This window comes from Hyalella azteca, unplaced genomic scaffold, assembly GCF_000764305.2.
Source record: "Hyalella azteca isolate HAZT.00-mixed unplaced genomic scaffold, Hazt_2.0.2 contig15760, whole genome shotgun sequence".
In the NCBI taxonomy this organism is placed as follows: domain Eukaryota; kingdom Metazoa; phylum Arthropoda; class Malacostraca; order Amphipoda; family Hyalellidae; genus Hyalella; species Hyalella azteca.
In genome coordinates this window covers 116,807-188,895 of record NW_025945599.1, presented here as the reverse complement: position 1 = coordinate 188,895, position 72,089 = coordinate 116,807, and the positions used below count along the sequence as shown (strand labels likewise).

Here is a 72,089-nt window from a genome sequence, read left to right as displayed (position 1 = left end):
AGCCATAGAAACTTCTTCGTACGATATGTTCACAACATCAGCTATTTCGGAGAAATGCAACAGTTTTCCGCACTCCATGCCCATGAGCGTGTCGTTAAACGGCGCACTTTCAAAAGCTCTAAATTTTTTCCTTATCGCCGAAGACAAATGCAGACTGATTTTCTCATAAGGTTCCCAGTCCCAGACGTCGTCATTCTTCAAATCATGTTTCAACCTAACAATAATTCGCTTAATGTCATGAGGAATATCGAGACTTGAATTGTCATCTCCATCCAATAAAGAGAACATAGATTTGCAATTTGAGCTATTCCCCCAGAGCTTTCGCCTCTCCAAAGCAGGCTTTGTGCCCGAGAAGTAAAAGTTTCTTTTGTGATCAAGTTGCGCGGCATACGAGATGTAAATCACCACAATCACTGACACGAGTATCAATGCACTTAGAGCTGCTGAAATTCCCCTTGCAATCCTCATGGCTGTAGCCTCGAACTCTCAAATGATCTTCATCAATGGCAAATACCTGTTCCGCAATGCGCAAGTTATGTGAGCGTACGAGGAAATTAGGGCGAAAAACGAGAATCCGACACACCTAAGAGGCGCGCGTCATCCATCACAACTTCCTTGTCTTATTTTCCTTCTCTAGGTAAATGAAGCAAACAATTGCATCAACTCAATTTAAACATCAAAATATATTAATCGACCTCACATATCATATCATAAGTTCCCGAGTTGAAGGCATTAAAATCCATTTATGAGATAGGACTCGAACCGCCGCTGCACTGTGCCTCGCCGGCCAAATGCATGATACGTCAAGTCGATGCAATAAATTGGCGTGGTCGACGCGGCCGGTTTAAACGCGGCCGACAGGTCGAGTAATGTCAGTGCCGCAATTTTGCTGCAGTCTACAGCTCGCAGAATATCTGAAAGCACCTTCTTCACAGTGGTTTCCGTCGAGTGAAGATATCGGTATGCAGAATGTAGGCAAGGCATGAGACCGGTGTCCTGAAGATGATTATTCAGCCGTCAAGTCACAACGCGTCCCAGGAGTTTCGTTAAAATCGGCAGGTTGAAGATGGGTCGATACGGTTTTCAATAGAGGCGTAATTTTTGTAAGCCGATTTGAAGTTCTCTGGAAAAACACCGTCGGTGAGGCAGTGGTTTAAAAGTTGGACCAGAAAAGGTATTAGGGTTACCCGGTTACGACATTCCCCATAAGTAAAGACGTCGGCAGCGGATCGCTGGCACACTGCTTGTTAGGTAGCGCACGTACGGCAGCGATGACATCGTTAGCTGTGACGCAAGTGAATTCTTGGAGCACGAAGTCAAACGTGACATGGTGCAAGTTTTGCCGACGGAACATCGGCTGACACGCTCGCTCAGTTGAAATTTTGTTTAAAAACCGCATGAAATTCTTCCACGCTTACGTCAACCAAAGCATCCATTTATTTTGCTTCAACTGTTGTAAACCGTTCGCCAAACGGAATCTGGTTGACGTGATGAGTGCGGTTGAGACCAGTGGTTCCCTAACCTCTTGTAATAGAATACCATTCTCCAAGCACGGTCGCGGGGTACCACCACGCTGTACTCACAGAGTACCATTAACCAACACTTGGTTAAAGCATACTTTAATTAAGGCATCATACTTTCTTCGATCCAAGTCATAGAACTTCTGCTATTCGTGGCCGCTTAGTCATGACGGTATATTTAAATGGATGATCCGTTACAAAGGATTTCTGGAAACCAAGCAATAAAAATACTAGTTAAAAATGTATCATGTATAAAATCAAAACTTAATATGGAGTAAATAATCAGTAACGTGAGACATTATTTGAATTTGGGAGGTATGAAAATTAAACTGACCGGTGAGCAGGGCTCCTTAGAGTAAAGCAGGAATTGTAATCTGTGGCTTTAATCACCTGACACAGAAATCTACGAAGTGAACTTCTTAGACTGGACTATTAGGTTGTTGGACAACGAACATTGAACATAGAAATGGAAAATCTAGTCAATGAAAATTCCTGCTACACTATATTTTAGCCTTTAATGGAGAGTATTTATGAGACGGAGACTGTGCAGAATGGCCCCTGTTAACAACCGAGCTGCGGCCAGAGTAAAGACTCTCCAGGAGGGAACACTTTCTGTGGCAGGACCGAGGCTGTTCAATGCCTTGCCAAACCAGCTTAGAGCGGGGATGATCCCGTGCGAAATTCAAGTGCAGATTTAATAAGTTTTTTTGGGCACGCGGATGACAATTTGACAAGTTTTAGGGCACAGGCTAACGATCGCGGATCGTTAGCCTGTGTTCCACTGCCCTCTGCCAGTAGCAAGCAACAGCATTTTTCATCAGCTCGCTCAAATAAGGGCATATGCACAAGAGTGACACATAACGTTGTAAGCGCAACGGTGACGTCCGAACGCTCTTAATTACTTCAGCGCCAGCCAGATATAATCGAACTTTAACCGTGCAGGGAAGTGAACTTGAGATTTTTAGCACTTTATTAATACGAAGGCACTGATGAGAACACAAAATAAGCTCAAAATAAACACAAGATAAACCTAAAGTGAACTCAGCGGATGGCTCGTATACTGAATGTATTGTTTGTGGTGGACTAATACGATTCTGCAAACAGCAATAATAAATAAACTTAACAAGATACGGCTATAATACTTAACTTTAATTATTCCAAACAATATAATTACAATTCACAAATATCACAGCACAAATTTAGATCTCACAATATTCACAAATATAACGCACAAATTTACACGTCACAATATAACTACTGTTCATAAAAAAAATCACCAACAGTGGACCGCAAAGTGCTTCACGACTAACAGAATGAAAGTGACGCGCTTCGGATGATCAAGGTGAACAGACTTTTTCTCTAAATGAAAATGCTAGTAAAGATCGAAAGACAAAAAAAAACATTAATGGAAATATGAGTACAAATTTAACAGGACAAATATAAGAAATAACTGTTGAATGATCGCAAAAAATTATAAGAAAAATCGCGGTACAAAAATTAGAGACGCATGAGGCGCGGCTACAACGTTACCTTCGTTCTCCGATGGTGGGACAACCTGTCTCACGAATGCTTGGGGACGGAGGACAACAAAAGCAGCGCATTAGCGTGGCTTTGGACCGGGAATCGGCTTCGAAAGGATGACGTCTCGGCACCGAATCGCAAAATGCATTGTGGGATCGGCCACCATATTCGTTGCATGGTCTTGCTTTCGCCTACGTTTTCTATCAACTTTGCTTGTTTCTTTTTTAATTTTTTTGCTTGAAGATGGGACGCTTCTGCGTCGTTGTTGAATGCACCAGTCGTTCTCACGAATATTTTAACAGAAAACTGGACAATGGAATGCATTTCTTCAGTTTAACAGCCGTGAAGGAAAGCCAAGGCAGCGAAATTCTCGACGTTACAACAAGACGTCGACCAGCATGGGTGGCGGCGATTCGTCGTGGGACCATAACAGTTGAAACCAAGCATAAAGTATTCGTCTGCTCAAGATATTTTCTCTCTGATATCCACTATCATTATTTAATGACATATCAATTATAAATATATATCAATTATATATTTATATCAATTATAATATCAATTAATACCACATATCAATTATAACCACAGTGCTTCTTTTTTTCTTTCGTGTAATATTTACAGAACAGATTGCATTGCCATGATCCATTATCCTCATTTTGGCAACAATGACAGTGTTGTTGCAGTTGGCCGGTTTGTTAGTGTATGTATATCTCTTGCACCCATCCATCCACAAATTGCTTGAAAGCTTCAAGCGTCTTGTATGTCTTGAATTCTTGCAAGATGTATTGGTGACACCAAACACTAAATAGTTCGGTAAATCACCGTGTGAAACGGGAGACAGGCTCGTAAAATCTGCACACCATTGCTTAGCCGGCACTTTGTAGGGATCAACATCGTTAATGTCGAACGATTTTATTAAATACCGGTCTCTCGCTGAAGAAGAAATTTTCGACAATAGCTTAATCCTTTCTGCTTTGCTCTTTCTTTCTCCATTGCCACCAAACGTGTAGGAACGAAAGAGTAAGCTAAGGCTCGAGTGTGCGACAAACATGGCGGCGTATAGCAAAGCGACTTACTTGGAAACGCAGGAGCTTGGCGAGCCCGATTCCTAAACTTAACGTAATAACATAAACGTAAATCAGGTACAATTACAAGCAGAAATTTGTTGAGATTTCAGTTCACGGACGTCACAAAGTAACATCCATCCTTCAAACCACATCAGGTTCTTTAAATACCACAGCGGGTTCTGGATGGATTATAATTATTAGTGATTTTCATCTTTGTTAATTACGACAACAAAAGCTACTATCAATATCCATGAATTGGTTGCATATCATATTGAGGATCTGCAACGCTTCCACTTGCTTGACTAGGTAGCCAGCATGCATTGGATTTCGGCAGTACAAGTCTTGGAAGGCGTAAGCTGTAGCAAACTTGTCATAATAATCGTCAAGTTGGTCTAAATACAAATTTCCTGGCTCAAATGAAGACTCTGAATGCTTTACAAATACATTTTTTGGAAGTGTTTTCATTTTACGGAAAAAAGTATTCGTGTACGGTTCGTCGTTAGGTCTTATTTCTTTTGTTACGTTGGCTGTTGGTGAATGAACCTCTTCAGATCGACGATTGCGGAGCTGGAAAAGTTTTTCCGGTGGAAAGTCCAACTTACTGAGCAGGCCATACGTGTAAGGGTGGGTAGTCTTGGGGTCTATATTGTAGGCATACGGGATTATGTATGACGACATTGGATCGTGATGGAAAAGCGTATCGCAATCTCGTAACGAAGCAAACGCCACAGGTTGTGTCGAATCCCAGAACCAAATCCCCGAATGTCCTTCAAGATCAGATGAAGATTCATGTTGACTCCTGTGGGACTCCTTACTAACACTTGGCAGTTCATCCATAAGAATTCTGAAACGATCTCGAAATGAAATGGACTTCGGTAGAAATGAAAATGCATTGCTACGTCTTGCAAAAACTGCTCTCCAGAAATCAGATTTATTTCCTCCAGCGTAAGGCGCATGAAATGTGGTGAGTTTTTCTCTAAGATTCAGCCATCCGAGATTAGAGAAATGGATCCACGGCATTCGAGATCGTTTTTCAAAAGGAGCGGGCTCTTTTTCCTTATAGGCATGGGGCTTTTGCATATTTTGAGAGAGGAATAAGACTCGTGTAGTATCCTTCAAGTTCAACAACATGCGTAGAACGGCGGCGTGGATGTCCCATTGGTTATGCAAGAGAGTCAAGGGCGGCCTAAAATCATTTCGAAGGAACTCCAGCAGCATCATCCACGTACCATATCCTGTAGAAAAAAAATGCGTTTCCTTCATAGTAGGCGTGAATTTCATGCATGATATCGTATAGACTTATTAAAAAATTTAATTGTATCCCAGATATTATTATTCGTAAAGTATAATTATAACTATAACAGTATTACATCGAGTTATATAACGGTATTTATATTATACAATTATATTTTACTCAAATATAATTATTAGATTTCCTCACCTATTATGATGAGGTCAGGTGGAGGCTCCTCGCCCAGGGCCCAGCTTAGAAGTTTCTTGTAGATGTCAGACTCGAGGATTTCTTTATCAGTAATCTCGTAGAAGCCCGCAAAGCTTTGAATTGTTGAATACATTACGGTAAGTAAAAGTAATTAACATAATAAGTACCGTGAAATTTTTTTCAAATGCACATATGACGCAGAGCTTCCTCTTCTCAAACGGCTCTGATATTTGAAGTGCACTGCATCAAAGCATGATCCCAATAATAATGCATTGATTGCAATTTAGTGCAATTTTTAAATTTAATTATATTCGAATTGCTGCTAATAAGTTCCAAAATACTATTTCAATATTAAATTTCATAGAGGAAGCCAAGAGGAAACTTTAATCAAAATGTCGGTTCATTTAAAAAGTGCTTTAGCGGAAATCAGTATTTATTTCTATTTGCATGATATACCATATACTGTATATTAAAATCGTTAACAATTTTATTTAACAGCTCCGCACTGTGACGAGCTATCAGTGTAGCATATGTACTACCAAATCAATCATTCTTCTTATATCCGAATTAATACTTTGCAACATTGGATAAAAATATTTGAAAATACTCATTTACTCTACAATTTATTTTATTCTCAGAATGAAGCTGACAACAGAAAGCTGACAGCAGAATGCATGGTGAATGTAGGACGATAAGGAGAATGCATAGAGAACGCATGGCGTTCAAGCAGCATGTAAAGAGAACCTTGGCATTTAAGTAGGCTTCATGAAAAATGCAGAATGTATAATATAGGATAATTCTTGGACCTCTCCAGCTCAGGATAGTTCCTACTCCGCAATACTCACTGCATCCTGACTGTGAATTGTCATCTCCATCCAATAAAGAGAACATAGATTTGCAATTTGAGCTATTCCCCCAGAGCTTTCGCCTCTCCAAAGCAGGCTTTGTGCCCGAAAAGTAAAAGTTTCTATTGTGATCAATTTGCGCGGCATATGAGATGTAAATCACCACAATCACTGACACGAGTATCAATGCACTTAGAGCTGCTGAAATTTCCCTTGCAATCCTCATGGCTGTAGCCTCGAACTCTCAAATGATCTCCATCAATGGCAAATACCTGTTCCGCAATGCGCAAGTTATGTGAGCATACGAGGAAATTAGGACGAAAAACGAGAGCCCCACACACCTAACAGGCGCCATCCATCACAACTTCCTTGTCTTATTTCCCTTCTCTAGGTAAATGAAGCAAACAATTACACCAACTTAATTTAAACATCAAAATATATTGATCGACCTGAACTAACCTCTGATGATCCTTTGAAACATATGGCAAGCTTAGTTACATGAAATTAAAACATGAAAGTTACAGGAAACGCCAAATGGAATCACACATGTTTCAATCGACATCGTAAATAGCATATAATCCCATGTTTAATTAGTTCATTCTAGAACAGCTGTCATTTTAGTGCAAGTATAAACTAAATTATCAAGTTAAACTTTCTATAATGATATATAATATAAACTTTCTCTTTCAGCTGCATTTTAACGCTGACCAATGTAAAGTAATCCACCTCGGTAGGAATAATGAACAGCAATATTACAGTATGAGAAGACACGGTTGTAAAGACAGAGTGATGATGTCGAAGTCGAAAATGGAAAAAGATTTAGGAGTTAATATCGACAATGAGTTGAAATTTTCGAAACATATTGAAGGTCAAGTTAATAAAGCCAATAAACGACTTGGACTGATCAGACGCTCTTTTGAGTTCCTAGATACAGAAGCGAAGAAGCAGTTGTTAGTTGCTGTCGTACGCCCGAATCTAGAGTTTGGAAACGTCGTGTGGCCACCGAAACTTAAAAAGGACCAAAATTTAATAGAGAATGTTCAAAGACGCGCAACAAGGATAATTCCGGGCCTGAAAGGCAAGTCCTATGAGGAACGATTAAAGATTATGAAGCTTCCAAGCCTCAGTTATCGACGTCTGCGTGGGGAACTCATTGAAGCATATAAGTATACTCATGCCTTATACAAGGTATCAGAAGGATTACTAGAATTTGAAACAAGAACCAACGCCAGGGGCCACGGCTATAAACTAAAAAAACAGCGTTGGAACACATCCATGCGACAACATTTCTTCTCGCTTCGAGTCACCGACATGTGGAACAGCCTTCCTGATAGCATCGTTGACGCTCCGAGTATGAACGCCTTCAAGAACAGACTAGACGAAGCTATGCAGGAGCATATGTTCAGTCTTAAAATGCCTAGCAAATTACGGACCAGGCAATAAGTCCAGACGAAGCTATGCAGGAGCATATGTTCAGTCTTAAAATGCCTAGCAAATTACGGACCAGGCAATAAGTCCAGCAGCTATCTCAATCAACCGTCAGTTATGGAAAGATCGGGTTCCAACGGCCGGATCCCTTGTGAATCAAGTCTCGAAAAATTCAAGAATCGGCACCAGGCCATGGGCCTATTTCTTCAGTGCCGACACTTCTATTCTATTCTATAATGTGACACTCCACTAAAGTAGACTTGGAAGCCACATTATTTCAAATTTTCATTGTTCAAAAGGACACTCAGAGACTGGTTTTATGGTGAAATCTATTTGACGAGATTCCTATGTGAAAAGTCATGGTCAGATAATAGATTAAACACTAAGGTTTTTAAATTCTTTTCTTTTGGATTTTCCAGAAAAGAAACATTTATTTTTCAAACTCAGAGTTTCGAACCCTGTTGGGGGGGGGGAAGTTTAAGAGGTACAGCTCAGTATAAATAAGTTCGAATTAAAGAAACACTGTGATTCTGGAGAATTAACGTATCTGTTTTAATAGAGTTCATCGGCGACTCAAAAATAAACCAAACGTTCGAAGCCTTCCTCGTTGAAACGAAAAAAATTGACTATAAAATTATAATCACTGGCAAGAAACGTTCCGTAAGTACAAGTCCCACAACGACGTGACTTAACATTTCATTTTTCTACTTGTAATCCGATAAGTTACCTATAATCTTTCATCATATCCGGCATGGTAATGTTTTTTTTTTTTTGCTCGTACTTCATCATCACAATTAATTTGTTTGATTGCAGAGCATAAAATACAGACTTCGGGATTGCTTTGTCCACGCCGTGGAGAGCCACAACCCCAGTCCGGCAATTTTACCAACCTTGTCCCCAACCCAACCTTGTCAAACCTTTTGTAGTTAATTTCATGGCCTAACATTTTCTTGTAATCCTCATGGCAGCTCCTGCAAATGCTCATACGATCTGCATCAACTAAAATGCCTGTCTCAAAATGCGTAGGTTATGAGAGCGTACGAGGAAATTACGGACTGAAATCGAGAACACGGCGCTCGTGTCAAGGATTATAATCAATTGCAAATTCCCCGCTCCATTTTCCTTTACAGTCGAGAAATCGGCCGCTTCGTGCACTTGTACCGCTGCGTGTAGTTAAGTCCCAACATGTACTCCAGCAAATTTTTATAGTTCAACCTTTGAGCCGTACTCAAAATGACAATGCAATTTTTTGCAATTTAGAACCATTTAATGTTCAATTTTGAATTTATGAGGATTACCTCTGCATTGTACGCTTCCAAGAGTGGTGTGTAGCAGTTCCTTTCGCAGTAAGAAATGCATTAAGACTAAGTTGCCAAATTATGCAAAAGATAAATGTATAGGCTATCGCATTTAAATGAAGCCTTCTTCTTTCCGAAGCCGAAGGTAGTTGTTGAAATGTCGATTCAACCACCGAATATCTGCTGGGAAGTTAAATCGAATGTCCCTGGTGTTGTGAGAATGTTAGGGAATAAGAGGGCGAAAGCATATTTAAAAAGACGATAATCATGTTAAAATGCTCTGTTCATGAATTTTTATTGTTGAAATCGGAACATATTGTCAAGTTTTAAAATTTTCGACCGCCTATATAATTCGTTAGAGCATATCAAAGGCATATTATTTTCATCATTCATACCTAACCCTAAGCACAGAACGCAACGATTTATTAAGTAATGTGATGACCCGTTATACCGGGCCAGCCTTGACCGCGCTATTAGTTTTCTCAATCCGCCGCACCTCTCTGAAAGAGACTGAAGAGAAAAAGTAGGCGTGGGAGATTTCTCGGGAAGCAGCTCATTGCGATTAGGCAGCCTACTTTTACCTGACCTACCACATTTGGTAATGATTATAAATTTCATTATATAATGTCTGTAATCGTAAATCTATACGCATTTAGTTTATAGTCTTATGTCGTGGCTGCGGGTTCTCCATGAAATGGTAATATACCTTATAGCCTCTGAAAGTTTGCTTGATTAATCCTCGTACGTTAGGGCCCGCTTGCAGAGACCCAGTAATTTTGATGTAGGGAGCGTAGCTCTCCCGCTACACCGTTTTTTGTATTGTAAGGTACACCACCCCAGGTTACCAAAGTACTTGATAACTTTGATAAGGACAATGTTTAGAAAAGCGTTTTTAATTGAGGGAAAGGGAATACATTTTATAAAGCACGCAAAACTCCGTGGGCTTTACTTACACTTGTGCCCGAAATTATTCATACCCTAACGTCATTTCTACAAATTATGAGAAATAGACCAAAAAATAATTATCTAAAACTTTAAAGCAGATATAAACCATTTATGAACCATATGACATGTATTTAGAACCCAAAAAACATTATTTTTTCAGTTTTGTGAAGAGATTTAAAGGAAACATCAAACTGACTCATGACCAAATTTATTCGTACCCTGAATCAATAGTTAATATCATGGCCTTTTTACTCGTGATAACTTGTTATAAACGCTTTGGGTAATGGTCAACAAGGTTTCTGCATGTATCGACGCTAAGTTTTGTCCATTCTTCCAAGGCATATTGTTCCAATTCTTTCATATTTTTAGGTTGTCTCTTTTTCATCTCTATTGTCAGTACGCGCCGCAAATTCTCAATTGGATTGAAATGGGGAATTTGACTAGGTCATTCCATGCCATTGATGTGAGAATCCTCGAAGCACTTCTTGACTGTTCTATGTGTGCTTCGAATTATTATCCTGCTGAAGAATCCAATCAGGACAAAGAAAAAAAACTTTCTGCATCCTGCTTCATGTTATTTTTAATAATATCAAAATATTGTTCTTTTTACATGATTCCAATTACATTGATCAGACTTCCAGGTCCCCTGGCAGAAAATGAACCCCAAAAGATAAGATTCCCACCGCCATGTTTAGCTGTGGGGATTGCTTTCTTTGGATTATGATTCTCACCTTTTTTTCGCCAAGCGTAAGCAACATTCATATGCCCGAATAATTCAATTTTAGTCTCATCTCTCCACAAAATCTTGGAGAAAAATGGGGTTTGGTAATCGACAGGAGTTTTAGAAAACTTCTGGCGTGCTTTCACATGCTTTTCTGTTAGCAAAGGGGTTTTCCTGGGTCGACAACCCTTCAGTCCGTTACGACGCATTGTTCTTTGTAATGATTGTCTTGATACCTTCATATCAAAAGCATCCAAATTTGATAGAATTCCCATACTATCGATCCTATTATTGTTGCAAATGGAGCGTATTATGTTTCTAGCACATGTAGTGGAGCTTTTTCCTTTCCTTCCTCGACCAACCAGGTTGTCCACCGTGACAAATGATTTGAATTTTTTTATAATGCACTGTATTGTAGGCGTAGGAACATAAAAATTATTTGATATTGCTTTATATCTCATCTCTTCTTTGTATGAATTTATAATTTTGCTTCCGAGATCATTACTAAGCTCTTTTTTCTTTGCCATCTTCAAATTTTTAACAAAATTTTAGCTTTTTCCTAAATTGTGAAAAAATTATATTTTCAAACTTTGCAGAAAAAAATATTACAATGCTTAGATATAGTAACACCAAATTTTGAAATACAATTATTGAGTATCAACTACTATTTTCATTAATAGCTCTTCTTAAATATTATGATAAATGATCTGGAATAAGAGGGTACGAATAATTATGAACAGTTCGTTACTCACAAAATTAAAAATAATTGCTATCGAAAGTTATTATATACATATTTTCTAGCATTAAATTTGTTGTACATAATAATGACAACCCTTCCAAGAAGAATAAGTTGTAAATGATCTCTATTGTTCATTAAAATTGGAATTTTATTATTTTTCTGAAGGAGTATGAATAATTTCGGGCACAAGTGTAGCTCCTGACGACCTGGTTAATGTGTTTATTGAAGGAGATCTTGTTATCGAGGATTAAACCAAGATTCCCGAATTCATTGGTTCATTGCACGATTGTCCCATTGTTAGTGGTGTCGAGAACGGAAACGGGTCTGGGAGTAAAAAGCATCAACTTCGTCTTGTCTGTATGTGCCACTAGCTTGCTTGCCAGAAGCCATTTTTCATATTCAATGACAGCTCTGATATATTGTCGCACGCTTCGTCATACGAGCTTATCGAGACATAGAACACTGCGTCATCGGCAAAAAGCTTACAGTACGCATTACACGACGAGGCGATATCATTAATAAAACTGTTGAATAATAGAGGCCCAAGTACAGAGCCCTGAGTTACACCTACATATATATATATATATATATAGGCCTTAAAGGGGAATTGTACTCGTTCAATGTGACGAACTGCTCTCTGTTCGTAAAGCAAGACTGAATAAGTGACAGGAGGGTTCCCCTAATTCCATAACGGCGGAGCTTACCCAATAAAACTTAGTTATTCACTGAATCAAAAGCCTTTTGTAGGTCCAGAAAAAGTTCAACACAGTATTCTTTAGAATGATACGTCATGAGAAGGTCTGGAACTAAATAAAATATAGCCATATTTGTGTTAGTACCCTTACGAAAACCAAACTGATCAACAAATATTATCGAAAACTGGTTAAAAAAAATTGTGAGTCTAGAATAGAGAATTTTATCGAATATCTTATTAAGAAATGTCAAGGTTGATATTGGACGACAATTACAGACATTATTAGGTCACCGAATTTAAAAACAGGTATAGCGCGAGCACGTTTCAGTGAATCGGGATACACACCACTGGACATGCATAGGTTAAAAGTATGAGCCAAAACTGGTGCTACAGTGTCAGCTACAAGATACAACATTCTTGGCTGAACATCATCGATCTGAACAGTCGATCCCTTGCACAGTCGTAAAAATTTATTTATTTCAAGTTCAGAAAGTAGGGAAAAGAAAGTATAGGATGCCTCACAGAAAGGAATTTCATGCGTCACATCATTGTTCACAGGACCTAAGTTTTTATAGTGATGTCATTAGTAACAGAGAAAGTAATTGTTAGATTCAGTTGCTGCCGCACTACAAGAAATTAGATTGTTATTTTTCAACAATTCAATTCTTTTGTTAGCAACAACATTTTTCGCGAGTGAGGTGTTAAAAATTTTCCATAGAACTCTGGAGTCATTCGACCTCTGCTTGATTTTGACCGAGTAGAATTGTTTCTTAACTGTCTTGATTAACGCATTTTGTACATTCCGACAATGACGGGCGATCGGCGAAGAATTATACCAGAGCGGGAATTCTTTAGAAGTTTATAGCAGTGATTTTTATGAAATTGATAAAATTTTGAAAAAGGAAAATTGTTAATCAAATGAAAGAGAAATAATAAAATGATAGTTCTACTTGATGTCAGTTCAGCTGCAGGATTTCAAAATTGGTCATCATTTCTCTTCCAATTTACTAACAAATTTCCTTTACTCTTTTTCAAAATTTTATCAATTTCATAAACATCACTGCTATGTTTTGATAATTCCTTTTCCATTCCATTTCTAATTCCATTTTGATAATTAAAACTCCCTATTACTTCTTCACCGTTGAAATCTTTCAGCCTATAAGTTACTGGTTTTGTCTCTAATAGTTTAGAGATGATAAATAATCCACGTGTGAAATTAGGAAGATTATCTATATTAAGATCCGTACATTTTCGACTAATTCTGACACGATCACCAATCTTTAATTTAGACGTTCATACAGCTATTTTTATCTCAGGGAATAAATTTGCATTGACATTTTTACTGTTTTTCTCATTGAAGCTTCACGAGGAATCATTTTATTTTATCTGTGATTTCTATTTATATAATTTTAAATTAATCAGGTAATATATTTGCCCACTTTTTTGTCTTATCGTACGTGAAATATTTGAACATTTTTTCTTGAGAGTTCGGTCAAATTTCTCTACAACTTGAGCTCTAAATTAATTTTCAGTTTCAAACTATTGAATTTCAAACTTGCTGGATAACTCATGAATTGGCTTGTTGATGAATAGTCTGTACCTTGCCTGTTTGAATTTCCAGGGAATTCGTTCAGTAAAAAGATTTTGTAAAGAGTTTCTAATCTTTTCACCAGTCTTTCTTCGTATAGGGACTGCCCATGCATGTTTACTACAGACATCAATCACAGTTAGAATATAGTTTCCTCCTATATCTGGATACTTCTGCATGTCAGCTAAATCTGCCTGCCATTGATCATCGATCTTTCTTACTTTGATTCTTTTTGTGGTGAAATTATGTTCTTTTGGTTTATGTAGATTGTATGTTTCCTGTGACTCCAACCAATCCATGTTTGTTCTCGAGATAAACCACTCAAACGAACAAGCTCATTTAATCCCACGTAGCCGGTTTTAGAATTGTAGTTAATTTCATTCAGAGTGAGTGGCTTTTACGCTTTTTGATACTCCAACAACTACATAACCACAAGATATGCTAGACAAATATATTCCTGAAAATTATGATCTGCAAAAGCCGATTAATTATAAATCGTACATGGACGCAAATAATTTATTTGGTTGGGCAATGTCACAGAGCATTCCAGCAAGAAACTTTTGATGGTTGAAAGAAAATTAATCATTCAAAGATGATAAAGGCTACTTCCTAGAAGTTGACTTTAGTTTTCCAAAAAACTTAAATGCCAATCATATATTCAAGTAGCAGAAGTTCATAATTTAGAACCTCATCTTGGTATGCGTGAAAAATATGTATTCCATTATAGTAATTTAAACTGTATGAGAAATTTGGATTTAAACTAATTAAAATTCATAGAATATTATGGCTGAAAGTCCATGGATGGATTCGTACATAGATCTGAACACAAAAAAGCAACAGCAAGCCAAATCAGATTTTGACAAAAATTTCTTATAGCTAATGAAGAATTCTGTATTCGATAAAACAATGGAGAACATTAAAAATCGAGTCGAAGTTAATCTGGTTAAGACTAATCAAAAATTGAGAAGATTAGTTCATAAACCTAGTTTTACAGGGCTCGAAATTTTCTCACAAAATCTAATAGCCTGTCATATGCAAAAGCAAAAACTGAAGTTTGATAAACCTATCTATGTTGGATCAGCATGCAAGATATAAGCAAAACATTGATGGTTGACTTTTATTACAACTTTATAAGAGAGAAAAATATGGTGATGAAGCAAAGCTACTGTTCACACATGCCGACTCACTCTGCTATAACATCCAAACCGACGATTTTGATTAGGAAAAGGAATAAATTATAAACAAGGAATAGGAATAAATCATAAACAAGAATAGGAAACTAGGACTTATGGGAAAAACACATGTCGTCACGAACATTCAAGCGACGCCAACCGAGTGCGGGTCTACGCGTAATCGGGGCTATATAAGGCGAGCGCGGCGGATGTGCAGGCAGTTGGCCCCTCGTGGCTACTGTGTGTGTCCATTGCCCGGTGCTCCAGACTCGCCTCAACAGCTGAACAACTCCAAGCTCGCCTCTGCCTCCTAGAAGTAAGTGCGTGCCACTGGAATATTGTGATCTTTTCGTGCTTCTGTTTCTACTTTTCTGTTGTATATTTGACCGCACTTCCTAACGACGCCTACAATAAACCGACGACAACCCAAAAATATTGCCGGATTACGACTGAAGCAAAGTCTACAAGTATTCAACTGTGGGAGTTCCGGAGAAGTGTTAGCCACCGACGCCTACAAGAAACCAACGACAACCCAAAATATTGCCCGGATTACGACTGAAGCAAAGTCTGCAAGTATTCCACGGTGTGAGTTCCGGAGAAGAATCATCTGCCTGCAAGTTGCCTGAACTCCAGCGAAGAAAATACACCCCGATTGAGCGTCCAGCCTACTATAGCCGTATTAGAAGACAGCCGACTGTCGTCGAGGGGACGTCTCCAGTAACCCTCGCCCAAAGAGCTTCGTCAAGAGCCGAAAATCACCAGTCTCACAGGCAGAGATCAGATGGATTCGCGGCATTGATGCGGTGATGTACCCATGTTAAGTTGATAAGATATAGCGTTCTCGTGTAGCCACCTTGTTCAGTCCTCACGATCTAATTACATTTAATTCCGTGTCTGTTAGTAACATTGTCAACATTTTGTTGTCTCATGCCAGCTCGGTAAAGGATAGGATTTTCTTTCGAGCAAGTAAGCCTGGGCTCTCGTTATTGTCACCGTGCCTAAACCTGTAACTAGGTGTAGGATATAGTGCTCCTTTTTAGTATATGAAGTTGAGATAAATGTGTGTGTCTTTCTCCTTGTTGAATCGCACTGCCAGTAGTAGTAGAGAACTTTCTATGCGCCTCTTTGACCACTCGGATAACGTAAAATCCCGTACAACCAACCTGACAGTTTAAAATGTTTTTATGAGAAGAAAACTCTGCCGAGGACAAATTAAAAATTGATAGTTTGCCGTGAGTTTTAAAGCGGACAGTTCAATAAATAGCGTGGACAAATATCGTACAACGATTATATGCAAATAGGAATAAAAGGACGACATCCATCATCGTCACAGTCTTGGAACAATAAACCAAATTTTTCCTCAATAAAACGAATTTCCTATTAAACAAAAATAGTCTCTAATCAATTTCTATGACGATATAACAAATAAGAAAAGACTTATTTCATACATTAAATTATCTTAAAGATCATTTCATATATTAAAATCAGAACAAAAAAGTAATCGGTAAAATAACGAATAAAAGTAGGGGCCTGCTCATAGAAGAAATTTTAGATCTTCAAGTAAAGCTGTATTTTTATCAAACAGAGTGTTCCGTAGCTAAAAAAGCTAGAGGTATAAAGAGAAATGCCCTTGAAAAGAAAACCACCATGGAAGAATACAAGAGAGCTTTGAATAATGATGCTATATATATAAAACAATTTATAATATCCCAAGTGATAATCATGAATTATATGCTAAGGAGATAAACAGTTTTGCACTGAATGGTGACGATGATAACAGACATGTATTAGCAGACGCTATTAATACGCTAATCCACTGTAAGCTGATGAAACTCTTAATAAAATAATCGAATAAAAATGATAGTCTACAATGAAAGCGCATCAATAAACTATCCTGAGCTACTATCAATCGATAATAGTGTATATTTAAACTAACTGAAATCGTTTCTTCTTAATGAAAAAACTGGTAGTGGCATTTTTAACACGATGGTAAAGAAATTACCACTACCAGAAATGCATTTCAAATTACTCTCCAACGTTCAATCTGAGCAATTTCTCAACGGCTCTTTCAATGATAAGCATGCCTACTCCAAAATTATGCCCTTTCCTTTCCATGCCTAAATTATGCCCTTTTCTTTCCATGCCTACTGCTAACTATGCATTCCCTTTCAACACTAAGCAAACCTACTCTTCTGGGGTACTTGCACTAAGGTGCAAAAAAGACTTGATGAAGGCTATAAGGGAGTTAATTCATTGGATAGATCTTGTAGAGAGGACGATATATTTTATAGCATGCATACAAAAACTAAAGACAGAAACAAGTCTGATAACATCCAAGCAAAGAAATCGGCTGAAATAAAGGTAGATCCTAATATGCCAGGGTATGTTAGAACTGATGGCTGGAATAATTTAAGTTATGTAAATCTTGGAGTATCAAAAAACGTAGAAGCCAACTCACAGAAGTGAGGAGTAAAATTCTGAACGAAGTTTATTACAAACCTAAAACCGGCTACATGGGGATGAATGAAGTTGTTTGGTAGGAGTGTTTCACCTCGAAAGCAAGTCATGAATTGAAAAAATTACAGGAAACATACTTTCTACATATATACAAGCCAATAAACCACAATTTCTACACAAGTGTAAATGTAACATAGTTCGATGATCAATGGCAGGCAAATTAAGTTGAAAAAGATTTTAGTTGATTTTCAAGCTACAACATCGAGAAACATATCATTCGAATCGTAAAGACCATATCTAGCGATCATCAGTTCACATTTTCAATTGTTTTCGTTTTTTATTTATTACTTTTTCTGTTTTTTTTCATTAAATTTCCAATTTTTTCACTTTTTGACCTCTTTTTTAATATATAATCAAAACGAAAAAGAAATAGAAAAAACTGACCTGTTGATCTATTGAGATTTTTATCTCATTGTGTTGGGGCTCTCAGAACACCCAACTAGCCTACAGGATCGTATAGGTTCTGGATATTAACGAGTACTTATTAAAACACTTTATTACACTTTCAATGAACACAATAAATAATATAGAATAACTTCGGCACATTAACACTTTAACACTTCATCTTGGATGCATGGCTTTCGAGACTGACTCTTGATTCTGAGATTTGAGATTTGAGGCTGTCCTACAAAAGAAACAAATAAAACGGATAAATAATAGTAACCTAAACAGTAACATATTCATACATATATAACCTAAGTATTTACACAATTTGTTCACATCAATCTATTCACGTATATATTTACATATCCACATCCTAACGCAGCACATACCTCCACTCCGGCTTTCCACGACAGAATAATCTTATCACCTCCTCCTTCCGCACTTAGCCTTCCGTAAACTCTAAACTAAAATGACAAATTCAAAATAATTAACCATTTTGGAACAAATATTATCGCCTCGCATTACATTAAAATAACAAACTATTTCTATCCTTTACAATTGCTGTAGCTACAAAATTATAGGAGGAGATAGATTTTGTAGTTGTAAAAGTTAACTTTTCAGGGAAGCCAAATAAAGTGAAAATTGTTGGAAAAACATGAATATGTTGAAAAATGTTATATACTATATATAGCCGAAGCTTTGTCATTTGCCAATTACTCGTATAGTGGGCACCATTACGCGTCTTTTGACTTATTCATGTCCAGTTTAACGTTAATAAAACGATATGAATGTGATTTTTACTATTAATTTTACATAGATAAAATTTAAATTTTCTCCAAGTTCAAAACGGCCTAACGCAAAAAAACATTGCATGTACATCTATGGAATTTGCTCTATTGAACTCGCAGCGTTTGCAGCTTTCACACGAATGCAAACACTATGCAATTAACAGGAATAATGATCTATAAAGACAGATTACAATTTCAAAAAATCTGGATAAATTCAAGTTATTAAATTTATATGTGCACCAAGTTCCAAACAACCTAACGCAAAAAGTATTGCATGTACATCCATGGGGTTTGCTTTATTGAACGCGCAGCGTTTGCAGCTTTCAAACGAATGCAAACACTATGCACTTAACACGAATAATGATCTATAAATACAGGTCAAAATTCAAAGAAATTTATATAAAATTTAGTTATAAAATTGCAATTTTATAAAAGCTCAAAACGATCTCACGAAAAAACGATGGAAGCTACCCTAATGCCGTTTATTTCCGTTTTTCATAATCTTTTTCTCTACAAAATAGATAATAACGCGAAAAACGTGATTTCTAAGATTTCAGGGTACATGCACACCTTAAGCTGTTTATGTAAACTGAGATAATAGGCTCTCTATTCTCCCTACTGCCATCCGCAGACATAACATAACATTCTCTCTACAACAGTGGATGGTGTGAGTGTGAACTTCCTGACGTGGCATGACCATGTTCAGCAGTGGTAAGAAACTGATACGTTAATGAAATAACACATCGGGTGTTGGATGGACTATATATGTCCAAGTTTTCTCAGTTTAGTTATAACAACAAAAGCTATCATTTAAATCCATGAATTGGTTACATATCATATTGAGGATCTGCATGGCTTCCACCTGCTTGACTAGGTAGCCACCATGTCTCGGATCTCGGCAGTGCAAGTCCGGCATGGCGTAAGCTGTCGCAAAAGTGTCATAGTATTCGTTAAGTTGGTTTAAATACAAATTTCCAGGCTCAAATGAAGACCCTGTATGATTAGCAAATACATTCTCCGGATGCGTTTTCATTTGACGGAAAAAAGAGTTGTTGTACGCTTCGGCGTTAGGTCTTATTTTAAAAATAAAATCGGCTGTTGGTGGACGAACCTCATCGGATAATTGGTTGTGGAGCTTGAAGAATTCCTCAGGAGGAAAGTCCAACTTTCTAAGCAGACCATACGCGTAAGTGTGGGTAGGCATGGGGTCTATATTGTATGCATACAGAATTAGGTAAGACGACATTGGATCGTGATGGAATAACGTATCGCAATCGCGTAACGAAGCAAACGTCAATGGTTGTGACGAGTCCCAAAACCAAATCTCCGCATGTCCTTCAGGATGAGACGCTGATTTCTGTTGACTCCTGTGGGACTCCTTACTAACACTTGGCAATTCTTCCGTAAGTATTCTGAAACGATCTCGAAATGAAATGGACTTCGGTAGAAATGAAAATGCATTGCTACGTCTTGCAAAAACTGCTCTCCAGAAATCAGTTTTATTTCCCCCAGCGTAAGGCGCATGAAATCTCGTGAGTTCTTCTCTGAGATTCAGCCATCCGAGATCCGAGAAATGGACCCACGGAGTTCGGGATAGTTTTTCAACGAAAGCAGGCTTTTTTTCCTTATAGGCATGTGGCTTTGGTATATTTTGAGAGATGAATAAGACTCGTGTAGTATCCTTCATGTTCAGCAACATGCGCAGCACAGCCGCATGGATATCCCACAGGTTGTGCAAGAGTGTCAAGGGCGGCCTAAAATCATTTCGAAGGAACTCCAGCAGCATCATCCACGTACCATATCCTGTAGACAAAATGATAAAAATTCATATATGAGATGTATTTCATGCATGATGTGTTCCTGTAGCATATTAAATATTATTCCTATACCCTAGATATTATTCTGCGTAATGTGTAATTGTGACTTATAACAGTATTATATCGAGTTATATGATGGTATATTATATAATAATTATTCACATAGATATAATTATTTGACATCCCCACCTATGATGATGAGGTCAGGTGGGGGCACTTCGCCCAGGGCCCAGCTTAGAAGTTTCTTGTAGATGTCAGACTTGAGGATTTCTCCAACAGTAAGCTCGTAGAAGCCAGCAAAGCTTTAAATTGTTAAATACATTTATTCGATTGAATAAATTAAGAGTTTCAAATGCTAGGAAAAGGAATAAACATAATAAACACCCAAAATAGTTATTTGATTGCGCGGATAGATATGACATACAAGGTAGACAGGTATGTCTATTTATTAGAAATAATGATTAGGATTCTTCTTTCCGAGGGGGTTCGTTATAAGAATTGTATTGCAACTATCATTTAAGGATCTGATTTCTGAGATTTTTAGGTTTAATTTAATTCAATTTGCGGCAAATCAGATCCACTATTGCAATTATTATGTTACAACGGATAAGACTGAGTTTGTAGACGCGCATCGCGATCACTAGTCATCTCGATAATGCTGTGCCTGAAAGGCTGTTTGAGAATAAGCAATTATTTTCCACATGCATGATGCCTCGTATATATAAATAAATCTATATTCAATTCACATTCCTGCGCTGCAAAGATACTTGAAAAACTTATAATTGAATCATACAATCGCGGAGAATTCCTCATTCACAAGAACGGATGAATAATGTTTCCACAGTTCCTAAAAATACTGTAATGTTCATAATTTTTCTAACTAGAGCTATAAAAAGCATTGAAGCCTCTGACAGGTAATAGAATGCCTATTTCATCAATAAGCTCATGATAATTTCTCTGCATTACTCACCGCATCCTGATTGTGATGCCTGGCGCTGATCTCACTGTCACCTCGATTGTTCGGCGATTGTGGCGGCCCACGGCGTAGACCAGCCAATCCCGCAGGCTGCATTTTTTGCTCTGCAATCAAACAATGAAACTACATAATAAATTATGCGTGGGATAGGTATCCCCCGGCCGGAAGCGCAGAAACATGCCACTTTAAAGGTAGCTAAAGGGAATATTAAATCACTTCATTGCAGAGTTTGTACTTACGCAACGATCTTTGCCACAGTGATTATAATTTCATAGTCAATTTCTTTTAAAATTAAAAATAAATATTAAATTTCTCCACTGTAGAGCTTTTACTTACGCAACGATCCTTGCCTGTGATTAAAATTTCATAGTCAATTTCTTTCGTTTCAACGAGGAAAGCTTCAAACACTTGGTTTATTTTTGAGTCGCCGATGAACTCTATAAGAACGGACGCGTTCTTCTTGTGAACTGCATTCCTAAAGCATCGCAGTGTTTCTTCAGGGGAATATTTATCTTTCATTCTACAATTGAGGTAAGGAAGCTTACCATTATGTAGCTCCAAAATGTTCCTTTTCGGATTCAGTTGGTAAGTGAAATTTTTTTGCTTCCATAGCATGCACAATTTAGCCATGGAAACTTCTTCGTAAGTTACGTTTTCAACTTTGTTAATATTGAAAACGTGCAACAGTTCTCCACACTCCCTGTGCATGAGCGTGTCGTTAAACGGCGCACTCTCAAAAGCCCTAATTTTTTTATTTATTACGGAAGGCAGAAACTGGCTGATTTTCTCATAATAGTTCAAGTCCCAGACGTCGTTATTTCTCAGGTCTCTTTTCATTCCATCAATAATTCGTCCAATCTCGATAGGAATGCCATGAGTTGAAGTTTCATCTCCATCCAATAGAGAAAACATGGATTTACAGTTTGAACTTTTCCCCCAAAGCTTTCGCCTTTCAAATTGTGGCTTTGGGTCCAAAAAATAAATGCTTCTTGGTTGAAAAAATCGAGCTGCAATAGAGAAGTAAATCACCACACTCACTGACATGAGTATCAATGAACTTGGAGGTGCTGCTATTTCCCTTGCAATCCTCATGACTGTTGCCTCGAACACTCGAATGATCAATGGCAAATAGCAGTTCCGCAGTGCGCAATTTCTGTGATTTACGAGGAAATTAAGGCGAAAAATGAGAACCCGACGCAGCTGAGAGCAGCAAGCTATCACAACTTGCTCGACTTATTTTCCTTATTTAGGTAAATATGGCAAAAAGCAGCACCAGTCAGAGTCAAACAACAAAAAAAAGTTACTTATATTGTTTTTATTTAATTAAAACATTAAAAACATTTAACATTTAATTTTGCTAATGTTTTAAAGCCAGTAATGAGGCTTTAACATATGATGAAAATATAAATCTCATGAATTTAGACAGTAAAATTCGCTGTACCGTATAAAGTAAATTTTACTTTACACTGGAAAAATATACTTTTCTGGTAAACTTTACAAACAAAATTATGATTAACAAAAATGGCCTTCTTAGGGTCCCATTTTGCTATTATTTCAATATGCTCTCATGAGGTTTCGTCATTGGCTGACTGTCCCATTGATTGTTAGCCAATTTTTTTACTGTAGGTTTATTGACGACACCTTTATAATCTCTAAGAATCCCATCCATACGGACCTTTATTTGGTTATCTCAACATGAAACATTCCTAAATAAAATATGCTATGGTGATGGAAACCAACAATAGTTTGTCAGTTTTCATTTGTAAAGTTACTAAATCTTGCTACCGCTTCCATACTTACGTGTTGCGCAAACCCACATATGCCGGCTAGAGTATGAGCTTCTAGCTTTTGTTCATTTCGTTTTAAATTGAATAGTCTTCAAACTTTGATACCCCGGCTTTTAAATTTGGCTAGCATTATGAATTAGAATTCGTTCGTAATATATTCCAACTGAAAGGGGATCATCGTGCCACGTGATTGGTAAAATTAAACGATTCTTATAACTAACAGATTTTCTGAAACTGTGAGCACCTACAATAGTAGAAGCCTAAAGAATGATACGAATTACAAAGTGCTTAGTCTAATTATTCAATAATTATGAGGGGAAACTGAAAATGTTTTTTAGAAGCTTGTAATATTTGAGTTTTGAGAAACAAGAACTCATCCAAGAACTGGGTAAATTGTTTCAATCCATTTTTTCTATTATTTGGAGTCTCTGACAGATTTGTCAGTGTTTTATAAATAGTGATACATCATGTCAACGATGCATTATCAATTAACTTTTTGTTTAAAATATTTACAATTATTAGATTAAAAGTTATGGCAAATGTAATAAAGAGTTGATACTCTATAGCATCAAATTTGTCATAATCAACATAAATTATAAAAGCTTTTTAGATGACTATGAATGATAAAAGTGAAAAAAGTAATAAAACCCATATTACCCATTTTGCCCGTGTTTTTTAACAAAACCCAGGTGGGTTGGCTAATTTAAAAAATTTTGGGTTTTTTGCAACCCTGCAAGGGAGTGATGACATTTGCATGGTAGAGTACCTAACTTCCGAAAATTAAAAGTCGGTAATTGTGTAATAGACGAATATAGACTACAACTGTTTATTTTTATTTTTCTGTCTTAAACTTCTCGTATATGAAAACAAATTGGCATGTCGCTAGCGTTTTCCTACTAATGTTGCAGGAATTAACAAGCCACTAATTCACAACATCATGACCTATTATCGTCGTGGTCGGCAAAAACAGGCGCTAATAAGTTTTAGTGGCATAATATTGAAAGAATGTCATCTCTATCGTCAGTGAAATATTAATTTATAGGCGTTGAACAACACGTACGAAGAGGAAAAAAATGCACTAAGTTACATTTCAAGATAATAATCAGATAAAATAATCTATAAATACACATGAACACACGCGACATAAAAATTATCCGGTCAATCCAGGCGTAGCGTGAGATATGCAGTGCTGGGACTCTCGCTTCTCTATATCATGCATATAGAATAGAATAGAATAGTTTCGGCACTGAAGAAATAGGCCCATGGCCTGTTCCCGGTTTTTGTACATTTCGTGACTTGATTCACAAGGGATCCGGCCTTTGGAACCCGATCTTTCCATAACTGACGATTGATTGAGATAGCTGCTGCTTGCATAGCCTGGTACGTATAAGTTGCTAGGTATTTAAGACTGAATATATAGATAGAATAGTGTCGGCACTGAAGAAATAGGCCCATGGCCTGTTCCCGGTTTTTGTACATTTCGTGACTTGATTCACAGGGGATCCGGATGCTTGGAACCCGATCGTTCCTTAACTGACGATTATTTGATATACATAGCTGCTGGACTTATTGCCTGGTCCGTAATTTGCTGGGCATTTTAAGACTGAACATATGCTCCTGCATAGCTTAGTCTAGTCTGTTCTTGAAGGCGTTCATACTCGGAGCGTCAACGATTTAACACCAGGAGCCACAGCTATAAACTAAAAAAACTGCGTTGGAACACATCCATGCGACAACATTTCTTCTCGCTTCGAGGCACCGACATGTGGAACAGCCTCCCTGATAGCATCATTGACGCTCCGAGTATGAACATCTTCAAAAACAGACTAGACGAAGCTATGCAGGAGCATATGTTCAGTCTTAAAATGCCTAGCAAATTACGGGCCAGGCAATAAGTCCAGCAGCTATCTCAATCAATCGTCAGTTATGGAAAGATCGGGTTCCAAAGGCCGGATCCCTTGTGAATCAAGTCACGAAAATCTAGCAAATTACGGGCCAGGCAATAAGTCCAGCAGCTATCTCAATCAATCGTCAGTTATGGAAAGATCGGGTTCCAAAGGCCGGCTCCTTTGTGAATCAAGTCACGAAAAATTCAAGAATCGGCAACAGGGCATGGGCCTATTTCTTCAGTGCCGACATTTCTATTCTATTCTATTCTATCAGGGAGGCTGTTCCACATGTTGGTGACTCGAAGCGAGAAGAAATGTTGTCGCATGGATGTGTTACAACGCATTTTTTTTAGTTTATGGCCGTGACTATAAACATACACACGTCTCTGTGCTGCGCATGTTGCTGCACATGAAGGATGCTAAACGCGTCTTATTCCTTGCCCAAAATGGACAAAAAATTACATTCTTATAATAAAAATGGAGCCTGAAAGACAATCTTGATCTTTGTGGGTCCGTTTCTCGGAGATCGGATGGCTTCATAAGATATTGCATTGTGCTTCATGGCTTGTAGAATTTTTCGGTATTTGGATTGCATTGGAGTAATTGGAGTAACTACTACGACAGGTAGCAGCCGTTCTTCCTGTCACCTGAGACAAGCTCGCAACCAGACCTGGCCTCAAAGTATTAGAATCGAGCAGCTCCATCTCTAGATCCTCGATGAATTCAACAGGCTCCCTGACACCCTTGACAACAACGTCAAACACTGAACTATGGGCAGCAGGAGCCCTGCAAAAAAGCGGGTGTTCTCCCATATGTACGTGTAATCTATAAATTTTGCTTCAGAGGATGCGAGTATCAAAACCTTTTGTAGCTAATTTCTTGGCCTAACATTTTCTTGTAATCCTCATGGCAGCTCCTGCAAATGCTCATACGATCTGCATCAACTAAAATGCCTGTTCCACAATGCGCAGGTTATGAGAGCGTACGAGGAAATTACGGACTGATATCGAGAACACGGCGCTCGTATGAGTCGTATCAAGGATTATAATCCATCACAAATTCCCCGCTCCATTTTCCTTTACAGTCGAGAAATCGGCCGCTTCGTGCACTTGTACCGCTGCGTGTAGTTAAGTCCCTACATGTACTCCAGCAAATTTTTATAGTTCAACCTTTGAACCGTACTCAAAATGACAATGCAATTTTTTGCAATTTAGAACCATTTAATGTTCACTTTTGAATTTGTGATGATTACCTCTGCATTGTACGCTTCCAAGAGTGGTGTGTAGCAGTTCTTTTCGCAGTAAGAAATGCATTAAGACTAAGTTGCCAAATTATGCAAAAGATAAATGTATCGGTTATCGCATTTAAATGAAGCCTTCTTCTTTCACTGCGATTTATTTTTACACTAATGAACCTTTATTCAAGCATACTCACTCTGACACTAATTTATGAATTATGACTGACATTATATAACTTAGTGGTAAATTATTTTATGCAATTCTATTTTAGCTAAACTTAAATTCATATATATTCATGACTACCTCAATATAATTTTTTAGTTACAGTTTATTTTTTAGGGTAATAGAAGAGTAGTTCTTGTCTTAATTCATGTCTGGAATAAATGGACTGGTCAGCTTATGCCTGAATCCAGAAAATTTATTTCAAAATTAGTATAGTATAGTAAAGTATGGTTTCTGCGGTATTGGAGAATAGGCCTGTCGCCGATTCTTGTGCTTTTCTTGACTAGACTGGCCTTTTGATCAAATCTTTTCAACGAGCGGTAGGTTTAAAATCGTTTCTAGATTTCAGTTGTTCCGTAGGAAACGTGGCATTTCAAGACTAAACATGTGCTCCTGCATGGCCTTGTCTAGTCTGTTCTTGAACGACGCGTTCAACAATATCTTCTTCAGGGAGGCTGTTCCAAATGTCGGGGACTCGAAGTGAAAAGAAGTGTTATCGCATGGATGAGTTGCACCGCAGTTTTATTAGTTTATAGCTGTGGCACTTGGTGTTGGTTCTTGTTTCAAATTCTAGTAATCCTTCTGGGACCTTGTACAAACCAATGCTTGTATACTTCAATACTTCGTGGTGCGTATACTTGTATACTTCAATGAGGTCACCACGCAGGCGACGATAACGGAGACTGAGAAGCTTCATAATCTTCAACCTTTCGTCTGAAGACTTGCCCTTTAAGCCTGGAATTATCCTTTTTGCCCGTCTTTGAAAGCTCTCTACTAAATTTGGGTCCTATACAAGTCTCAGTGACCACACAACGTTTCCAAACTCTAGGTTCGGGCGCACGACAGAAGTGAATAACAGTTTCATCATTTCTACAGCTAGGTACTCGTAGGAGCGTCTGAACAGCCAAAGCAGTTTATTGGATTTATTAACTTGCGTTTCAGTATGCCTAGAAAATATTAGCGTCTTGTCGACACACATAGCGATCACTTTTTAGCGCCTCCAAGATCTTTTTCCACGCAAGACTTCTCAATCATAACCCTCTTGCTGCAACCATGTCTTCTCATGCTGTAAGCTTGCTGTTCATTGTATTTGCCGAGGTGAAGTACTTTACACTTGTCAGCATTGAAACGCAGCTGCCACGCATCAGCCCCAGTCAACTTAACTTTCAAGATCATTTTGCAGTTGCATTTTATTTGACGCATCCTCAACTGTATTATAAACTTTTGTGTCACCGGCATACATGGAGCACACGCTTGACACTACTTCTGGTAGATCGTTTATAAAAGCGGCAAACAAAACAGGCCCAAGAACGCTTCCTTGCAGTACGCCACTGCGCACAGTTGCCCAGTCTGATACGGTTCCGTTAATGCTGACATGTTGTCTTCTGCCTACTAGGAAATTCCTGATCTATTGGAATCCATTTCCCTATATTCCCTAAGAATTCACTTTACGAAACAGTCGCTCATGCGGAACCAAATGCCTTATCAAAATCGAGGTACAATGCATCCACTTTCACCCTTTCGTCCAGCAGGCGAGTCCAATTATTCAAGGTAGCCAGGAGATTAGTGGTGCATAATCTGCCAGCAATAAAGCCACGCTGACAGTCTAAAAGATGTTTAACAGTCAAGTGATCGATAATCCTATCCCGATTTCTATAGTTTATTTGATATAATTTATTAGATAGATATTAGATATTTCTATAATTTATTAATTCTTATTAGGTTTTTAAAACTTGCGTAAGTTGAATGTAATAAAAATATGTTGATAAGTTTAACACATGTTATATGGTTATCGATATGCACCATCGCCCCAACCGGTATCAATTTAACGGTAGAATTTTACCAAAATTCTGCATGCCCAGCAAAACTCAATTCGGAAAATCAGAGGCAGCAAGGAAACACATCAATTTTGTTGTGTGATATCCTCAGAGCTGGGCAGCGCTACTTTGAAATGTAGCGCCGCTACCGCTACTGCTACATGCTCTAAATGTAGCGGGCGCTACCGCTACCGCTACATCCAATAGATTGTAACGGGCGCTACCGCTACCGCTGCAGTAAAATGTAGCGCGCTACATTAGCCGCTACAATGGCCAAAATTATTAGAAATCTCTTAATATTTATTGTTCTGCTATTAGGATTTACTCATTAACATTTAATGATAATAAAACATTTTCAAAACATATCAATGCAACTTTATTGCAATTTAACTAACCGAAGTAGTATGGGTTTTATACAGTAAATAAAAGTTACAGTTTTTTTTATGTTTTACCTTCCCTACATGGATGTGAACTTTAATCTACCAATCTAAAAAATTATCCACATATACATATAAAAATCAGTCTTTTTTTATATATATATGCGGATTATTTTTGAGATTGGTAGATTAAAGTAGACATCCATGTAGGGAAGGTGAAACATAAAAATAACTGTGTAAAAATAACTGTAAGCAAACTGAAAGATGAAAAAACCTGTAAGTGGTAACTGGTAACAACTTAACAGGTAACAACTAAAATGTTGACACTAGTAACAGGCTGAGGTTGACAACATTACACCGAAATCTTTCGTACAGTTTTGTTCTGTAATTTATATTATGTATGTATCATGCTGGTTTTTAAATAATATTTAATACTATTTGGGACCGGCTACCCTAAAAATCGGAAATTTTGGCTTTACCGTTTTCTTGACTCATTTTGTAGCTGCTGAAAAGGCGCGTCTAACGCAGTTTACCGCATGTCCGTGCGTGCTATAATTTTTGCGTAAGACAATTTAAAAATATATATATATATATGAACATTTTTAACAATATGTACAAAAATTTATTTGAATTAAATCTGTATATATAGACCATTACTCTCGTTAACTACAAAGTGTTTGCACTCGTTTGAAAGCTACAAACGAGACGCGTTCATATAGATGTACATGCAATACTTTTTTGTGTAATGCAGTCTTGAACTTTTATAAAATGATCATTTTATATCATTATTTACAAATAAATGGTATTTATATGTCATTATTTAAAATGTGAAAAAAATGGGAAGAACGCGAATAAAAAAAAGATGAGGAAAATTAAAATCGGGGCTCTACAGTCGCTAGATATTGTTGTTACAAATTGAATGATATGTGTCTCGACATTGTAGCATGTGATTTGCAGAAATTATAAATTCTTTTAGAGAGCCCCTTATTTGCCGTTTTCTATTAATTCCACGTTTTCTTTCATTTTTTTTAATTTACATGAACAATAAGGTCTTAGATTTCTGTTTTACATATGTGTACCAAGTTTCAAAACGATCCGTCTGTAAACAAAAAAGTTTTGTGGGAGGGTAGCCGGTCCCCTTAAGTAAAATCTAAAGGCTTTATCTACAAATGTAGCGTTAGCGATGTAGCGGCAAAACCTCGTATCGCTACTTGAATATGTAGCGGGCGCTACCGCTACCGCTACATTGCCTTAAATGTAGAGTCGCTACCGCTACCGCTACTGAAAATGTAGCGGCCGCTAGTAGCGGCCGCTACATGTAGCGCGCTACTGCCCACCTCTGGATATCCTTCTACTAGGGTGTAAGTTTACAATGTCGCAACGTTGTAGAAGATTAGAATCAACGTTTTATTTCTGTGTACAATTACAGAAATTCAACTAAGATTACAATAAACCTCCAAATACTACGGTAGTAATTATCCCTGCCTTCCTGTCAATTTATACGCTTTTGAGTGTAAGAGATACGTCTTGTAGCTACAGTTTGGAAAATTTCTAAATCAACCTCATGAATTTCTAATAAAGCATGAATAATGAAAATTAAATTCATATAGCATATTGAAAATATTGTCATTGAGTTGTGGTTTTTACAGTCGACTCGTGACTAATTTTATATATATATATATAATAATACTTTGAATTTTTATCTTAAGTTCATCACAAATCTTAATTTTGTTTGAAACCATCATTGTACTCGTATTATTACCCCGCATCTTTACTCTGCTATTGATTAGGAATAGGAATAGGAATAAATAAGATAAGAATAGGGGGATTTGTGGGTTTAGAAGCGGAGTTTGAATTAAGGGGTGGAGCCCGAGCCGCCTAGCACGCATGCGCGGGACCGGGGAAGTATTTAATAGGAGCGAGCGGACCACCGCGGGCAGTCGCGCGGCGGTGTTAGAGAGAGACGGACCAACAGTGAATGTTTAGGAACAATAGTGGTGTTCGTATTTTCTTGAGTCACGACGTCTCTTCAGACAACTTCAGCCGACCGCGATATATATCACCGAGAAGAAGCCAACCGAAGAAGATGGCATTAACGCTAACAATATCACATTGTTTTGCCTGGCACAGTCAATAACTGCTGGAGAGCAGTGGGAGGCGTGGCTATCGAGCAGCAAGAGAACTGGTTTATCTGCTGATGGCTTAGCGAATAACAAGAATATCTGCGTGAACCACCGGAGGAAAAGTTCGGAATCCATGAAGCCAGTGGCTTGTTTGCCATACAAAGCTCCGTCGGGGCCCCCAGCAGCATAGTTGCCTCCTGGAAACGCTGCTTTAAAAATGATCATTGGAGGCATTGCTACGCCGGATGCTGAAACACAGCAGTGAATGCTTATGTGTTCACTTGATGCCACTTGTCGAGAATGAGAATTCTTCATTCGTCGAGGCACTACAACCTTTTGCGAGGACTTGTTGAGATCCACGACCGTTTCATCGCAGTTGTAGATGTCTTGGGGCCGTTCACTGAAGTTATCGCGTTCGAGGACCCTTCGCAGTAACTGGAAATAATTTCTTAAATTTCCTATAGTTGAAAAAATTGCTCCACCGCGATCCAGGCATTCGGGTCTCCGAAGTTTGACTGCCTCAGGGTGTCTAGAACGAAATTTCAGCCACCATCCGTAGCAAGGTCCTCTCTCTCCAAATATGTGTCTCCCAGACCTGCGATCAATGCACCAGGCATACATTAAAATTTGAGCCACTGTCAAAGGAAAACCTCTATTGGCCATATATTCAATGTAATTGCAGAGCGACAGCTCATGCTCTGCCGACAACGCGGTCGGTTTGCCTGGTGCACAGTCTTTCTTGACTCTCATCGAGAGGCGATCTGCGAGTGTCTTGCGTGGCACATTGAAATGGTACTATGTTAAAGCTTCGTAAATCCTCATGTTCGTAAATCCTAAAAGCTCCAATAAATCCCCATGCTTCATTGCAACACATGTGTAGTGACTAGCCTTGAGCTCTGATTTGAGGAAGCATGCTCACCTGTTGTGATTTGCATAAACCTGAAAACCATGGTTGTATAAATACATATATAATTAAACCATACTCAGAACGATCATGGTGGAGCTCATCAATGACTCCGATGACTTCGTGTCTTATATTCATTTTTAATCTGAAAACCATACGTTCAGATTTGTATGACTCCTATAATACTAAAAATTTCAAAAGTTACTACTGAGTACTGACTTGTTGTATAAATTGATGGGGAAGTCGTTGAATAATATTAACTCTGGAGACTTGGGAACTTTCTGTAAGATAATAATAATATCGATTCATTAATATTTTTGCCGAAATTTTCAATTCAGTAGAGTTTCATCCGATATGTGTATAAAATGGATCGAACAATTTTTAATCCATTTACTGTTCTCGCTTTACATTTGAGCTTATTTGCTCTTATCCAGCAACTACTCATATCAACGATTCATCACAGTAACATAACGAACCGAGGACTGCAGATTGTAAAGCCCGGTCCACACGCTCAGTTTTCATAACGATTTGTCTGCGCAGTTTTAAGTCGGAATGAAATCGTTGCAATTTTTAGAGCGTCCACACGGTACCGACTTATCTGAGTAGTTTGCTCAGTTTAACTGCGCAGACAAATCGTTGTGTAAAACTGAGCGTGTGGACCGGGCTTAAGAGAACGTTTATCAGAAAGCATCATTCATGTTGTGTGACTGTGTTTACAGACTGCAGAAGCTCTCAGGCCCCACGGTCATCCTTGCGGTTGTCCTGTGGCTTTAAGTCCACCCAGCGTGGACATCCGGAAAAGAAGAAGATGTGTTTACAGTGTTTCGTTTCAGAGCGGTCGTAGGAGCGGCTCTAAGTTCTTGTTCAACTCCCCATGTCCTGCTACTCCTGCAATCTACTTGAGGCGCAAGGAGCAATAAGCATGCTTCCCAGGCTCTCAATTATCATGTTTTTTCATCGATATTGTGCAGATATGCTAGAAGCAGTTGGGCCAGTTGCCACTTGCCAGTATAGCTAAATAAGCTAATAGCTATGGGCTACATTATTGCCCTTACATATAATATAGTAGATTAGTAGCTATATTCTTTAATTCCCTCTCGATATCACTTATAAAGTAATAGGTATATATTTTAAGGTAAACTAAGAAAATTTAAGACTTTCCTCAGCCCAAGCCCCAAGTAAACTGTTAAGCAGTCTTTTAGGCAATGAGATGTGCCTTAAAGGCTTAAAGTAAACTCTAGGTACTAGCCTAGCCTCCTAGTCCTAGCCTGGGCCCTGGTAGCCCCTAGATACCTAGTAGGCTAGTAACCTAACCTAGGTAGGCTACCATCCCATCCGTCCGTCTGACTGGTCTACCGGTAACTGTAAGTTAAAATTGGCTGTGGCTGGTCTACCTGCCATTTTGTTATGATATTGATATGCAAATCATCAAATGGTTTTTCTTTTGCATAACCCTAGAACTGGAGGAAGTCAAGAAATCTCTCACACAAGTTTGCAGAAATATTATAGTTCTCAAAATATCATTCTATAGAAATGTAATTGTGCAGTTTAGTGCTGTTCACCTGTCAGTTGTGGCAAAGCAAAGAGTCAGTCAGTCAGTGGCAAAGCAGAGAGTTTTTTAGACTCTCCCAGGCTCCCTTGAGTTCAATTTTGAGTCCTATAAGTAGACCAGCAAACTGCAAAGTAATCATGGATAATAAATTATTGGATATCAGCATCATCATACATAAGATATTGGTTTAAATCTTGAATAAATGGGAAAATTAAAAATGAACTGATTCTACAAAATCTCTGGTTTGCTGCAGCCACCATGCTATTGCTGGGCAAGGCATATCGATTGGTCTGTTGCATATTTGATAATGCAACTGTGCAAGTTGCAACAAGCTGTGAATATTCTGCTATGTCATGAATCAGCAACAGGCCTGTTCCCAGGGCCAGGGGTAATTTGGGATGCTTTTGTTTTGTGTTTGGCACCTCACGTTTAGCGTATGGAATTTTTTTAGAGATGCCATTTGATAGCCCTTGCAAGTTGCAAAGAGCTTTAAAATGAGCCCAAACTTGTTTCTGAAATGTTTCATGGTAAGAAGTTGTTAACAAAAAATGCCCAAAACCTTTCCCTTGTTAAGTTGTTAGCCTACCTGAGTCCTGACCATGGCCTACCCCATTACCATTTGACGGCACTGTCGTCTGTCAATATCACAATCAAAAGTATTCACAAAATCATAATCAAATCTTGACTTTTTACTTAAGATCATCATTTCAAGTGATGAATGTCACTTGCAACAAAGCATACCTAGAAATATGGGGAAACGGCTTTTCTAATCAATTTTAGCCTAAACATGTACATAATGAACAAACTTGGCAATCAATAATTCAAGGTACTTTTGTCCACAATGAACACTCCCATTAAATTAAAACAGATCACCATGGTAAAAAATTTGACTTCTTGTGTTAGTTTGTATAGAAGCATTGATCGGTTCACAAGTTCACATTGTCATAAGACCATGTTCTTTTATATCACCTATCAAATTGCACTACGGTATGCTTGGATTGCCTTTGAATTGCCTACTCGTCTCCCTCCCCCCGCCAGCCTGCTCCCTGAAGTGAGTACCGCTGGAGCGCTCCGGCTGTCCTGGTGGATCTAAATAACCAACCACTTCCTACAATTCTACCACATTTTAACCACCCAGCTACCTTGTCAATTTGACCAGAACTGTCATAAATAGCTGTGATTGAATGGTTGAACCTAAAACTCAGTGCTCCTATGTCAGTAGTACTCTGAACTGTAACCTCTAGGCCGCTATTCTTAAGATAGTATTATTTGATATACCGTATGGCATTATATGCAGACATGGCTTGAACCTTGGAAAAGGTGTTTTTAGTGCCAAAATGGTATTATAATGTTTGGAAAGAATATTCACAGCTTGTACAGAGATTACTGACAATCATACTTTTTATTCCACTTCCTTTTTGTTATTCCACTTGTACAGAGATTACTGACAATTGTCCTTTTTATCAACAGGACCCATTTTTTAGACATAGTTGATCTCCTATGTTTGTGAGCTTCTGTAAAGTACAATTAGGTTTACCAGTTATTGAAGTTCATACCTCAAGAAACATTTGTTGCATTAATAATTAGTTCATATAGGAAAATAGCTCATCACCGGAGTGGCAATGGACACAATACTGGAGCAGCAACGTCGTTATCATGAGGAGCGGGAAAGACTTGTTGACTGCCTTACCAAAGAAGCTCTTCACAAGAAAAATACTGTGAGTTTTTAGAAACCTTTTATTCAATGTTCATCCCATTTCAGTCTCTTGTTAAAATAATTGAGAACTAATAAAGTGATTGTGTTAACAGAATATTTTATGAAAGCTAGTGTTCCTTCTAAAATTAATGTCCAAACAATATTTTACCTCTTGTTTTCATATCATTTTATTGTTCACTTACATTTTTTTTAAATGTCACTAATCTAGGCATTCAACCAATTATATGCTATACAAATAACCAATTTCTTCTTGGTATAAGGATTTTGTTTTATTTTGTTCCTTTTACTCCTGAACCATCTTTTATTTTAATTTTTAAAAATAATATATAATAGTTTGATATTAATCAATTGCCAGCTGAATGATCAGTTTTCATTGTCTCTCAGGAATTTTATTACCACTCCTTTAAACAGTCAGTGTCAAAATTTTCTCTAAAGTTGTAACATTACTTCTGTAGTCTGACTTTATCCTCATTGCTCAGGCTTGAGACTAGTTCTGTCTTTGCACTTATCATCATGCTCTACCCATGATGCTCATCTGTCTTGTTCTTAACAGAGTCGAGAACAAATCAACTCGGACCACCGCATGAAGCTCCTTCTGGACCGGCATGTGGAGTGTTCAGAGCGGCTGCGTGCCCTGTACGAAGATGAAGATGGGCTGCGCAAGGAGGAAGTTGCAGCTTTGTCTGGCCCTAATGAGATAGGAGAGTTCTACTCCAGACTCAAACAGATCAGAGACTTCCACAAGAAACATCCTAATGAGGTAAGGGACCTTCTTGTAGAATGCTGCAATGTTTCTGGTGGTGCTAGGTATGTTAGAAACACCAATTTTGCCTGAAGACATGAATGTCAAATCACCCACAATAATTGTTCTTCACATCCCAACTGCATTGGAGTATGCAATTGGAGATTGTTATGTATTTTACTATCTATTTGTTTACAGTAGTAAAGTTCCTAATGCTAATTCCTCTTTCAGATCAGTGTGCCAATGAGCATTGAGTTCGAGGAGCTGCACAAGCTGCGTGAGCAGTCCGACGAAACGGCGGCCATGGTCGACTTCACTGATGAGGAAGGCTATGGCAAATACTTGGACCTGCACCACTGTTACAACAAGTACTGCAATATTAAAGGTTAGAACTGCACCACTGTTAGAACAAGTACTGCAATATCAAAGGTTAGACCTGCACCACTGTTACAACAATTACTGCAATATTAAAGGTTAGAACTGCACTACTGTTACAAGTACTGCAATATTAAAGGTTAGACCTGCACCACTGTTAAAACAAGTACTGCAATATCAAAGGTTAGACCTGCACCACTGTTACAACAAGTACTGCAATATTAAAGGTTAGACCTGCACCACTGTTACAACAAGTACTGCAATATTAAAAGTATAATTTTTATCACTGCTACAAGTACTGCAATATTGAAGGTATGACCTGCATTTTTCTTGCAAGTATTGCAAGAATAAATGTATGCCTAGTTTCCCTGAAACAAGTACTGCAATATTAAAGGTATACCTTGCACCACTGATATAAGTACTGCAAAATTATAAGTATGACCTCTCTCACTGTCACAAATACCGCTGTATTAAATGTATGCCTTGCACCACTGATACAAGTACAGCAAAATTAAGGGTATGACCTGCGTCACTGCTACATGTACTGCAATACTAAAGTTATGCCTATAGACTGCTTTCATACTACTGCTGTCCGTATTGACAAACTATTTCTTGTCATAATGTCACTGTCTGTAATATTCAATTACAAAATTTGCGTCATATTCTGTCTCTAATGAACAAACTACCGCCAGGCATTGAGAAGATAAGCTACATCACGTTCCTGAGCGTGTTTGACCGCCTCCAAGACATCCCTAAGGACAAGAAGGGCGCGCAGTATAAGGATTACCTTTACTCGCTGCTTGACTACTTGTACTCCTACGTGGAGCGCGTGAAGCCTCTACTTGACATGGGTGATGAACTCGAAGCTCTTACTAAGGACTTTGATGAGCAGTGGCAGGCTGGCAAGTGAGTGTCTTGTACTATATCCTTGGTTACTTTATATTTTCTTTGTGGAGTAGAGCTCCTAGTTAAGGTTGAATAATAATTAACTTTATATTTAAAGTGATGTAGCGTGTTTATTTTGATGCATCGAAATGATTGATGGTTGCAATTGCCTGATTATGATCACGTCATAAGAGCTACATGTTGTGTAGTATATATGACCTGACAGTGCAATTCTAAGTAGAAATTTAAACTGAAAATATCAATTACCTATATGTGCATTCAAATGAGTTGCAATGGAGTGCGTTTTCGTGGATGTAAAATTTTAGTAAATTTTGATGATTTAATTACGAGTCAATCAATTTATTTTTGTAGTACCGGATGTAGTTCTAATGCCTGATTTGCTTTCATACAAGTTTCTCTGCATTACTCTTCACTGTTTGCATCATGTCTACTGTAAACAATCTCACTGCATCTGCTGCTTCTACTCGCATTACTCTTCGCTTCTTCTATTATGTCATCAACTGTTATTTTGGGTGGGAAAATGTGTCGCTTGGCTATCCTAAAATCACTGTAAGGTCCTCCCATATGCTGGCAAAAGTTTTGATCCACCCCTATAAACCTCGAAATTATTGTCATCCTTGTTTGTCAATGAGTGATCAAACCCTCCTTGATAGTTAAATTACTAATCTTACTTTAATTAGTTACCATTCACTCTTGATAGCGGACTAAACAAGCTTAGCCCATCTCACAGTTAATTACCCACAACAGGTTCCCCGGGTGGGCAAAGGAGTCAGGCGGGGCGCTCTCGACTGCGGGAGCCCACTTGGACTTGTCTCCATTCTCGTCCGCCTCTGAACTCAAGTCCCTAGGGCTCGACAGGCTCAAGTCTGCGCTTATGGCGCTCAACCTCAAGTGTGGGGGCACTCTTGAAGAGCGAGCACACAGGTGGGCTACTTTAATCTCCAGGCGTTCAAAATTTTTAGGACTGTACTATTAAAAATAGTACAGTTCTAGGTTTATAAAATAAAAAATATAACCCAGTACTCACTGCAGTGAGTGACAGAGAGCGCATTTTTTCGTCGACGAAAACGTGAAGTCACGGACGGACATGGCGAGCACAATAGTGCATTTTTTCCATAAATGAGAAAATGCGCTAAAAAGAAGCAATAAAAAAATATTTAAGGGTTTGCTAGTCTATCAACCAGTTACTGGTGACTTTTCAAGCTAAATCCACTAAGAGCAGACGTGAAATGGTATGTATACTTATGCGAGTTTTGATAGTAAGGCTTCTGTTTGATAATTCCTCCATGTGCTTAATATGTTGACTCATGTCAACTCGTCTTAGAACAAATCCGCCAGTTCCCTTCTTACAACCTACACTGTCTAATTGGGTTTACATTAATGCTAGGATACAGAAATTGTAGAATAATTCATGTTTTTATTTTTAATCTAAATGTTGTAGATATTTACTGTTCTTTCATATAACTTCAAATAATTATTTGATCCCATCACTTGAGGTCGTAAAGCTGCTCTGTTCATATTAATGCTTTTGAATGACCATTAGGAACACTTTAGTCAATATGCCCCATATTTTGATACTAAGTACAGGAGTTACTTTTTTTATTTATTTTGCTCGTATTTGGAGTTGATGTATATTTGTTGCTATCATTTTCTGGAAGCTTGCTCACGAATTATAGCCCCAAGGAATATGTATGCAAAATTATTCTTCAGTTTTCTTCGCTGCTTAATAAATTATTCTTTATTACCAAATTGAATAAAAATTTATTCCACTGAAATTCCCACAACCCTTGTTAATAGTTTTTCATATCGCCATTTGCATTCACATTAACTTCCATCTTCAGAGATAAAACAACGCGGTTTAGTTGCAGCGATGCATGCCTGTAAATGGCGACCGAAAAGTGTCAGAGTATGAACAAAAGTACATTATCTATTGTATCTGTTTTAAAGAATGAGAGCTCATTCAGATTCTCCTATTATTAAAGTACAATTTCCAGCGTTCACTTAATATGTCTGCTATTTGTAAGCTTCCTTCGCCCGCGTTTAAGCTTTATATAATTATTTTCAATTACTCATACATATTCGTAATTGCAGGCTATTTTTAACCAAAGGCAAGAGCATCGACGAGCTCGACTCTTCTTTGTTCACCAAGAGCAAAGGCAAAGGCGGCAGCACCACCAAAGGCAAGGAGGCCGAGAAGCACCGAGAATTGGCCCTCATGGAGGCTCAAGTGTACCGCCTCTCAGAGATCCTCGCTGAGCAGAAGGAGGACACCAAAGAGAACGTGCAGAGGAAGCAAGCAAGAAAAGATGGTGAGGAGGATGAAGAAGATGAGGCGTCAGCAAGCGACTCGGACGATGAGGAAGATGAAGTTCCATACAACCCTAAGAATCTGCCTCTTGGGTGGGACGGCAAGCCTATCCCTTACTGGCTTTATAAACTGCATGGGTTGAACATCAGCTACACTTGCGAGATCTGCGCCAACTTCACCTACAAAGGGCCCAAGGCTTTCCAGCGACATTTCGCTGAATGGCGACACGCGCACGGCATGAGGTGCCTCGGTATCCCCAACACTGCGCACTTCGCTAACGTGACCAGCATTGAAGATGCGCTCAAGCTCTGGGAGAAGCTAAAGGAACAGAAGAATGGCGAGCGCTGGCAAGCTGAGATCGAGGAGGAGTACGAAGACACGCAAGGCAACGTCTTCAACAGGAAAACATTCAATGACCTCAAGAAACAAGGACTGCTCTAGAGAGATATTAACCTAAGTGTGCGTGACATGTAACTGGTAATTAAAGTAATGTTCATAACGTGAAAAGTTTATTAATTATTCCTTTGTGAGCAGACGACGAAGTGTTGAAAATCACATTTAGGTTGCTTTCTCAGGTTGATACTTGGGAAGGGGTAAAATTACGTTAAACTAAGTGAAATAGCGAATGCAATAAATATTTGAAAAATTTTGCGAAAAATTCGCTACGCTTACTGCATCACGGAGTTAAAAAATTCGCCTGTCGCCAAGTTCAAATGCTCACTCATTCGCAGAGTCTCCTCTGTACAGCTCTTAGAACTGAAAATCAATTATAGGTGAAGGCTTGAGTCCAGCAGAGCTTCGTAGCGAAGCGCATATATCAATGATTCTTCATTAATAAACACTAATATATCGTGTGACTGTTCGCTCCAATAATATGTTGGCTTGATGACTTGCGGGGCTGAAAAAAGTCACATACTCCATGAAAAATGATGTTGGGTGATTCATATCCCCTAAAGATAATCCAACTGCCCAGTCCACTTATAAATGGATAGTTGAAGTCAGCAACGATTAACGTACGTATGCTATTTCCTGAATCCGTGCTCGGTAAAAGGCTGTTTAGCACTTGATGGTTATCAGAGAAACTGTTCGGTGAACTATACACGACACCTCTGAAGAGGCTATCCTTGCCTTTGGAGAAAGTTCTCACCACTCTCTGATTACCAGTTTGGTGCTCTGCGGACAACTTAGATTGCTGAGCCCCATAAAAGGTTCTTACCCACAGAGCTACACCTCTGCTGTATTGCTATTCTAAGTTATGAAAACAATCAAAACATGGCAATTTAAATTAATCTGATACAATTTTGCCCCCGTGCTTTTTAAGGAGTGTTTTGTAGTCCATATAACGTCTATACACTAGTTTGCGAGCACAGTTAGCATTACACTTCTTTTGTTCAAAACAGAATCAGAGTTGTTGTTGGAACATTTTAAAATTTTCTGTGCACTTACACTTTGATACATAAGGATCCTTCTTACATTATTTCCAGACCTGTACTTATGTACATGACTTTTACTATTTACGTGTCTTTCGGCTCCATTGACCGCCCGCGGTGGGCATCGTCTTGACATCTTGAGAGTGGTTGACCTAATTTTCCGTGCTTTTCCGCTTGTTCCTTTCCTGCCGCTTCTTGCGAAAATCTGCCGTTTCGAAAGGGGTGGAATCCTTTTTCGCAAAAACGGACGTGAACTCGGCTTATTCTCCTAGTTTCTTTGCTGCTTTCAGCACGGTCCAAACCTTTTCAGGATGATAGCAGCAGCATCCTTCGAGCGCAACGTGTTGCACGATGTGACATAAACCGATGTGCTGAGAGCCTTGTCACAGCTGTCTACAATAAAAACAGTATCAGCCATCACTTCTTCATTCGTCTCAGATGTGTTTCTCTCGGGAATGATGAACCATACATGATTACACTTCCTTAGGTCCCAGTAAAGCAATTTACGGGAGCATTCGCTAGCGACTTTGGATATGACAGCGTTGTTGTTTTTCCCTTCCATCTTTTTTTATTATCTCAACTAAGCTTTCGCTTCAATCAGCTCGTTGCATATCAAGCACAATTCTTTACTCAATGAGCTTACTTCGTCATTCAACGTTTTTAACTCGCTGTTGTGCTCTTCTACCAGCTTCCCGCTTCTTCGAGCGCACGCGTCGGTTCTCGCGATACCGCCAGGACTAGTAAAGTGATTCAGTTGTCTGCAGTAATACGTACACTTTCAGAATTAAACTTCGCCTAACTGATAGAAATAAAGTCGTCGTAACTCTCAAAGATAACCGTGTGATCGTCCTCGCTCACCGATATCTCTTTGCGGTACATGCAAACCATCGTCTCTAACCAAGCTGATTTGTTATTCGCGTTTTTTTTTTCCTGGAGGAACCAAAGGATTTTCTTTGGTTTCTCTATCAACATTTTTTCCTCTCTTTAAGCCATAGTACAATGCAAGAATAAAAACACAGGCTGTAAACTATATCGAGTTAAGCGAAATTTAAAGTTCCGTCCAATAGTGTCGGACAGGACAGAGACAGCGGTGGATTGAGGGGAGTGGTGGGGTTGACGGAGAAAGACGGGAGGGGGGTAACGGGGCAAGGGTAGACGACGCTTGAGCCTGGCTCAGGTGAATAACTATTAAATTTTTTTATGATTTGCTCCAGGAAGTAAATGGGTTGAAAGGTTTGCAGAAAAAGGAGAGAAGCTGTGATATTTAAAAAATCGCTCCTTTCCTCGTGCTCTGAACTGCGGTCTTTCCGCCTAAAACGAATATTTCACATTAATTCAGATCAGCTTACGCTGATAGGTGGCAGCAATCATGAGAAGTTCAGCAAGTGATGTATTAGTTGCTTTACTCCTCGCGTCAGGATTTGTGGCGATTTACATTGTTTATGAAACTCGTAACGTCTCCAATATATTACGTTGGCACTCGGAAGCGGGACCTGCGGTGACAACTCAAGATTTGTCAGGTAGAAAACTTTGGGGAAATGTTGTTCGCTGCAAGAGTATGTTCTCGCTGTTGGATAGTGACAAAACGTCAATTTCAAATGTTACTAAAGAAATTCAACTAATTATCAATGGAATGAGAGACATGTTTACTGCAAGTGGTGTTTGGGATAGAGAACCATATAAAAAAATCAGCAAATCTATACCAGAGGCGATAAACAAAAAAAGTAAGACAATAGACGGCGTGACGTTGGACGAAACTCTTATGCAGACATTATGTGGAACCTTGTTGATAAAAGCCGTCTTTGATTTTGTTAAAGATGTACCTCAAGAGGGAGTTTCCTTCGTCAAACTTTGCATGCTGTGGAAACAGAATGATTACACGCACGAACTTTCACCAAAAAGAAATATTTTGGAAAAGAACGGTGGCAAGCTTCCGTACTTAAACTGTAGAATGAAAAATAGATTTAGCAAAAATGAAATTATGCAATGCTTTAGAAATCTTGTAACAAAAAAGAACGCGTCAGTGCTCATTTCGTTCATCGGCGATTCAAAAGTAAATCAGGTTTTTGAAGCCCTCCTCGTTGAAACCAAGGAGATGGACTACGAGATTGAAAACTTGGTGAGTTGTTAACAAGTCAATATTGAGGTGAGAACATGGAGCATTTGTTTGTGTTTAGACTAAATGAAGATTATTTACACGAAATGAACATTTGATTGTGTTTGCACTATGAAAAAAAAACCGTTACTTTTTAATTTCAATGAATCTAAATGGTTTCTTTTTTCCTCGATAGGGACAACAATTCAACTTACGGGATTGGATTATCCAAGCTCTCGAACACCACAACCGCCACCAGGTCACAGTTTCTGTGAGATCAGCTCCCGGCTTCTTTCTTACTATGCAGTGAGACAATAAATTCAATCCACTGAAGTTCTGTTCCTATCATTATTTTATTATTCATACAATACTTATTTTACAATTGGTTTGGATTTGGGGCGTGGTGACTCTGAAAATGACTTTCCGGAATCCGGAGTCAGGCCTTTACATCGGCTAGCTGCCACGCATCTCACATTCGTTTTTGCTAGTAGGAGATGAGGAAAACCACGCCAGGTAGAAGCGACATTAAAGCAGAGGCTATAGGGGTGGGAAAGTTCGCGTTAAGAATAAGATGGTCGATTATTGCTAAGTTATTTGGTCTATTATTGCTATACCCCATTTATTGCACTTTAGTATTTAAAGTTCGTATTAGAAATTCGTATCTTCCAGGCTATGAACAATTTTTTGCTTCCTTTCATATTGCAATTGTTACTGTTATTATTATTATTTTACTATTACCTGTTCAGTTATGCTCCTCTGGCCTCCATTCTTTCCAACCTCTTCCTCTCCCTTATTCTCCATGCACTCTCCAATTATTGCTTTCCACTTTGTCATGGCAGCAATCACCCTGGCTGACAGACCCACTATCATTGCAATCCATTCATCTCATCTCCCGTTCTCTCATGCATCACACCATCACCTCCCTCTCTCTCATCCAGTATCACTCTCATCATTTCCAATCTCTCCCTCTCATATGCATCACACTTAATCATCAGATGCTCCATAGTTTCCCTCTCACCCCTGTCACACATAAAACAAATATCCTCTCTTCTTTCACACTACCTGAATGTCCGTGAATTCTCACTCAAAGCATTCGCACTCACACAGAACATTAGGTCCCCACCTCTACTGCCATCATATATACACTCATAATTTGCCATCTCGTAAATCTTGTACAATCTCAGGCTGGCCTTTCTTTCTATTCCTTACTTCCATTTTCTTCAACCACTAATTTCACTCTCTTTTCTATTTCTTTCTTCCATTCATTGGCATCCCATTTAATCCCCCATTCCTCTCAGAGAATTTCCGTCATGGAGGCAAGCTTTCTTTCTTATCTCTTAGAATGAAGGAAAACCGAATTCAATTCAACTATGTAAAATTGTCATTAGTTTAAATCGATACTAATGCCCAGGAACATGAAGATTTAGAAGGGCGCGAATTAGGCATTATTATCCCCCTATGATTACGACTCAAAGTTTTAGAGCTAATCCGAAATTTTGTCAATATTACTCGCCCTCAAACACATTGCAAGTTTTCATGATGAATTAGGCTCAATTTTTCTGTCACAAGTAGAAAAATAGATTTAAAAACAGAATAGGCCGAATGTCTGACCATATTTATTTCTACAAAATTGTGTATAATTCATAACGAATCGCAATCATAAATTTAGTTCCAAAACGAACTTTTACTTCTACTAAACTAAATTTTTTCAAGATTGTTTACATGATCATTCATAACGCTTTAAAAGAGAAAATTTTCATATCCTTATATAATTGTTTTTGTTGCTATTTTCCCCTCAAGTTTCGAGACTTTCGCTGAAGTTACGTATGAGGAAATTGTACAATCTTCAATCTACAAAAAACTCTTGAGTTGGGCAATGGGCGAAGAACCTCCCCCTGATCTCATTGTCATTGGTAAGAATAATTGGGTAGAAGTTGGGGGTCCACCAGGTTCTATTTTTAATGTAATAGGAAGAGAAATAAGCTATAGCACAAGTGATCCATCACGTTTCATTCAATCGTGAGTAATCAAGCGTAAAATAAGAAGGCTCTGTCTCCCTTTGTGTTCAATACAATAATAACCTCCGGTCCGCACACTTGTGCCCAGCTGGGTTAAAATTCCTTCTGGAACGATTTAACATATTTACATCCTACTAATACATCATTTTCCTATACATCGTACATAAAAATTAACTGTTGAGTCGTAATAATAATAATCATATCGCTCTACATCATGGATGAATTATCTCATCATAGAAATTCCGGTTTTCTTCCTACACAGGATATTCTACATGGATGTCGCTACTGCTGCATCATCCAACGAGAGGTCGCCCAACCCTAACACTCATGGACGACCAATGGAGGATCCACGCTGCTGTGTTACGCATGTTATTAAACATGCGTGAAAATACTCGGGTGCTGTTCCTCGCCCAAAATATACACAAGCAACATGCCGTAGTTGAAAAATTGTGGTTCCACAATGAAAAGTCTTCGCAAGATCAGTGGCTTTATTTCTCCGAGCTTGGATGGTTGAACCTTAGAACGAAGTTCACTTCTAATTACGTACCTAACTACACGCGGAAAAACAAAAGTTATTTCTGGAGAGCCGTTTTCGCATCACGTAGAAATGCAGTTTCATCTCCAAAAAATTCCATTCCGTTTCAAGGTCGTTTCAAAATGCTTACTGAGGAAAAGCCGAGCATTACTGATGGATCTGACGAAAGTCACCAGATATTTCATTCTGATGCCGAGGGGCATGCAGACGTTTGGTTCTGGGACTCGACTCTGCCGCTGTCATTCGCATTGTTACGCGATTGTGATACGTTATTCAATCACGATCCAATGTCAGCCAAAATGATAGCTTTAGCTTACAATATTGATGCATACTCTCATCTTACTTACGTGTATGGTTTGCTACAAAAGCTAAATGTATCGCGTGATGATTTTTTCCAGCGCGTAAATCGCCTCTCTGATAAAGTTCACGCCGATCATCTGTTTTTTCAACTTCGGCCGAACGCTGAGAAGAATAGCAACACTTTCTTCCGTCAAATGAAAACATACCCGGGTAATTGGATAGTGAATATTTCTGGATCTTCAGTGAAATCCCAGGAAGAGTTCGTGAATAAACTAAATGAATACTATGACACATTTGCCACGGCATATTCAATGCCTGATTTGTATTGCCGAGATCTCACTCACGCAGGGTACCTCGTGAAACAAGTCGAAGCTATGCAAATCTTAAACATGATTTGCAATCAGTTCATGGATCTGGATCATAACTACTGTTGTAATAATAATAATCCTTGATGATGATACTTACGAATTTGGGCGGGGGATATTTAATCGTTATGATGAATTTCAGGTCATATGAAAATCTACAATCGAAAGCCAACTACCTCAAGACAGTTAACGGTGAGTGAGGTGACATTTCCTCACAACTGATGTACAATTTCCCAATGTCGATAAACCGTGTTTTATGAACAACAAAATATATCCTAAACTTTAATACTATATTTAACCTTGAATTGTTTGAACAGATTGTTTATAGCTTAAGAAACATCGTTTAACTTCTTAAATATAGATCGAACAACGGAGTGTTCATCCAGTAGACTCCTGCGTCTCGAAATAATTTTCTCGAAACGAACCGGGACAGACGAAACGAGACGAGAAAATTCCGGGAAAAAAATAACGGGACAGAGGGTAAAATTTGTCCCGGAATAAACGTATGAACCGAGACAAGACTTCTGTCCCGGACTTTAAAACTTGTGTCCCGGTAAATTATGAACCGGGACGAGACAGACAGTAGCTGGAGGCAAATCAAAGTCTGTCCAGTCAGCCGATGTCACCAGCTACAGCTAGTATGGCCTCCTCCAAACCATCATAGAACACAATTTTTGAAAAAAACCTGTTTTTCCATTTTTATTTGCCTGTCTAGATTAACTACCATATTAAACCACAACATGAATTCGTCGCAAAAATAATTTCAATTGCCGAGCTCCAATCAGCATAGTAAAAGGATACGTCTCAAGTTATTATATAAATGCAGAGGTGGGCAGTGGCGCGCTACTGAAAATGTAGCGGCCGCTACATTTTTAGTAGCGGTAGCGGCGCTACATTTAAGCAATTGTAGCGGTAGCGCCCGCTACATATTTAAGTAGCGATACGAGGTTTTGCTGCTACAGCGCTACCGCTACATTTATAGATAAAGCCTATAGAGATTTTACTTAATAGTATTAAATATTATTTAAAAATCAACATGATACATACATAATATAAATTACAGAATAAAACTGTACCGTTACGAACAATTTCGGCGTAATGTTGTCAACCTCAGCCTGTTAATAGTGTCAACATGTTTGTTGTTACCAGAGGTGGGCAGTAGCGCGCTACATGTAGCGGCCGCTACATTTTCGGTAGCGGTAGCGGCGCTATATTTAAGCCATTGTAGCGGTAGCGGTAGCGCCCGCTACATTTAGAGCATGTAACGGTAGCGTCCGCTGCATTTCAAAGTAGCGCTGCCCAGCTCTGTATAAATGTATGACGGTAAGCCAAAGTTTACACCACATCAATAATTGATTAGTCTCGTTATGTCTCCTTAAAATGACTGTAAGTTCCGGGAAATTTTAAGGTACCTATTTTAACCGGGACGTCTCGTCTCGTCTCGGTATCGTCCCGGAATTCCAACGGAAGGCTGAAAATTGTCCCGGTTTTTATTGCGAACCGGGACAGAGCCTCTTGTCTCGTCTCGTCTCGTCTCGGATTAAAAAAAATACCAAACGCAGGAGTCTATCATCCAGCGGGGCTTTTCATGTCTTTCATATTTAACGCCTTTGATGAGTAAAGGAATATTTAATTCACTAACGACATGTCCTGATAGCATAAATTATTGTTGGCGTCAGCTCCGTAAAGAGCCGGTACGGTTGGAACGCATGGAGGCCGGTACGGTTGGAACAGTCGGAGATCACCACTGCCATGCTTCGAATGGACTTTCGTAATCTCAAGAACGTAGCCTACAACACTTCTTAACTGTAACATTATCAGCCGCAAACCACCAGACAGATCACATCCATTGAATTAGATCAATCAGCCTACAGGAAAGAAGCCTGACGTAATATAGAATAGAATAGAAGTGTGGGCACTGAAGAAATAGGCCCATGGCCTGTTGCCGATTCATGAATTTTTCGTGACTTGATTCACAAGGGATCCGGCCTTTGGAACTCGATCTTTCCATAACTGACGATTGGTTGAGATAGCTGCTGGACTAATTGCCTGGTCCGTAATTTGCTAGGCATTCAAGACTGAACATATGCTCCTGTTGAGTGGTCCAGCATCGTCTGCCTATACGCGAAAAAATTCTACACTACCCAGACGGAGCGCGCCGGAGCCTTGCTGAGATTATGATGCTGTCCCGTGTGTTTAATAAGCTTACAGTCAAACAGCCACTCGTCGTATAACGATAAATTATGAACAGAACTATGCTATCTGAAACATAACCCCAGATGCTGTGAGCTAAAAGTTACGTAACGAAAATATGCTAGACGTTTTATTCAGGTGTGATTGGTGCACAAAATTGGTGGTGCACGGCTGCGCTCTCGTTGAAACGCATGGCGCTGGTACGGTTAGTGCAATATCGTCCGTGACATCATTGCTCAACTTGCAACTGCTGTGCGCCGTAGCCGACATATAAATATGGTGCGGTGAAATTGAAAATTAAATCAGGAAAATAAAAGAGATGGCTAGACGGGAGAAATAGAAACTGAGCAGGACGGAAGATACGCACAAGAGCCTATAATAATAAGATTGATTGCATATAATTGGACTTGAGCTACGGTTCGATTTAAATTTTATCTAGAGAGATAAAATTAGTTTATAGTAACGTAAGTGTACGTGAGATATAAAAGGTAATTAAAGTAACATTCATACTATGGAAAGTTTATTAATTAAATTATTCCTTTGTGAGCTGGCAACAAAGTGTTGAAAATCACATCAAGATGACATTCCCATACAAATACTTGCGTAGGGGTAAAATATTCCGAGATTTACCATATTACACGACTATCACTTCGTAAAATGATCAGACTCATGGCAATTCCTATAAAGAACTTCCATAGACTATTTAACTCCTTGAAATGAACTACTTTTCTGGATTTCCTATGTACAGGATTAGCAGCACCATCACTTCCCTCACCTCCAGAAAAACTGTCAACATAATATAAATGAAGGATGTACGAGCAATGCTCCAGGGAACGTATATAATTCTATAATTCAGTTTTCCGAATAGCTTGCTTTAATATGCACATCACAAAATACGCTTAACTACTTAGAAATATTCAAAAGCTTTTCAAAATCAACGTTTCATCGTAGTTACCCGATATCTTGGATAGATTGCATGGACATAATGCGTTAAATAAATTCATCTCTTCTAGATTACGTCTTAACTGTAAAATGTTGCCATCAAGCCACAAGTCGCGGGGAAACACAAACAATATTCAGCATCACATAAAATGAACGTTCACACATCCTCAAAACACACGCCTCGTCCTGTGCACCGTCTTTAGTACACTAAATTAAAGCTGACCTTCGCGTATCATTAGTTTACTACAAAAAACAAGACAAATATCGTGTGATCATTTTACCGTGTTCATCGTCAGGCATTACGACTCGGTTCAATATCACTTTTTGATATTAAATAAGATTTATATGGATTTATCTTAGCAGGCAATCTACAGTTGCTAAACTTGCACAGTTACAGTTTACAGTTGCTCATGTCACGCGTGACCTAGGTATTACTCATATCAATCGTATTACTCGTGCCATCCAAAGGTAAGTGTTCCAAATACGGTACTAAGTTAGACAAAATATACACATTTCCCATTGCATCATTTACGTCTCACGTTATCTTATATATATTACAAGATTTATTCACAAACATATTACTACTTCACGCGGCCCGTGCTTTCACAATCGTTGTCCTCAACAATTCCTAGCCGCATTCACTAAATTTAAATAGTATCGTATTTATGAGGCAAACTTTCATACCTACTGCCTCTCACCATCCAAGGCTACAAAATTAGCAATCATTTGCATGCCTTGAACTCAAATTTCGCTAGCGCTGAAATTTTTTTAGACACTGATCCGAAATTTGGCGAGCAGGGAACCGGTAACTTTGAATGCACAAAACCCCCTATATTTTTGCATGCACTGTAAAAATGTTTTCAAGCACTGAACCGTAATTTGGCACACCGAGAACCGGAAATTTTCATTCATTGAACCGCGAATTTCGGCGCAGGTTCAGACTCCGGGCGGAGGCCTCCTGCCGCCGCCGCCGCGCCTCTTGGCTCGCGCCATCATCTGGAAGTCTGCCCTGCAAGTGAACAAATTCTCATTAAATCAGTTCACGTTAAACTCAATTCACATTATAATCAATTCGCATCAAACTCAGTTCACGTTAACCTAAGTTCACATTATAATCAATTCAAATTAAACTCGATTCATGTCAACCAAAATTCACCTCAGTAGGTACATATGGGGATAACTCGCTGTTTACATTTCATTGCACGTTATCAATTGTATGTATTTAAAGGCCTTTGACCGGAGTTGACGCCGGACCGGAGTGACGCCTTTACTAAAGTAACTAAAAGTACGCAACTAAAATATGCAGAGATGACTATAACTTACGATGACATTCTTACAAGCGCCGTCCTCGTACAATCCTGTCACTTGAACAGGCAACTTATTTACTCATATTACTCACGCCACTCGCATTATTCATGCCACTAGCATCACTCATGCCACCCACATTACTCACACCACTAGCATCACTCATGCCACTAGCATCACTCATGCCACTGATGACTCACTCCTTGACAGCGTCAGGAATGTTGAGCTGGTGCAGAGGTATGAGCTGGGCGAGCTCCGTCAGGCTGTACACGAACGTCAGCTTCCGGTAGAACTTGGAACTGCACAAGTATCCTTCAATAGTGACTAAGAACTGCACGAATATTCTACAATAATGACTAAGAAGTGCACGAATATTTTACAATAATGACTAAGAACTGCACGAATATTTTACAATAGTGACTAAGAACTGCACGAATATTTTACAATAGTGACTTAGGATTGCAAGGATATTTTACAATAGTGACTTAGGATTGCAAGGATATTTTACAATAGTGACTTAGGATTACATGGATATTTTACAATAGTAACTAAGAAGTGCACGAATATTTTACAATAGTGACTTGGAACTGCACGAATATCTTCAAGTAAAGAATCAGAAATGCATCAAAATTTCCCATTACAAATGGCTTAACTGCATGAACGAATACATAAATGACTAAGAAATTAAAAATATATACCAATGACGACTTAAAGTTGCTTAAATAGGTCCCGAAGAAAACTTAAAAAAAAGTTAATAGAAATTCATTGCAAATCGAATAAATTATATGATATTCTGGATTTTAAAGATGGTCATTACGAGCGAACAATAAAATTAAGGAGACGGACAACAAACCAAATGCATGCATTAACGCCCAATTGGACAGCACCAGAGCAAATTTAGTTAAACAATTTTTGGGGGGGTCTCTCTAACCTCATGAAGAACTCCGCACCTCACTGTGGACCACATACGTATCTCACGGTGGACCTCGTACTTCACGAAGGACATTTCTCACGGTGGTATTCGTACCTCACGATGGACCACACATCTCAAAGTGGTCCACATATCTCAAGGTGGACCTCGCACCTCACGATGGACCACATCTAGAACAACTCACGTAACAAAGGACTCCTTAACTCAGACAAAACCCTATAAATAAAATATAGACCCTATAAATAAAATATAGACCCTATAAATAAAATATAGACCCTATAAATAAAATATAGACCAAATAAATGAAAGGCCCTATGTGCGGACCCTAACCTGACGAAGGGGCGGGTGAGGGCGACGATGGTGCGCACCCACAGGGAGGGATGGACCACCAGCAGCCCTCTGAGGGTCTTTTTGAGGCGGCGGTCTATGGTCTGGTAGGCCGTACGCAGCCACCCGAAGCTGGGGCTACGCCGAGACCCCCCACTGCCCCCGCCCCCCAGGTACACGAGCAGGTAGTCTTCCCCCACCAGTTGCTCCAGCCGGGACAACAGGTGTCTGGGGGAGGGATAACAGGTGTCTGGGGGAGGGATAACAGGTGTCTAGAGGGAGGGATAACAGGTGTCTGGGGGAGGGATAACAGGTTCACAAGAAGAGGTTGTCCATTATGAGGTCGTAGTGAGGGGCGTTGCGCTCCGGCAGGTGGCAGGCGCTCACCACCACCACAGGCCGGCCCTCGTGCTCCCCTCCGCTGTGCACCACCTGCGACACAAACACAATTGTTGTTGCTGCAACACAAACACAATTGTTGCTCCTGCAGCACAAACACAATTGTTGCTCCTGCAACACAAACATAATTGTTGCTCCTGCAACACAAACATAATTGTTGCTCCTGCAAAAACACTAACACAATTATTGTTGTGCAAACACATTGATTGTGTGCCAGCACAATGGTTATTGTGTCCAGAGAATGGCTGATGTGTCAAAACAAACATGCAGCAGTGACACTATCATTGTTGCATTAACACGAGTTTTTTTATGAAAACGAATTCTGCCAAGAAACCGAAGCTGCGTCACTCACCACCACCCACCTTCGTGTAGGAGGGCGCTATGAGCGTCATGTCTATCCTCCGCCACACCACCACCACCGGCCGGCAACAACAAAGTCCTTGGACACCCACCACCTGACATAAGCAGCACAGAAACACAGCTCTCTAGACTGGAGAGAGTACACCTAGCCAGGCTTCGCTGCGGCCACCACCCCTCACTACAAACATACGCAAACAGAATAGGCCAAGCAGACACAGACACCTGCCCATCCTGCCAGAGAGCTCCCCACACAATCACTCACATTCTCCTGGAATGTCCGCTCTGGCAGGACCTCAGACAACACCACCACATAACCTCGACCCTACAGCTCTGGAGCGACCCCCTGTCGGTGGTGTCGTACTTGCGCGAGGGAGGTCTCTTGTAAAAATGAGACCGTTGAACCACAACAACAACAGCAACAACAACCACCACCACCACCACCACCCACCTTGGTGTAGGGCGCTATGAGCGTCATGTCTATCCTCCGCCACACGCCCCCGATGACGACAGTGCGCCAGTGGCCGTCCTCCGAACCGAAGGGCGGCGCCCCCTGCACAAACATACATATATTGTTACCTTAACAATGATATATAATAATTCAGTTTAATCGTCCACATAATAAGCATCCACTCCTTCGTTTAACTTTCTCACGGCGATAACTTTCTGTTAGAACAATCTTTCTGTTAGAACAATAACTTTCTGTTAGAACAATCTTAGAACAATCTTTACCATTATCATTTAACAGTTATACACCACCTATATCACCAGTGAAGACTTTTAGCTTATATGGGCATTCACAAGGAAGCATTTTGTCTTTTTAATAAATATTGATTTTCTGCTATCATGTTTTTTGTATTCCTGTATAAATAAAATGCCAGAGCTCATTGCGTATATTAAGGTCTACCTGAGGATCGGGTTACGTGACTAAGGCAAGGTCGTGAAGGATAAGTGAGACACTTGTGTCTGATAACATATCTTATATACGGGGTGGTTATACATTACGATACCAAGGTATAAGCTACGGCGTCGACCGTAAGGTCGGAGAACTCAACCGACACGCTACATCGCAGAGCGCTTATCAGCTACTGCGGTGGCTCATACTAAGGTTGCTAGCCCTTATATAGCCTTCGCTTCCGCCCACAACTAAGGTCTTGATCGCGTGATCTATCACGTGTCTTCCAGATGCTGACTCATGTCATCAATCTCTATCAGGTCAAGTGAATATTACGACCCAATTACCTACAATTATAATGATTATAATGTGACGCCAGATTGACACCGGATTAAAATAATAATGAATGTTGTTATATTGCACTCCATACAATCGCAAAAATATTCGTGGAATAATCTGAGAGCTGTCCCGTCTCATCATAATACGCGACACCATCATCCATACCATCATCCACACCATCGTAATGCTACAATAGATCACCTGTGGAGCCACGGCCGGCACGATGCTTTCGAAGTCTGAAGGATCTGCACGCATAAGATCTCAATTAATACAAAATATGCGAGATCTCAATTATTACACGAACATCAATACATAATATACCTACAGTAGAATATCTTATTTGAGGAACAAACGTCAATAAAAATTGGCTATCAACGAGAATATACGCCGATTTTGCACGAATTAACAAAGGAAAAAAACAGTCTCTGATAAATACGAGCAAGTTCTGCTCTGCACCACGAGTACGAACGTTCACATGACAAACGAGGTAAAATATTTTTGAATTCATGGAATGAATATCTCATATTACTGCTGACAATCATCAGTACAACCAATTTATTCACCTCTAATAATGAATAGATACTCTGTTCATTAAGCATGCTTGTTACTATAAAGCCTACAGTAAAGCTAGCCTAGCACTATGAAGCCTACAGCAAAGCTTGCGTTGTATTGTAAAGTCTAACCGAAAACACGGAAAGAAACGAACGACGGATGAAGAGAGTGACATTATTGTGACAATAGCAGACACGTGAATCATCACATCATCGTAAATTTTCACTATGATCGTTAATCATCACCATCATCGTCACTCATCACCCATCATCGTCACTCATCACCATCATCGTCACTCATCACCATCATCGTCACTCATCACCCATCATCGTCTCCATCATCGTCACTCATCACCATCATCGTCACTCATCACCATCATTGTCACTCATCACATCATCGTCACTCATCACCATCATCATCATCATCAATCATCACCATCATCATCATCATCAATCATCACCATCATCATCATCATCAATCATCACCCTCATCATCAATCATCACCCTCGTCATCAATCATCACCATCACTAGAATAATTCTCACAGCGTGCGTGACGTGACGACGATGGAGGGGCGTGATGGAGTGGCACATCCTGGGCACTGGTGGAGTGAGTAGACCCTGATTCAGTATTGCCTTTATATTCGGGACTAAACTCATCAGCATCTTCGAGTGGATGCCCCGAGGGCAAGGTTGAGGGCAAGGCAGAGGGCAAGGCAGAGGGCAAGGCAGAAGACAGGGCAGAGGGTAATGTAGAGTCAGCAGTATCGTCGAGGGCGCTGGAGTCGTCCATGTCATCCTCCATGGAGCCGCTGGTGCCCAGGTCAAAGCTCTTGGCGCTTATCTTCTTTAGCTTGGAGTTGGCGAAGTCGCTCTCCACGAACACGCTCTCCAGCTCCACCTGACATCCAGACAATGGTTGTTATCATCCATGATTATTGCTTTCATAGTTACAAAAATTGCATTTATTTTGAGATTTAGAACTCCTTACCTGTGTGCACAAGATGAGTGTAGTGTACGGTAACAGTATAGCCACACATAAACTGTAAATCATAACATATTATCGTAATAGCTACGACATAATTTCGCGTGCTTATAGCCCCTTTTTCGCCTATGCATCAACCGCACTCGTCTTCATATGATTGTTGATAACATCTTATGCAGCATTTCATTCTCGAGTCAATGATATAAAAAAAACTGTTTAAGCTCGATCTGAAGATCAACATTTATTGACAATATTCGCTTTGATGGAATACTTCCATAAGGAAAAAATAATCGGCGAGACTTTACCATACAAACCGAGACTTGACCACACAAAAAAATTAGGATGAATTAACAATTACTTAATAAATAGGTTACGGATCAAAGTAAGAAATTCTCTAAATACTTAGGCATTTACTATGGCGATACTATGATAGGATAATAATAAGGATAATACTATGACGAGAACCTTTGTAAAATGAGTAACATACGTATTGAAGCATGTTACGTTAAAGGAGAAATTTAATGGGTTAAAAAATTAACCCCCAGGCATGTGACGTTGAAATTACGTCTGTAAAACGTTGAAATAACGTTGATTAAACGTTGTTTCAAAGTTATTCACCTGGATGGTCTTATCAATACTTATGAGCATATGTTTAGTCTTAAAATGCCTCGTACCCTACGGAACAACTGATATCTAGAAGCGATTTTAAATCTACCGTCCGTTGAAAAGATTTGATCAAAAGACCAGTCTAGTCAAGAAAAGTACAAGAATCGGCGACAGGCCTATCCAGGCCTATTCTTTAATGCCGAAGATACTATACTATGCTAGTACTAACCACCTGACCGCGACCGGCGCTGAGTCGTATCGACTTCCGACGTTCGATGGTCCCGAATCTCGAGTCGGAATCCAAAGAATCTGTTCGATCCCTCATAACAACGGGCTGGACGTCTTCTGCTGTAGGGTCTTCATGACTTCGGCCTTTGTCCAAGGTATTAAAAAGCCCTTGGTCTTTAGGACTTGATTCCGAAGCCATGTTGTCGATTTGGCCTTGGTTACTCATACTTTGGTCTTCATCATCAAGATCTTCATGGTGTTGATTCTCAAGTAACCGGCCATTAGAAACTACGTAGGGCAGGGAATCTAGCGCGAGTTCTTCCATGAGGAGCTTCTGCTTTATTTGGTACTGCAGCTGGACTTGTTCAGGCGTGAGTTCCTTCTCAGGAGTCTTGGGCTTCAGCGCGGACTCATGTCTGCTGAAACTGATGGAGAAAGGCTGTCCAGTGAGGGACATTTGTTCACTAACGCTCGTAAACAACGCCTCTAGAACACCGGTGTCTATGATGTCGAGGTAGCGGTGAGAGTTGTTAAGAACTTCCTCCACCTCAATTGGAGTTAGAATATCCTGTAGTTTCCCACTGAGGTTATAAATGTCCTTGCATTTCGAGAAATCCATGCAGTCACGCACTTTATTCATGGTGCTTTGCTCGATGCTTAAACTCTCCAGGTTTTCAGACACGCTTGGATCTCTCACACTTCCAGAGTGTAAGCTCGCACTCAAGTCAATACTTGCGTACTCCGCTGTGCTAGCGTATGCGTTAGGCGTCGATGTGTACGCATTCTGTCCACGCATTAGTAGCCTAGGAGTGTCATTGTTCACATACGCAGGTAAACTATCCAAATTATCATCTTCATTATCATCTTCATCATCATGCTCGTCGTTCATTAATTTCTCGATCTCTCTGAAATCTTTCCGGAACTCGTGAACTTTAGGTTCGTGCGTAACTTCAAACTTGGGTTCAACTTGAGCAAGTTCTAACTTGGACTCAACTTCATCAAGTTTGTAGAGACTCGAGTCAACACTAGGTACAATTTTTCGTCTCATGCTGCCGTGTCGTTCGTATTCACCGGTGCGTACAAGACCTTCGATCTTCTCCGCGTCAGGGGCGTTTATGGGCGTAAGTTCGACCTTACGCCTAAAGCTGTGGTGGCGTACAAAAGCGTTCTCGTGGGTGTTGGGGAGGTGGTATTCCTCGAAATATTCCTCCTCTGCATCGCTTCCCCCACCACCACTCGCTTCCAGGCGTGCACCTGACCATTAGAGGATAGTTACAAAAAAATATAACTCAGTATACTCACTGCAGTGAGTGACAGAGAGCGCATTTTCTCGTCGACGAAAACGTGAAGTCACGGACGGACGGACAGACAGACAGACGGACATGGCGAGCACAATAGTGCATTTTTTCCATAAATGAAAAAATGTGCTAAAAAGTTGTGTGAAGTAAACGAAAATTAAACATGATGATGGTTATCCAGTAAAACATTACCTAATTATTTATCACAGTATTTTACATGTGAAGTAAACGAAAATTAAACATGATGGTTATCCATTAAAAGATTAATTATTTAAATTATTCATTACATTATTTTATATTATTAAATACACGTTTACATTATTTATTATTTATTTATTACAATTAATTAAGTAGACAAAAAGGAGACATACAAGCCTCACTGTGCCCAGAAGTGTCCTGCAGGGATGACAGTTCATCCTCATCCCCATCATCCTGGGGGAGTTGGATGAGCTTCCTCTTGTGCTGGGGGTGCGGGGCGACGTGATCCCCAGCGGCTGGTGAAACCCCGACGTCTTCAGCTGATGGGGACTTAAATCCCACCGAACTTTCAGTCTTTAATGAATGTAAACTACGGGAAGGGGAATGTGCTGCAATAGAAGGGGAATGTTCTCCAATAGAAGGGGAATGTTCTCCAATAGAAGGGGAATGTTCTCCAATAGAAGGGGAATGTTCTCCAATAGAAGGGGAATGTTCTCCAATAGAAGGGGAATGTTTTTCCCCACAATATGAATGTTCCCCGCTAGATGGGGAGTGTGCGGACTGTTCCGCCATGTTGAGGTCGGGGGATGAGAAGGATGTCAGTCCTCTGGATGACGTGGGGCTGTGCAGCCCCACGTCATCCTCCCCAACCTCACCCACTGCACGCAGACAAGTTATAGTTATTCTCTAGTATTACTCTAGTAACTAGTTACTATATATGAGTTATTCTCTAGTATTATTCTAGTAACTAGTAACTATATAAGCTTGTTTACTAGAGTTACTAACTATAACAGCTGATACAACAAATAAATATTCATCATTACTACAGTACAGTATTCAGACAGGAATATGTTATTATATGAATAGCATTAATATTATGATACCTAGTACCGTATTCAGTAGGTAATAATACAATAGTTACTATTATGAATAGTAACAATAATACTATTACTATTTATATTAGAAATAATATAAATATAATAAGGTTTAAAGTAACCTGCAGCAGCGAAGTAATAGTATTAATATTATAATAGTTTTTAGGCAGGAACATGTTATTGTATCAATAGTATTGTATTATAAATATTATAATAATAAATGTTACCTGCAGCAGCGATGTCAGAGAGGGGGTGGGGGGAGGCGGAGGGGGGGCGGGAGAGGGAGGCAAGGGAGGCGCTGGAGGAGGCGTGGGAGAGCGACGTGTCCCCCACCGACACGTCGCTGGGGGACAGGCTCACCTGTACAGTTAATAGCATCAATATTATCTTCTGCTTAATGTTAATAACGTCAATATTACCTTCCACTTATGTTCATAACATCAAAATTATCTTCTAGTTAATGTTGAGGGCAAGTACTGTAACTGTACAGTGGATAGCGTCTATATTATCTTCTGCTTAATGTTAACACTCTGACTCCGATTGCTTCATCTTGTACTATTATTTCATTTCTTGTAGGTACTTTTTTTAAGCAGGTTTGCCAGACGGTCATTTTTTTGGACAAATTCCGTGAATTAGTTTTTCTCAATTGCGTTGGCCGGCTAAAATTTGTGATAGGGGTACTTCATAATTAAATTTTAAATACTGCAAAAATAAATAAATGGAATTTTTATAGCGGAACCTACAAATAAACTAGTATATATCGAGTTATCGGCCTTTTTTTGCCTTTTCTGTTCGCGGATTTGGCCGATTTTGGGCAACATGAATTATGTGCCACTACCTCCTGGAGAAATACATTTCGTGGTACGCATATGTACCACTTCGGAGCCAACGTGTTAACAAAAAAAAGGTAAAAAAGGGCCTAAAAACAGGGGGAAAATTGAACAAAAAAAGCAAAAAAAGGGCAGATAAAAGGCAGAAAAAGGCAAAAAGAGGCATAAGATAGACAAAAAACTAGCAAAAAAGTGCATCTATATTTGGACAAAGTTTTGCTCATATCTCCGAGTGAATGGTTTCGTAGCTCTGGCCTTGTGCTGCTAGATGAGGAAATAAATAAAATCGAAAATAAAATAAAACAAATCCAACTAAACTCGACAGGCATTCATTTAAAATATTTCTAGGAAAGTTTTAGTGCAGTTTACGCGCTATTACGGGAGGTTTAGACATAGCAAATCTTACATGATCTCAGCGCACAGTAATTCACTGTATGACGTTTATGCATCTAATTATCAGAGACTAGAATGAAAGATACAATAATAATAAATAATCATCAAGGTTTGAATTAAAAAATTGATAATCAAACTAATAAGTAATAAGAAAAAGGCTAGAATGAAATATATAATAAAATATCAAGGCTTGAATTAAAAAATTGAAAAATCAAATTAATAAGTAATAAGAAAAAGGCTAGAATGAAATATATAATAAAATTAATAATAATAAATAGGCATCAAAATTTTTATTAAAAAATTGAAAATCAACTTAATAAAATATGAGATACCGCGTCGTGTTGCAACGTAACCAAAGTGCGGAACTTGAGACGCACGCTTCGGTGGCCAGCGGGAAGTTATAGCCGCGTCATCAGCGGCCAGATTCTTGTCATGCAGTGGCCGCCGATATACCGGCCAATAATTGCCTAATTTCGTTCCTAAGACAACGAGCCTTATGACGTGGTGCAGAAATGGCATTGAAAGTGTAGCGTTGCTAATTAATGTAATTGATTAGCTCCATTTTCCGTGGTTGAAGGTACTTACCAATTACTGTATAAGTACCACTGCCCCAACACCCAAGTACCCCTGGAACCCCCCAGTACCCCAGGAAACCNAGTACCCCTGGGACCCCCCAGTACCCCGTGGAACCCCCCCCCCCGTACCCCCAGAAACCCCCCTCACCACTCTCCCTTTACCCCAGTACCTGTGAGAGGGCAGCGCTGAGAGGGGGGGTCTTGTGCCCCCCACCGCCCCCCACAGGAGCAGCCCCCCCAGCGGGGGGCGGTGAAGGTCTCTGATGCTGCTGGGTCTCCGCTAGGCCGCGCATCGTCTGATAAAAAACATAGAATTTTACTTTATTAATAGCAAATAATTTCAATTTTAATAAACAATGCTATTCATTTACATAATAATATTCATATAAAAATACTATTGATACATATAATATTCATTTACACGAGTTTTCTGATCACAACACATGGGTCAGAAACGGACATGAAGAAAGTGACACACTAGTTGTTACTAGTGTATCTAGTGTCTAGAAAGTGACACTAGTTGTCACTAGAGTGTCACTAAATAATGGCACACTAGTGTGTCACTAGTTGACACTATGACCTATTCCTGACAGTATTTATCTACCATGTTGTGACGTAGTGATGAGAGCGTTTACTACCGTACGTAGTGTTATGGTAGTGTTATGGTAATGTTATTATATGGTAGTGTTATGGTAATGTTATTATATGGTAGTGTTATGGTGATGTTATTATATGGTAGTGTTATGGTGATGTTATTATATGGTAGTGTTATGGTAATGTTATTATATGGTAGTGTTATGGTGATGTTATTATATGGTAGTGTTATGGTGATGTTATTATATGGTAGTGTTATGGTGTTCACACTCAGAGTAATAAGTGGGATTTGTTCGAATAGCAATACTCTTTATGCCCTTGCGTAGGTCATCCTGCAGGACCTAGTTTGACCAGGCATACGGGTGTACTGGTGCCACTTGCAGAAGAGAGAGTGTCACCATTTGGATAATATGACCTATTTATTTTAATGAGTGCATCATAGTAATAAAAAGCTGTTCTAAAAAGAATGTAGAGCAAAGAACTCCACTTTCTACGGTTTGTAGTAAAATCCAAAGTTATATAAACCATGCCACAAGCTCATATAAATACGAGAGATCGTGTTAAAAGATCATATTTATATGAATAAATTAGAAGTAACAAGCACGTTCATGTAGCGTTTCCAATACCAATAAGCAGCTTGGCTACTGAGCAATAAAATGCAGGGTTCGTATGGTGATAATTACCTGCTGAAATCTTGTGGTCACCGAGATGGTAGTTTTCACAACCCGCTACTAGTTGGGAAAATTACGGGCAAAATCTGCTTTGATTTCGTAAGGTTAAGAATAAGGCCAACATTGTCTAATGAGAGTTCCTCACAACACTTTACTAAATTATATCATATAATAATATCACATTATAACATAATATATCATACTATACGATTGTCGCGAAATGTTCGCGTGGGGCAAAAAAGGAGTGTAGGAAGTTCTATGTTCTATGAAGTGTATGAAGTTCTATGTGGACACAAAATATGTAAAGAGTAAGAAAGACGATGCACATTTGTGCATAGACTACTTAGAGGCAAGCGTGTTGTTAGCGCGTTATGTTCACCTGGTCAGAGTTAGCGTTACAATAGAGCAGCGTTATACACAGCAAGTAACGCACCATCAGAGTTAGCGTTACAATAGAGCAGCGTTATACACAGCAAGTAACGCACCATCAGAGTTAGCGTTACAATAGAGCAGCGTTATACACAGCCAGTAACGCACCATCAGAGTTAGCGTTACAATAGAGCAGCGTTATACACAGCCAGTAACTCACCATCAGAGTTAGCGTTTCAATAGAGCAGCGTTATACACAGCCAGTAACTCACCATCAGAGTTAGCGTTTCAATAGAGCAGCGTTATACACAGCCAGTAACGCACCATCAGAGTTAGCGTTACAATAGAGCAGCGTTATACACAGCCAGTAACGCACCATCAGAGTTAGCGTTTCAATAGAGCAGCGTTATACACAGCCAGTAACGCACCATCAGAGTTAGCGTTTCAATAGAGCAGCGTTATACACAGCAAGTAACGCACCATCAGAGTTAGCGTTTCAATAGAGCAGCGTTATACACAGCCAGTAACTCACCATCAGAGTTAGCGTTACAATAGAGCAGCGTTATACACAGTCCCCCCTTCGGCCCACGCATACCCCCTCTCCCCCTGTGCCCACGTACCCTCCCTCCCCCCAGGGTCCACGCAATCTGAATGCAATGCACGCAATATGTCCTCGACCAAATCATCAGTCAGTGCCATGATACTATCATAGTTTTACTTTGATGATATTTATACCATACCTATATAGTATACTAAAATCATTAGCAATATTCTTCTAGGATCTCGAGATTTTAATGGTACACTTATTAATACTAGGTACGTATGCTACTTGTGCTAAAATGGTTATGATGATTATACTAAGATTATTGCTTAGAAGTTGGAAGGCAATAACTCATGCATCATGGCCATTATCATCATATGATAATGGCCATATCATCATATAATATCATTTAGTTATTTTTATCATATGTCATTATCATCATACGGCCATTATCATCTTATATGGACATCATCATCATTAGGCTATTACCATCATATAGCCAATCATTCAAATCTGAGGTCAGGCTCTAAAATAAATCATCAGATACTTAACAAACGACGATCGTAACCGACAAAAAATTAGACCTTCAATAAAACATTTTAGCAGGGCACCAATTATTTAATTATAGAATCATTTGCACAAGACCAAGCGTCATGACCTTTGCTCACACCTCCGTGTAGGTGGGCTAGCATCGCCCCATGTTGCTTTTAATAATATTATTTTATTATTAGATATTTTAATAATATTATTATAAGAGCGCGGGTGGATACAACAACTTCAAGTATCTATGTCGCTCAGACCGACCATTATTAACGGTTGATAACCTGAAGGTAACATAACATAACATAGTGATGTCGGCGCTGCAGTGTAGGCCTGATGTACGTGGCCTGTATCTGATTCTTTTCCTTTTCGTGCCTTGTTCATAGATCTAAACTCGTGTCATTTGACCGGATCTTTTCATGACTGATGATAGTATGAAGTAGCTACTAGACTTCCACCGGGTTCGATATGGTACTAGGCATTTCAAATCTGAACATATATTTTTCTATAGCTTTATCTAGTCTGTTCTTGAACGCGTTCATACTCGGAGCGCCAACGATGTAATCAGGGAGGCTGTTCCGCATAACGCTTCTCTTTATTAACGACGACTGTACAAATGCGTCCTCAAAGGGGAGTATCCCTCAAGAAGGGTATACTCGTCGACACTAAAGTTAACAGGGGCAGGACTATCAAAACTATGTACACGTAGCGGCCGATTTCTCGACTGTGATTGGCGGGTTTAGCTAGAAAAGCCGTACGTGATACTACACTTTACACGTTGACTCCGATTGCTTCATCTTGTACTATTATTTCAGTTTTCATACTGTTTCTAAACAGGGTTGCCAGACGGTCAATTTTTCCGGACAAATTCCGTGATTTAGTTTTTCTCAATTGCGTTGGCTGGCTTAAATTTATGATAGGGCTATTTCCTAATTAAATTTTAAATATTACAAATAGAAAATAAATGGAATTTTTATAGCGGAACCTACAAGTAAAATAGTATATGTTGAGTTAACGGCCTTTTTGGCCTTTTTTGTTCTCGGATTTGGCCGATTTAGGCAGCCTGAATTATGTACCACTACGTCCTGGAGAAATACATTTAGTGGTACGCATATGTACCTTGTCGGAGTCAACGTGTTAACTGACGGAGTTACGAACCCTTCACGATTTTTGATATTACTGCTCCGGGTCTCCAGGTAGCAATAGCACTGACGACGGTATAAGCACCATAATCTCCTCATCATAAACAATATAACAAGTAAAAACATCACCTACCACAGCTAAGCACCAAGCACACCACGCATCATCACAGTATAGAGCAGAGTTGTACACGGAAATGGCATTGTGATGCGTGGCAGTTTTCATCGTCATTATCTCTGTTGAAATCAGTCCTTATTTCTATTGACCTTATGCATATATATAGAGCTTAGCAAGCGATTTAATGTCACAAGAAAATCTCTAGTAACTTGTTTAGCCTTACAATGTTTCTCTTTCAACCCATAATAACTGCTGAATAGTTTGCATGAGTGTAGGGCTCTTCAAACCTCATTTATGAGGCGCTCAAAAATGTGTACACAAAGGGGAATGATACGCGATATTCTACTTATCAAAGGACAGCAAATGGATCGCGATCTGATACCGCGTATGTATGTACACGACCTGCAGTATCACTGAACTTCTGATTGTTTTCACCGACAAGTTTGCTCTGATATCGCCAGCGTTGCTTGCCCATCGCTGGTGCAACAAGCCCCGCATTTGATTGTGTCAAAGCAGATTACCGCCCGCGCGAGCGATAAGCAATAAAGACGCGATAACATCTGCTGCTCAACTGTTAATAAATTTGCAAAATTAGCATTCGCCATAATTCGGTCAACTATTATATAGGTTCGTGAATTAAAAGTGGACAGCTGAGAATGGTAGCGCTGCAGCGTCGGTACGTAGCGTTTTTTTTTTCATAGTACCAACGATAAAAATGTCCCAGGTAAGACTACAACATGAATAAGTTATACAAAATATTTGTTCTGTGAATGAAAAGGCTCAGAAATAGTCTTTTCTATAGCGAACAGTTATTTTCTCTAAAAGGATCTTGCATTTAAGAAAGATTTTTCCAGGATTCAGAATCAGACGGCGTAAAATGAGCCAATTAACCCACGCAGAGACATTTATAACCACAACAAAACAAGAATCGACAGCGCTACAATGGAGAAAAAATTGCTTAGTGCTACGCAGACGCGCTGAAGAAAGCGCGTCGATAGCGCGGCGATGCAGCGACACCACCTCGCCACACAACTTTCTCTGTATGACCACACAGAGGGCGGCATTCCAACTTGAATAGTACCATAAACAATTCCAATCATTTAGACAAAAATTAGCTAGTTCAATACAGATAGGAAGTTTACGTATTTACACACTAGGTACGTCAAACGTCGTTTTGTAAAAATGAAAGATATATATGTATATAGTACATGCTTTACGTAAAAATATTTATTGTATTCCAACATTTGCGCGTCCACTCACACATTCAGCCTTCAAGAATCCACCCAGCGTGAATACCTAACCACACACGTCTACACATATACATATACAGTTGATACATACCACACATTTTTACACATCTGCCTCACGCCACAGATCAAATTACGATTACTATTTTAAAATGGAATTTAACGATAAGCAAGACTCACAACAACCCTGAACTTGAAATTTAAAATAAGCTTAATCATGACATTCGACGTGACCTTGAACATGATTCATGACGTAGCCATGAGTATGACTCATTTCACGGCAATGAAGAAACCAATGAACCATGAGCTGCTATTGCAGTCACGGCGGACATTAAAAACTTGAGATTCTATCATTATTTCGAACATCACGACATCGTTATGTATTATCAGTATAAATTTTATCGTAATGTTCCGTCAATTAATATTCCATTATGAGCATTCATCATTATTGATTCTGTCGTGAGATTATTTCATTTGCGATTCTATGGCCATATTCAATCATTAGGAATTCTAACGTAATATTTTATCATAAAAAAATTCTATTGTGTATTTTTATAATTAGATTTTATTAGATTCCACTATTAGAGACTCTATCGTGGGATTCTATCATCAGAAATTCGATCACGAGCTTGTATATAATTAGATTCTACATTAGAGATTCCATTGTGAGTTTCTATCACTAAACATTCCACCGATAATTCCCATCACTATATATGCGGCAGTAATTACACTCACTGCACTTCTGACACCTCTGACATGCATTGCAAGGTCACCGATGTAGGCCGCCCCATAATAGACATCGATCAAGCGGAGATAATTTCCAGTATCGCCAGCCCGGACCAGCGTAATCGTTCCTGCGGTGGTCGCAAGTGCTGCGGTGGTCGCAAGTGCTGCGGTGGTAGCAAGTGCTGCGGTGGTCGCAAGTGCTGCGGTGGTAGCAAGTGCTGCGGTGGTTGGGAACCATTACTGATGATGGACACCTACATTCGGGAACCATTACTGATGATGGACACCTACATTAGGGAACCATTACTGATGATGGACACCTACATTAGGGAACCATTACTGATGATGGACACCTACATTCGGTAACCATTACTGATGATGGACACCTACATTAGGGAACCAGTACTGATGATGGACACCTACATCATAGGGAACCATTACTGATGATGGACACCTACATTCGGCAACCATTACTGATTATAGATTCGAGAATCATTGATGATGAATTCAAGAATAATTTTGATAATCGACACCTGCAGTTAGGAACCATCAGTAGTGATGGCCACCATAAGCTAAGGAACCATACAAGTAAAACTCAAATACTGTTGATACAAACATGCAGACCGCTAAGTAAATTCTTCTTCTTTTAAACAAATATAGGTTTTCATGTTATAACAAGCATTTTGAAACGATTCTTTAAAGTACTAAACAATCAATATTCATGAACCGATCCAATCAATTAAATCAATATGTATTCACGCGCCAGCACGATGAAGTTTCGTCACCAAATTAACAGAAATAAATTCGTCTCCTGCGGATTGGACTATCCTGAGATCATCAGTTGTACTCACAGGCTCACAGCAATCGTGCCATCTACGATCTCTCAATTTACCATTATCGTACCGTCAACGATTTCTATCAATAACCGCTAGAACCATCTCTCATTTACGACCATTGGGGGCGATGAATGGTTTCTATCTACACGACCATCTGAGCTCCGATGGTCTCTCAACTTGTGACTAGCGATATAGGTACTGCATCTACTGCCACTGAAGCCCACACAATCTTTCTACTTACAACCATCGAGGCGCTAACGGCCTCTGAAACTTTTAACCACCATTACGAATTTTATTTACGATTATCACGGAATACTGCCATGCCATACGTCATCACGGAATGCTGCCATACACCACGGAATTATACCATACAATACATCACGCCCACGGAATACTGCCATACGTCATCACGGACTACACGGAATGCTACATCACGGTATGCTACCATCAACCATGCATGATCGTGAAGATCATGAGGGATTTAAACTATGCGGTTTGAATAGGTACAAGTTCGTATTTCTCTGTAGACTGTAGAGACTGAATGCCGATGGTTTAGGATTAGTCATTGGTAATATCCAAAGAATAAGAATAGAAATAATGTCTAATTAAAATTACTAATTGTATTGCTATCGGTAGTAGGTAGGTAGTATATCTTATTCCTAACAATAGTTGGCCACTAATATTTAGGACTACTATTAAAATTTCCTTGTTGAAGACTGAAGAGTACTAGAATAGCGAGCGTAAATTGAACAATAAGTTTAAGATACGCAGACGAGTGAATGGTTAATTAGTTAGACGGTAAGATCATCAATAACGACTGTAAACGACATGTTAATGATGTTATATATTACTAGGTATTAGTTACTAATAGTAGTCGAGCTCACCTCTCAGATATCCAGAACCTCGATGAGTCTATAACATAGATGAAAGCTTGAAAAATTAACTTTAATATATTTCCACCTCTCATAAGATGAACATTCATAGCACATAAAACCACGAAATTCGACGTGATCGACGAGCAAGATTGAAACCAACTCGACTAACGGAAAACTTCCCTCGGCTTCCTTTCTAAACGGAACGCCACCGGACACTCGTTGAAATCTCCGAGAATATAAGCTTGTTTTCACATTATTAATTGAATTTTTCAATACTACAAAAAGACCAACACCATAATGCTTGCTAATTAGCTTTATTTTATGACAGTTAGCAGCGATAGAGCTTCATACAACATACAGCAAACAATTGAACACAACCTACTACTCGAACAGCTGTAGGCACACTGGCAGTTGAATGGCGGTTCCTGATTTTTCGTTCAGCCCAGCTGCACCTTAGCGGTTAGCTTACCTATACAGATACGATTATGAATTTTTGTCGTTATAAAGAATATTTGTGCCACTTTAGGATCAAAATAAGATTTTATGAACAAAATATTTATGACCGTTGTTGCAGTCTTTTTCTAAATCATTTTAGTCTATTGCTAAAGGCTCTGGACGATTGATAAACTTTGCTTTTGAACATGTTATTGAGGCACAGGTGCCAGTTGGCAACGAAGGATTGTGAGCTAACTCAGGTCACTTAGTTTTCAAGATGTACTGTAATAACTGTATTACAATTTACAAATATATAAAATATGAATTTGTTTGCCAGTCAAATTCTAAAAAATTTCCTACTAAGATCGTACGCATCAAAATGAAACAGCAACAAAACTACGTGGGCATGCGTGAGAAAAATGAGCCAGCCGTTGAGCAAGAAAGTTCAAGGTGATTTGAGGCCGCTTAGTCAGGCGTTGCAAGCAGCGGATGAAAGTGTTGCCCGACCTAAAAAAATGTGTCAATATTAACTTAAGTGCATAATTCATTAACGTAATGTAAAGCCTGTACATTCTTTTGGTGTCTCAAAATGTCGGCTTTAGATGGTTTTAGATTCAAGGTTTCAGTTTGAAAATTTGCAGCGATTCTAAAACTATTACATCCGAATTATCTGCTGTTCTATACATTTTCTTGAATATTAAAAGCTCAAAACCAAATTGTTTTATCTGATTTAGTTACCGTAAGCAGTTGGGGAAGATGATAGGTGCTAGAATTAGTAGAATTGAAAACAAATATTCTAATTTGTTATCATCTATCTTCTCTCTCAGCGGTATATAAAATATCGGATGTAAAATTAGAACGCTATAGTATAATTTCCTCACTCTTAGAATTTACATATTTTACGATGTTAATTCTTCGCATTTATAAGTCATTTTCCTTGCCTTGATTGTTGTGCTGGCGCTGATCGATAACTGAATTTTTTCAACTAAAATAAATAACCTTATACTCATACACTTCTTTTCTAAGAAAATATTGCCTTCGGTGAAGTATCCATCAATGTACTTGATATATGTATCCATATTATCCACACATGTATTTTTTATAAATTATGTAGCTATGATGTCATAAATAAATTCAAGCTTTTTAATTGAAGGAATTTTTATTGGGAGTCTTCTAGCGATGTGTTCCCTTGAATAAATCATCAAATCCAAAGGAGGATATCTGTATTTAATCACAAAAATTTCATAAATAATTCATAAGTAACCAAGGTATTCATCTGAATTAGACAGATCAATGACAAAGTTAAAGCCGATGAATAATTAGTTTCTCACAAGAGCGTGTTATAAGTAAATAGTTTCGTTTTTAATTACGTTGCGATCGGTTCGATCTGAAAAAGTTATACGTGGAAAACGTGCTGGTAAAATTCGTCCCAAAACTTCGTTCCGAAAATTCAGTTTCGCGTGTATTGTTCCGCAGCTGCTGTTGCATCATGAACTGTATCCTGCATGAACGGCGTATTGCATGAACTGTGTATTACATGAACTGTGTGTTGCATGAACTGTGTGTTGCATGAACTGTGTGTTGCATGAACTGTGTATTGCATGAACTGTGTGTTACATGATTTGTGTGTTGCATGAACTGTGTGTAGCATGAACCGTGTGTTGCATGAACTGTGTAAAATGCGTCGGCATGAACCATGTGTTGCATGAATTGTGCGTTACATGAACTGTATATTGCATGAACTGTGTGTAGCCTGTAACATGAACTGTGTGTTGCAAGAACTGTGCGTTGCATGAACTGTGTGTAGCATGAACTGTGTGTAGCATGAACTGTGTGTTTCAAAAGCTGTGTGTTGCATGAACTGTAGGTTGCATAAAATATGTGTTGCATGAACTGTGTATTGTTTATTTGTTTACCCGCGTGTTGCATGTCCTGTATATTGCATAAACTATGAGCTATAGCGAGTGTTAGTTGTATGAACCGTGTGTTGCATGAACTGCGTGTTGCATAAACAAAATCCATGCCAAATTCTGGGCCAAAAGTGTCGATGTTGTGTTTTCCGCTGCAAAGTTATCGGTTGTTTCGAACATCCCATTATCTGTCTTTTCCTTCCTCAATCGGAGAAGCAAAATAATCAGAATATTTATTTGAGTTGGCTACTTTCATGTAATTTCCTATCATTTTTTTTACTATTCAGAAGCAAACTTTCGAGTGGAATACTCAATTTACCAGCAAAGCGAAGACGTGCGTGTTGAGAACCCACAGCTGCTGTCGCTTTAATTGCGAGCATATATTGACACTTTTCGACGCATGTTTAAACATGCATCGCATGAACTCATTTTCAAAATTTCTAGAATCGATTCTGTGTTAGGTTTTGTCAATAGTACATTTTTTATATTCTCACTGATTGTAAAAGTTCTTCATTGCGCTTTTTGCTTCTCACTTGAACACTGACGTTTGTCGTCATTCAAATGCTATTGGCTGGTTCGTTTCGGGATGTAAGTCCGGTCAAATTGAAAACATTGCAAGTTAACTGCGCGACTGTCTCAGTTATAAAATTCTCTGGGAGGATTTTTTGGAACTAGTTTGATTATTTTAAGGGCTTGAATTGAGAAAAGCAGTGTAATGATGTTTGTGTTAGGTTGAAGTTAGTTCCGTCTTTTTGCTGCATACTGCATAGTTCATCAGCTTAACTAAAAGTTTTCCAGCTTCCAGTCCAGGTAGCCTATATCCTCGCACCTCGTTTGTACTCCTGATTAATTTACTTCTGGCGAGCTGATTATTGCGTAAAGTTATCCTCGTAAATTTTTTTAGATTTGTAGATTAGACATATTATTCACCATGAACCCTTTAATATGTTTGTTTATCGTGCAAAAATTTATTGGCTTCCTCAAAGTTCATGTCAGTTGCAGAGAGCGCTGCTGTACCCCGAAAATTTTACTCTTAAATCAGCCCAAGAGCCAATCCCAATGCCAACCCTCCACGTGCAATAGGAATACCTAGTCAGCCTAACACGGTATGACGGTAAGTCGGTAACACCTATGCAGCTGTTCTTACTTGCCTCATCTTGCCACACCAGCTTGAAACAAGCAATGCCTAAGCGGCTCAGCCCACAAGCTGATACTCCAAACGGATTATGCCTAATAGGCCTAGCTCCTACAGTCTACACTCAACACCAATGATTTAAGCCCATACCATCACTTCTTACAAATGCCTTAAGCCACAGCATAGTGACAAAGCAGAGAGATTTTTAGACTCTCCCTCAAGTTCACTTTTGAATACTATAAGTAGACCAGTAAAGTATCATGGATATCAGCATTTTCATACCTAGAAAATTGGTTTAAATCTTGAGGAAATGAGGAAATTAAAAATCATCTGATTCTAAAAAAGCTCTGGTTTGCCACTATGAGCCACAGGGTCCGCAGACTGCAGCAGACTGGGACTGCCATAAATGGGAACCATGGTGGCAGGGAATCATTGTGAGTACTTATCGGTCCACCGCCGTGCGTCGGTCTTAACCCTTCACAAGGCCCCATGCCCTTGGCCCTTGGGCCCCTCTTGCAAGTTGTAATGGTCTAAACTCAACAGTTCGACCCCTGGCCCCATCCCCA

General features: G+C 39.1%; 5 protein-coding genes across 6 annotated transcripts in view; 2 read left to right on the top strand and 3 right to left on the bottom strand.

Moving 5' to 3' along the window:
* The window catches only part of LOC125179213, a 4,454-nt gene extending 2,726 nt beyond the window's left edge, over nucleotides 1-1,728 (bottom strand). Inside the window, exon 1 of the mRNA XM_047884631.1 lies at nucleotides 1-1,728. This exon is cut by the window's left edge and continues 288 nt beyond it. Coding sequence (XP_047740587.1) covers nucleotides 1-468 — 468 coding nt within the window. The 5' untranslated portion in view covers nucleotides 469-1,728.
* Nucleotides 1,729-3,615: 1,887 nt separating this feature from the next.
* LOC108677710 lies at nucleotides 3,616-6,401 on the bottom strand. The gene is made up of 3 exons (XM_018165977.2): nucleotides 6,395-6,401; nucleotides 5,550-5,662; nucleotides 3,616-5,343 (listed from the first exon to the last, which is right to left on the bottom strand). The coding sequence occupies exons 1-3, from the start codon at nucleotides 6,397-6,399 to the stop codon at nucleotides 4,325-4,327; spliced, it is 1,137 nt and encodes a 378-aa protein (XP_018021466.1). The 5' UTR covers nucleotides 6,400-6,401; the 3' UTR covers nucleotides 3,616-4,324.
* Nucleotides 6,402-34,842: 28,441 nt separating this feature from the next.
* On the top strand, nucleotides 34,843-39,925 carry LOC108677720 (splicing factor 3A subunit 3). The gene is made up of 6 exons (XM_018165990.1): nucleotides 34,843-35,088; nucleotides 35,641-35,847; nucleotides 36,061-36,214; nucleotides 36,897-37,110; nucleotides 37,858-38,034; nucleotides 39,202-39,925. Exons 1-6 carry the CDS (start codon nucleotides 34,993-34,995, stop codon nucleotides 39,857-39,859), a joined length of 1,506 nt encoding a protein of 501 aa, XP_018021479.1. The 5' UTR covers nucleotides 34,843-34,992; the 3' UTR covers nucleotides 39,860-39,925.
* Nucleotides 39,926-44,766: 4,841 nt separating this feature from the next.
* On the top strand, nucleotides 44,767-46,414 carry LOC125179215. The gene is made up of 2 exons (XM_047884632.1): nucleotides 44,767-44,856; nucleotides 45,224-46,414. Exons 1-2 carry the CDS (start codon nucleotides 44,820-44,822, stop codon nucleotides 46,246-46,248), a joined length of 1,062 nt encoding a protein of 353 aa, XP_047740588.1. The 5' UTR covers nucleotides 44,767-44,819; the 3' UTR covers nucleotides 46,249-46,414.
* Nucleotides 46,415-48,857: 2,443 nt separating this feature from the next.
* On the bottom strand, nucleotides 48,858-68,432 carry LOC108677715. 2 transcript variants are annotated; one of them, XM_018165982.1, is made up of 12 exons: nucleotides 68,053-68,432; nucleotides 60,558-60,683; nucleotides 58,817-58,949; nucleotides 57,888-58,373; nucleotides 56,220-57,472; nucleotides 54,946-55,300; nucleotides 54,051-54,094; nucleotides 53,067-53,168; nucleotides 52,179-52,291; nucleotides 51,863-52,087; nucleotides 50,802-50,900; nucleotides 48,858-50,305 (listed from the first exon to the last, which is right to left on the bottom strand). In XM_018165982.1, exons 2-12 carry the CDS (start codon nucleotides 60,678-60,680, stop codon nucleotides 50,233-50,235), a joined length of 3,006 nt encoding a protein of 1,001 aa, XP_018021471.1. In that variant the 5' UTR covers nucleotides 60,681-60,683; nucleotides 68,053-68,432; the 3' UTR covers nucleotides 48,858-50,232. The 2 variants fall into 2 exon arrangements, with proteins under 2 accessions (XP_018021471.1, XP_018021472.1); XM_018165983.1 differs by having other exon boundaries at nucleotides 57,897-58,373.
* Between the last annotated feature and the right edge of the window lie 3,657 nt (nucleotides 68,433-72,089).

What these genes read in the sequence shown, in the direction of transcription:
- LOC108677710 (XM_018165977.2), bottom strand. An exon ending in ACCTGACCTCATCATAATAG is followed by an intron (nt 5,344 to 5,549) that starts GTGAGGAAATCT and finishes TTTTTTCTACAG; the next exon opens with GATATGGTACGTGGATGATG.
- LOC108677720 (XM_018165990.1), top strand. Translation starts at nt 34,993, where the DNA reads ATGGACACAATACTGGAGCAGCAACGTCGTTATCATGAGGAGCGGGAA. An exon ending in CTCTTCACAAGAAAAATACT is followed by an intron (nt 35,089 to 35,640) that starts GTGAGTTTTTAG and finishes TGTTCTTAACAG; the next exon opens with AGTCGAGAACAAATCAACTC. An exon ending in GAGCAGTGGCAGGCTGGCAA is followed by an intron (nt 37,111 to 37,857) that starts GTGAGTGTCTTG and finishes TACCCACAACAG; the next exon opens with GTTCCCCGGGTGGGCAAAGG.
- LOC125179215 (XM_047884632.1), top strand. Translation starts at nt 44,820, where the DNA reads ATGGGCGAAGAACCTCCCCCTGATCTCATTGTCATTG. An exon ending in CCCTGATCTCATTGTCATTG is followed by an intron (nt 44,857 to 45,223) that starts GTAAGAATAATT and finishes CTTCCTACACAG; the next exon opens with GATATTCTACATGGATGTCG.
- LOC108677715 (XM_018165982.1), bottom strand. Translation starts at nt 60,680, where the DNA reads ATGCGCGGCCTAGCGGAGACCCAGCAGCATCAGAGACCTTCACCGCCC. An exon ending in CTCTGACATCGCTGCTGCAG is followed by an intron (nt 58,374 to 58,816) that starts GTAACATTTATT and finishes GTCTGCGTGCAG; the next exon opens with TGGGTGAGGTTGGGGAGGAT. An exon ending in CTCACCCGCCCCTTCGTCAG is followed by an intron (nt 50,901 to 51,862) that starts GTTAGGGTCCGC and finishes ATACTTGTGCAG; the next exon opens with TTCCAAGTTCTACCGGAAGC.